The 72,089-nt window shown below is 34.1% G+C and overlaps 2 protein-coding genes and 2 long non-coding RNA genes across 6 annotated transcripts in view; 2 read left to right on the top strand and 2 right to left on the bottom strand.

Annotated features, from left to right (window-relative positions):
• LOC18442455 (malate dehydrogenase, glyoxysomal) overlaps positions 1-13,750 on the bottom strand; it is a 19,759-nt gene extending 6,009 nt beyond the window's left edge. Inside the window, exons 1-5 of the mRNA XM_006852670.4 lie at positions 13,469-13,750; positions 12,970-13,185; positions 11,783-12,097; positions 11,418-11,507; positions 11,189-11,272 (exon numbers count right to left, since the gene is read on the bottom strand). Of these exons, the coding sequence (XP_006852732.1) occupies positions 11,189-11,272; positions 11,418-11,507; positions 11,783-12,097; positions 12,970-13,185; positions 13,469-13,534 (771 nt within the window). The 5' untranslated portion in view covers positions 13,535-13,750. The remainder of the gene's footprint in view (positions 1-11,188; positions 11,273-11,417; positions 11,508-11,782; positions 12,098-12,969; positions 13,186-13,468) is intronic.
• Positions 13,751-34,730: 20,980 nt separating this feature from the next.
• LOC148779231 (uncharacterized) lies at positions 34,731-36,715 on the bottom strand. The gene is made up of 2 exons (XR_016046977.1): positions 35,832-36,715; positions 34,731-35,586 (listed from the first exon to the last, which is right to left on the bottom strand). It is a non-coding gene; the product is annotated as an uncharacterized LOC148779231 (long non-coding RNA).
• On the top strand, positions 35,871-37,057 carry LOC105421283 (uncharacterized). Its single transcript, XM_020672392.2, has 2 exons — positions 35,871-36,245; positions 36,370-37,057. The coding sequence occupies exons 1-2, from the start codon at positions 36,143-36,145 to the stop codon at positions 36,780-36,782; spliced, it is 516 nt and encodes a 171-aa protein (XP_020528051.1). The 5' UTR covers positions 35,871-36,142; the 3' UTR covers positions 36,783-37,057.
• Positions 37,058-56,314: 19,257 nt separating this feature from the next.
• LOC148779232 (uncharacterized) lies at positions 56,315-59,035 on the top strand. Of its 3 annotated transcripts, none has more exons than XR_016046773.1 (3): positions 56,315-56,591; positions 57,697-57,868; positions 58,608-59,035. It is a non-coding gene; the product is annotated as an uncharacterized LOC148779232 (long non-coding RNA). The 3 variants fall into 3 exon arrangements; XR_016046775.1 differs by having other exon boundaries at positions 56,322-56,591; positions 57,795-57,868; XR_016046774.1 differs by having other exon boundaries at positions 56,323-56,591; positions 57,792-57,868.
• Positions 59,036-72,089: the final 13,054 nt, after the last annotated feature.

Genomic DNA, 72,089 nt, shown 5'->3' on the forward strand with positions numbered 1-72,089 from the left:
TATCTTAAGATAAGTTAGAAAGTATCTCTTTCTTAAAGAACAAAAGAGGAAGCTCTCTCTCTCTCACCTCCTCTCCTCTCCAACCTCTATGAACCTTGAGGTAAGGAATTTTTCCTTTCCAATTTTAAAGGAATCAAATATTGTTATTTTAAAGGTTATTAAAAGATTTTTATATTTTTTTATTATTGTTTCACATATTTTTTGAGTTTTTTCTGATTTAACAAAAAAATAATTCAAACATGAAAAAACATAATTTATTTCAATTATTATTATATTTTCTAAAGTAAATATTATAGTAAATAAGGAAAAAAATACGAAACTTTGAATCTTGGGAGCAAACTCAAAAGAAATATTAAAAATAGGAAATTCAAAAAAACAAATTAATGCACTGTCTTCTTTTCTTATTCATGTTTTTTTCTATTTTGAACATTTTTTCAGTTTTCCTTTCTTGCATTTTCCAAACCGAAATTGAAAAATAAATAAAAGGTAAAAGTCCAAAAAAATGCTCAAAGCATATTTTTGTTTTCCTTTTGCAATTATGGTTCATGCCTTTTTTAATTGCTTCTACAAAATATAGTAGCCCTTGCAAGTCGCAAATTAAAAACCAAAAGTACCAAAAGAAAAAAATGCGACAAACAAAGTTCTTTCTTGTTTTTTTGGATTTGGAATTACCTAAGGGCTTTCACATATTTTAATTGTAAAAGCCTATACAAGTGAAAGTAACTATATTAAAATATTATAAGTAAAAAAACTAAAAAAAAAAGAAATATTAGAGTTCTATATGTTTTAATACATTCATGGGTAATATTTTGGGGGTCTTTTATAAAATTGCAAAATCCATTCAAAATAAGCTAAATCTGCAAATAAAATAAATACAATACAGTATATTATTATTTTGTACAAAATACGACTTTCAAGATTTTTAGGGAAAATTATGTATATATCCGTTATATATTCCGTTATTACGGAACTACCTCTAAGTTTCCGTTATTACAAATATATCTGTGTTTTAAACTTCCTAACAATTTCTTTTAGAAAAGACGGAACTGCCCATTTTTGGTTTTTCAAAAACCGAAATCTTTAAACTTTCGGTTTTTCAAAGACCGAAAATTCACTTACTTCGGTTTTTGAAAAACCAAAATTATATATCGTTTCTCGACAACTAAAACCCCTTTTCCCTCGGTTTTCTCTCATCCGTTGCCATTTTTTTCCCATTTGGGATTGACACCATCTCCTCAATAAAAGAAACTCAGGATCCCATCGACCCCCTCTCCCATTACCATTTAGGTGGCCATGGCTTGACCTCTTCCTCGTGTGGCTGCTCCATGTGAGAATCTCCCCATTCCAGCCATTGCTAACAACACCATTTTCGCTCTCATCTTCATCAGTTTTGGCCACATTAAATTTAAGTTTTTCCGGAAACTTAAAATTAGAATCGACCATCTCATTCACCATATCTTCACTTCCCGCCATTAAATCTGATGCATTCCCTTCTTCTATGCTTAAATCCATAGAGGGACTATTATTTTCTCTCTCTAGTAGCATAGACCCATTTGGGGTTTGCTCTTTTCTCTTGATTTTCTTAGTAAATTGAGATGAGTTAGTCTTCATCCACTGCAAACCACTTAGAGAATCGACATAAACAACCTCTTTACGTTTTCTCTTTTCCGTAACATTGTTATTTTCAGCTTCGGCCTTGGTTTTCTCTACCTTGGCGACTGAGAAGGCCCATTCAGGCACTTCATGATCTTCCACTAACCTTGACTTGTAATTCTCTCTGCCTTCTCTCTTCATCCATCTTTTCAAAGAGCCAAAACTCCTCATCAGTTTGAGCAGCTAGGTGGTTGATCTCTCACTCACTAGAAAAAAATAGCAGCCGATGAGGAGAAAACAGCGGGAAAAGGGGTTTTAGTTGTCATGGAACGATACATAATTTCCGTTTTTCAAAAATCAAATTAAGTGAATTTTTGGTTTTTGAAAAAACAAAAATTTTAAAAATTTCGGTTTTTGAAAAAGCGAAAATGAGCAGTTTTGTCTTTTTTTTTAAAATATTATTATGAAGTTGAAAATCAGATATATGTGTTAAGGTATTTTCGTAATAATGGTAAATATAACAGATATATACGTCATTTTCCTATTTTTTTTAATTTGTGTCAAATAATTTGTTGTTATAGTTTTCTATTTATATTATTTAAAAAGTCATCATAATCATCATCATCATCATCGTTAGAGCCTTTTCCCAACTAATTGGGGTCGGCTAGACTACCTGATTCGTCCTTCTACTCTATTAAGGGTCATAACCTCAGTGAGGCCATAAGTCCTTATATTTTTTCTCAATACTTCCACCCATGTCCTTTTGGGCCGACCCCTTGCCCTTTTTGAGCTTTCCACTTGAACTAATACGCACATCCTAATAGGTGTTGTACTGGGTCTGTGCCATACATGGCCAACCAACTTAAATCTACTCTCTCATCTTATCCCCTATTGGTGTCATACCTAAATTTTCTTGAATGTGTTTATTTCAAATTCTATCTCTTATTGTCTTGTCACTCATCCATCTCAACATCCTCATCTCCGCTATACTCATTTTATGGGTCTATTATTTTTTCAGTGCCCAACATTCTGCTCATAGAGCAAAGCTGGTCTCAAAGTTGTCCGATAGAACTTGCCTTTCAGCTTCATTGGTATGCAGCAATCATATAAAATTCAGGTTGCACATCTCCATTTTGGCCACCCAACTCTAATCCTATTTGTGACATCTTCCCCAATCTCTCCATTTTCTTGGATTATCGACCCAAGATATCAAAAGTGCGCTCCTAGCAGTCAATCTTAACTACTTTCTCGTCCCTATATACTCGGTCCTCGTCCGGCTAATTTTCGAACCTTTAGATTCTAGAGCATCCCTACAAAGTACTAACTTTGTGTTGACGCCGTTTTGGGTCTCATCGATCAAAACTATATCATCTGCAAATAACATGGCACCAGGATGTTATTTAAAAAATATCTCATTTTCTAATTACCATTGTTTACAATTTAAATTTTTATATCTCTTTTTTTTTAGAATTTAAACTTTCAAATGTTCATTTTTATAATATGAAATATAGAATACTAGGATTGTCTCTTGTTTTATTTTTTTCAATTTCTTTCTATTAGTCATATTTTTTATGCTTTATTAGACTATATAAGATAGTATGGGAGAGAGTTATGTGTTGGTTTATGAATATTACAATACTTATTTATTTAACATTTTGCTTATTTTAGATTTTTATTACAAATTCCAATAGTTTTTAGAAATATATACAATATACTTTACTATATTTATTTACATTATATATGTCATTTCGTTTATATCTAAACCATGACTTTAGGATACGCAGTTAGTTATGACATTTTTATATTTTATTTTCTCCAGCATTATCTTCTATATTTCAATAAATTAGAAAAATAAAACATATACATTATTTAAAATTAAATATCAAGCATTTCTCTAAGATTAAAAACAAAATATTCAATTTTCCATTCTCCCTACAACGCATTGTATTGTATGTAGTTTGCTACACATTGATATTAACAATATTAATGCTTCTTGATTGTAAAAGATAATATTAATGTTTCTCCTAATGTTATTTTATTATTGAGTTGGTTTAGAGATATGATTTCCAAAATTTCCCCCACCTTAGACCAACTTAGGGAGAGAACTAAAAGTAATGCATGGGGGACGGGGGTGGGGGGGGGGGGGGGGGGGGGGGGGAAGTGAAGTATGGAGAGAATCGAGAATCCTAGGGGAAGAGAGAGGCTTTCCAAAATTTCCCTATCTTAGGCCCACGTGACTCTCACAGCTGTTTAGGATTTATGGTTATTTTCTTAAGATTTTATAAATTAGTTAAGGAATTAAAATAAAGATATGGCTGATTTTCCTCTACCCAAATGTTTTTCTTCCCCACTAGATTACAACACAAAAAACCCCCTATAAATACCATTAATTTCTCCTTAGAATTTAAAATTAAAAGCAAAAAATATGAACTTGATTAAATTCATTATCATTTCGTTTAAATATCCGTTTTCCTCATCTCCTTCATGTGTATCTTATGTCTATATGCCAATGTCTCATATTAAATTCATTATCATTTCGTTTAAATATCCGTTTTCCTCATCTCCTTCATGTGTATCTTATGTCTATATGCCTATGTCTCATATTTAGTAAGAGAAACCCATTTAACAAACTTTAATTACATGAAGTGGAATTATATGAAAAATTGCCTTTGAGAATAAAAAACCATATTATACACTTAATAAATCATAAACATAAATAATTTAAAATATAAAACTCATAAAAATTCAGAAAGAGAAACAAAGATGGTATCCTATGGGTTATGGGAAATAAGGCGTCACCTTCTATAATATTTGAAATTTTAAAATTAGAATATATAAAAGTTATTCCTAAAAAAATTAATAATCATTATTTTAAATTTAATATTTATTAAAATACCAATATACTAAACAAAGCTTCCAACTTGTGTTCAAAAGAAAATACTTAACCATAACAAAATGTAACTAAAATTATAAAAGTTCTTAGAGCCAGCATCCTATTTATGTAGAAACTTCCACATAATAATAATACATCAATTGAAATTCGTAATAATAAATAAATAAAAATCAGTTTTACATCAATTTTAGAAAATTAAAAGTTCAATGAAATATAGACTCCATGGTATCTTACATAAATTACATTATTGAAAAAATTTAATGGTAAGGTGTTGGGAAACCAATATTATTCATCTATTCATGAAGTTGAATTACTGAAAATTAGGCTTTGACAATATAAAATCATAAATAATTTAAGGTATAAAAGTTCATAAGATTCAAAAAGGAAAACAAAATAATGAGGAGAATTTCACTATGCAATATATATGATATTTATACTACATTATTAAGCCTAAGGGGTGGACTCAAGTCACAAGAAAAAAAACGGACCCTATTGCTAGAGAGAATGTGAGTAATTTTCAAATAGGAATACCTCAATAGTAGATGTAAGTCATGTTTCCTTTCACTTTTAGGGAGAGCGATGAAGAGGGCGATTTGGATATACATTATATATATTTAGGGGAGAGGGGGAATCCAAAAATCAAGGAGACAAAAATATGTGGGGGAGAGAATTTCTTAAATGTAGAGAGTGAGTGTTTACTGACATGGGGAGAAAAAGGACCCTAAAATGTGTGTGTGGGACAAAGAGAGAGAGAGAGAGATTCCTAACATGGGGCGCGGAGGGGGTTGAAGAAAGAAAGAGATTTGCCTTCTGCAAGAGAGAGATTCTCTAATATGATGTGGAGAAAGAAGATTAAGGGAGAAATAAAGAGAGCGAGAGAACTTCCACATTTTAGTTAGAGATTTTAGGATAGGGAGATTTTAGGAAATCTTTTAAGTTAAGATTTTAGGATTCCTTCTAGGTTAGATATTTTAGGATCCTTTTAGGTAGATAGAGAGAGATAAGATTTCCAATTTAGTTTCTCTCTCCAAACTGATCATCATGTTAAGGGTGGTTGTTTCTTTTACGTGTTGATGTATATAGAGATTTGTTTTGGGATACTTTGTCTCAAATATAATAATACCAGACTCAAAAGGATGTGATGCCTAGCCAAATAAATTCCTGGCACGATAACAACTGGAATACTACAGGAACAACTGGAATACTACAGGAGCCATCAAAATGGCTACAGCGGATAAAGAGCAGGTTCATAATAAATCTCAAGATGAAAAATCCCCGTAATACGAAGAAAGGAACCTCCCTACTAAAAAATGAGAAAGATCCCAGTCAATCATGCCGAAATCAGCAATCAGACGGTACAGATGGAGGCACGGTCAAGCTTTAGTGAAACTAGCCCACAATGAGAAATCCTAAGATGAAAAATGATAATGCTTTGGTTAAAAATCAGGATCATAATAAATCCTAAGATGAAAAATCCCCGTAATATGAAGAAAGGAACCTCCTTGCTAAAAAAATGAGAAAGATCCCAGCCAATCATGCCCAAATCAGCAATCAAGCGGTCCAGATGGAGGCACAGTCAAGCTTTGGTTAAACTAGCCCAAAATGAGAAATCCTAAGATGAAAAATGAGAAAGCTTTGGTCAAGCTTTGGTTAAAAAGCAGGTTCATAATAAATCCTAAGATGAAGAATCCCCGTAATATGAAGAAAGGAACCTCCCTGCTTAAAAATGAGTAAGATCCCAGCCAATCATGCCCAAATCAGCAATCAGATGGTCCAGATGGAGGCACGGTCAAGCTTTGGTTAAACTAGCCCAAAATGGTAATATGACAATTCAATTTTTAATCCAAGGCAGCCCGAGGTTACCCTCCAAACAATCAGGCCAAATCAAGGCCAGAAGACCAAGATATGGCATGACAAAGCTCAGCCATCCTTGCACAATATTGATCTAAGGCCAATTTACAAAGACTCCTTAAGATATCTAAATCTAAAGGAAAAAGTTTATATAAGGTTGCAACCTTAAAATGTAGAACTGCAGATGCACCTCAAAAATCTATCACAAAGGTTGTTTTAATGTTGAAAACTCTAATTGATCATCTCGACATCAAGATGTATGAATATGAAAAAAAATAATTTTTGAGTCCCAGAAATAATGCATCTTGCAACACATTATCTATACCGTCCATTTTCAAGATTTTCATATGTTCATAGATATACCTGATTTTAACCATCTTTTAAAATTTTCTAATTAGAAATGAAAATAAATTTTAAGATAATTCTAAGAATTTTTACAACAAAATTACATGTTATGATAAAATTTGGATGTGCACCTTAAATGGATTGTTTAAGGTTGCAACCTTATAGAAACTACAACCAAATCTAAATGGCCCAAGAACTTTATATTCCACCCAAATCTTAATATTCCACCCATGTCTACAAAAACCCTCTTAACCCTCATTTTTAAGGGTTGGACAATTGAGACTAAGAGCCAACCTTAGAGAGAGAAAGTGTACCCAATTCTCTAAATTACCCCTAAGCCTACCCAATTTACCCTTGCATCTTCCCAAAATCCCCAAAATTCTGCCTCAAGTCCCAAAAGAACCTAAAACTCCCAAGAACTTCTCACTCCAGGCCTAACTCCTAGGAAGCCTAAAATTTAAGAAAGTTCAATTCCCAAAGAACTTGAAACTTCAGAAAGTTCAATTCCCAAAGAACTTGAAACTTCCAAACACCCCAAACTTTAGAACTTTTCACTTTTGGCCCCTAACCTCAAGAGTGGGAGAGGATTAGGCAGGTCTTGAGTATATTTTGGTTGCTCTGGGAAGCAAGGTTCTTCGGCCGACTTGAGGGTTGCCCTTGCTAGGGTTCGATACCATCATCCATCATTCCATCCTAAAGTGCAAACGCATGCCCGGTATTCTATAAACTGGAGGTCTAAGAGGGCTATACCGAACAAGGAGCAAACATCTCCACCATGTACTTGCTTTATTATAAGCAATAAAAAGATTGTCGGTTAATTGTGTTCCTCTGGGTACTGGTTATTATTCAGGCTATCAAGTCATTCAACATACACACACGAACACCTTTTAAAGCAACACAAGATTCACTCCCTATAGGAAAATATATTTAAGAAATTCAACTTGGTGAGGGAAAGAAGAGAAGGCTTCCCTCTATCATAGTCTTATATAATAGCTTTTGTTTTTTATTTCCCATTATTTAATTTTATTTCTAATCATAAATTCCTAAACTTACGAGTAATTCTTAAGAATGTTTAAGAAATTTTATATTTTTAATTTCAATTTTTCATGCTTTTAAACTTTACTTTAACTTCATAAGGAAGAATTAGCATTTCTACTTCACAAAATTAGATAATTTTCTTGTTCGTAAATTAATGTAAATATTATTGTTTTATACATTTGTGTCTTACATTTTGCATCTAAATAGTTTATATTTTTTCATTCGATAGTCGATGCTTTTCAATCACGTGCAAAGCACATGCTTCTCACTAGTCTCTTATAAGCCACTGTTTTTGGATGACACATGAAGGCAACTATGTTATTAGTGTGTAAGGAGCATCCTAATGCCAGGTGAGCCCATAGCACCTCTCTTTGGCACCCACTAAGCCAGAAAACTAGATACCCATCCAGGGAACTCACACATAACCGAGAATTCATATTTCTCACTAGGGCCTGTACGCTCTTCTCTTGATGGTTGACCCAGATGTGAGGGTCTTTCATTCATGGGACCCTTCGTTGGGCCTGGCTACATTTCCAATTTTTCCACATTGACGTTTGAGAAGCTATGGGAGGTGTAGCTGGCAATAAACCCCATTCAATGTATAATAAAAGGCCAAGCCACAAAGGGTCAACCAATTGGAATGATAAAGTAAAAATAGAAAAACACAGAAAATATGAAGGATATTGATATAGAAAACTATCATAGAAATAGGATCTAAAAATGGCTGGAGGAGAAAGAAATTTTGCTTTTCACCAGTCCGAACTACAGAAAAAGGGTTCAGACATGTGAAATCACTTCAGAACAATAAATGAATGGTTGGACTAGGAAGCCACTCATTCTTGCTAGAGTCCTTAGCTTTAGGGATAGGATGATGGATTGAATCAGCAGAAGGCCAGACTCTAGTTCAAATTGTTAGGAACCTTCAATCCATTCAGGTCCTTGTACCACAATGTCAAACTACCTTCTTGGAAAGGGAAAAACTAGCCCTATTGCATGTAGCAGTTATTTTATTGGATGTCTTTACCAGTTCTCAGACTGCTTCACCTGTAATGTTAAAAACCTGATGCAATATGAATACAACAGAAATGGCCCCACATTTATCATGTACCTACTGCCTTGAGTGGGTAACTGACGATTAAATTCTCTTAATTTGGATCCAATATGGCTTATAGTTGGAGGCTTACTATTACATGAGATTCTTTTGGAGTCTTGGTTTGAACTTTAAGTATCGCAGGCACAAGTTTTAAGATGTGACTAGAAGCAAAAACCATGTAACAAAGGCACCCAGTGTAATGCCAAAATTTAGTAAGTGGTTAACAATTTGATTCAATCATCTAAATGTGACCAAAATCATATGGGTGATAACATAGTTAACCTTGGTCATGGAAAATTCTCACTTCTATCAGGGCCAAGCCCCATCTCAAGGCTTTAACAATCTTCATTTGTTTATTGTGACATGATACGGTGATGTTTGCTTAAAACCACATCTGTAGCAACTACAAGTTCATCATCTCCACATTCCTCAATATAACCTCTTGTAGGCCTCAAATAGGTGAAGGTAATGGTCATGGGCCTCGACATTTATTTCCCTAGAAAAAGGACAATGATATAACACTTGCATAGGATACCTGGCCCTTTTGGTTCAATTTGTAAGGCGGCTCCCTCATTGATAAGGTAGCATTCCATTTTCACACTCCTATCAAGATTGAGCTTCAGTAATATCACTAGTTGCACACTCCGATTTCCTTGCAGTTTGAGAATATCATAATGTGGAAAAAAAGTGAGTTATTTTATGCCCCATTACAACTTGCACATTTTTTATATTTTTTAAGCAAACTCAGCAGCAAAGTAAAAACCAGATGCATGGTGTATAACTTTATTAATTTCTTCGACTAAACTACATACATAAAAATGCATATACAACAATTTGTTTAGATATCATGGAAATCATCAAGATCATAGAGTAAAGGACTAATCCATAAAAAGTTAGCCCATATGAACATCTTAAATTAGCAAATTCCAACAGCATCAATCTAGTCGCAGAACTGCAAAAACAACAGCTAAATAAGTAGCTTTTTCACATAATTATAGAAGAAAACCACTCCAATGTTTAAAAACGATATGCCAATGATAGTTCTGTAGAGTCTTAAGAGATTGTCTAAAAAGATGTCACAATGGACTAGTAATGAATCAAAAAGTGCCAGAATCATTCATGCAAATAGGTGCATTTCAGATAATGACGCCTAGGTTAAGATCCACAAATAAGCGCACAGAAATTAATCAAAGAAAAAAAGGCAAATAGGGAGGTAGTTTCTATGTTGATCTTTCCTTACAAGATTTAACACAAAAATATGTGAGAATAGCGATAAGACTATTCCAGATGTGCAACAAACCTTGGACTCAGGGACCTGTTTGGCTAGTATACGGTTTGAACATTCAGTTTCCCTAAACCTAAACAAATCCTAAAGGAAGATGGTTGTACAAATTTGTAAAAACAAATATCAAAGAGTAGTGATTATAAAACCTGGCTAAAAAAATAATGAAGTGCATGTTCTACCAATTTTCTTTGGCAACTCAGCTGGTTTAATGGGAAATGGCTGGCAAAAGTCGAGATGTCCGTGGGTTGGTCAAGTCAATGGCTTGCCCAAGTCAATGAGTGGTACAAAACAAGAGGAGTGTCAATCACCACTTCACCAAGTTCAGTCAATCATACAAATCAAAAATCAGGCACAAGAAGTTCTATATATTTGTGAATTGTGATCACACACGCACGCATTTTCCATTAGATGATATCACATACTTATATTTTCCATTAAACATAAGTCAAACACAATGTGCAACACTTCGTTCTCATTTTTTATATGATTCTACATGTCTTCACTCCCTATCGCAGCAAGTTATTCTATATGAAAGAATATGTCAACCATAAATACCCTGGATATAGAATATGTCAAGAATAAATAAGGATTGCCCCCTTTCTTGATGTTCGGTTTTTAGATTTGGCACGACGGTGCAGAGCCGAGAATCCCCACGCACGGCATAGCACCGAAGCACGCCAGAGAGGGGGATAAGACTGGAATAGACATGTCTTCACTCCCTATCACAGCAAGCTATTCTAGATGAAAGAATATGTCAGCCATAAATACCCTGGATATAGAAGATGGGCATTTTGAATTTTCATATGCATCATGTAGATGCAAAGTTTCCCACCCCAAATAGATTACTGAAAAATTATGGCTCAACATTTGATTGATAACTTAGAGATCAATGCTGCCAAAGTCATTACAACCTATAAAAAGTACCTGAGTACTGCCCAAGCCATATTTTATTTCAGAGTTAAAAAACCAATTATAAATAAGTGCAAATTGGAAAAATGCCAAATAAGTTGCAAGTTAACACTTAAAACTGAAGTGGTCATTCTCATTCAGTCTCATATTGATTAAATTGCAAAAATCTATGATTCATTACCTCCACAACTTCCGTTCCACCATTCTGAATTCGGTCTGTCAAGTATCGAACTTCATCAGCAGTAAATGTGTATTGGGGTTTGACCTAAATCACAGATATCAACTTCATCACTCTAAACCCATAACCCACATATACGATCAAGAGATTGGCCACCAAACTGCCAGAAGCATTTACAAAAAGGAATAGAGAACACAAAAAAGAAAGTAAAGTGATATTGATTGCATCAAACCTGAGATAGAAGAGGTAAAATCGTCACCCCTGCATGTCCACCCACAACTGGAACATCGACGTCTTTAGGATCAACTCCCAAAACTTCGGCCTATAAAACCCCAATACAAACCAGACATTCTATCAAGTTACCAACAAAGAATCAAATAAATAGGCCAACTGCCAATGTTCAGAGTTCCCTAAAATCATCATGGATTTCACAGCAGAAATTTTGTGACAGAAAGTGGCTCCAGAAAATCGATACTCTTGTCGGTCCTCTTAGACCCAATTCCATCACAGACTACCACACTAAAATGGAGACCCATGTGCCGTCTAAATAGTTAAGTGAAGATATAGTGATACAAAGATGAAAGAGAAAGCACTCACCACAAAGGTATTTGCCCTCACTACATCCAGCATCGTCACCCCCAACAAACGCTTAGGATCAAAAGTACCAGCTTTCTTGAAAACCTCAGCTGCAATAGGGACAGTGGAATTCACTGGGTTGCTGATCAAGTTCACAATTGCATTGGGACAGCAGTTTACAATCCCTTCACAAAGGGTCTTCACAATCCCCGCATTTATGTTGAATAAATCATCTCTGGTCATTCCAGGTTTTCTTGGAACACCAGCTGGAATTATAACCAGGTCCATTCCAGTAAGAGCATTCTCCAATTGCTCTTTTCCTAAAAAACCACGCACCTGATACCCAAAGACAAGAGGAAGAAAACCCATCAAAAATCAGAAATTATGAAAAACAAGACCTTGAAAATTTGGGCACCCAGAAAGCTCTTTCTCTCACGAGGGAGAGAGACTTATCAAAACTCAGAAACCTAGACAACTGTGAATAAATCTCTCTTGATGGTACATGGCATAGTTTTAAAAGCCTTTAAAATTCAGAAAACCAAAAACGAAATTCTCTCACTAGTGTGCACGGCTTACTTATGAGAACATTGAAAATTCAAACAACCCAGAATGTATCCTTTCGCTAGTGAAATAATAAACACCTTCAAAATTCAGTAAACCCAAAATGAAATTTGTCACTACAGAACTTGGTTACTTATCAAGAACAACCAAATTCAGATAACTGAAAATGATTTTCTCCCACTAGAGCAGGGCCAATTCATAGTAATCTATCAATTCATAAAACCCAGTATGACCTTAGAGTTCAAGGCTTATCAAGACGACCAAAACGCGGACAGCCCTAAATTTCTCTTCTCCCATCATAGGGTATGGCTAACATATCAAAACCTTCAATACACAGGCGACCTAAAAATTGTTCTTTCTCAATAGAAGCCCTACTGCAAGACCAACAAAATTGGACAGCCCTATATTTCTCTTCTCTCTCAATAGAAGCTACTGCTTTCAAATCACGTGATTCAAAATCTTCTAAACTTACACAACCCAAAAATATTTTCTCTCACAAAAGGGCATGGCTTACTTATCAAGACCTTAAAACAGCAGGAAACCCCAAATTTGTTTTCTGGCATGGTGTACAAATGAAATGATTCAAAACCTTTGAAATTCAAACAATCTCATAATCACTTCCTCTCACAGGGGCACAATATACTTACAACAGCTGAAGTGTCCATGTGACTGACATCAGCAGTTACACCAGGCGAATTAACGACATCGTAAAGATGGAGAACAGAGACAAGAGGATTCATCTTCATCAGCATTGCAAGGGGTTGCCCAATACCACCCGCCGCCCCCAAAACAGCAACCTTGAAACCAGGAGCACCACCTTTTGCTCGGCACTCTGATCGTCGAAGTCCAGAGCGTTCCCCCATCTTTAAATACAAACCCAACATTCTCATTCTTAGTAGGCGCGAGAAAGAGAGAGAGAGAGAGAGAGAGAGAGAGAGAGAGAGCCATCTTTGAATTCACATTCAGCAACATCTTCAGATGAATAAGACAGAGAGAAGTCATATGCAGTTTACATAAAAAAACACCCACATTTGCAGAAGATAGAAGAGAGGGAATCCACATCTCAGTGTAGAGAGAGAGTGTGTGTCCGTGTGTAAATTAAAGAAAGGAGATTAAAGAGAGAAATTGGAGGAGATGAATCAGAACCTGGAGGCCAGGAGGATGGAGATGAGCTGCAATTCGTGCCAGACGCTGGTTGCAGTCCGTCTGCATCCTCTTGATGGAGTAAGGAGAGAGAATCTTAAGAGTCGTAGAAAGGGGTGGAGAGAATTCGCATGGAGGTGATGATATAGGTAAGGTTGAGGAGCGGATGACGTTTATTATTTTCTAAAATTAGAAGGAAGGGAAACTGAAATTGTGGCGCTGAGCAGGGTTGGGTCCTTCCCCACCTTATCTCTCTGCCCTGTTGTGGTTTGTTTTGAGAGAACCAAGGATTTGTTTGCTGCTCGTTGATCAATAAGAAAGAGATGATCTCGCGTCTCTTGAAAACCCAAAGTGTCTTTTTTTTTTTTTTTTTTTTTTTTTTTTTTTTAGCACAGGGTTTTTACGAGTCGATGTAGAAACCAGTCACCTGTTAAAAATCTATTTTTGCGAAAGATTTTTGGATTTAATTTTTACAGATATGTAATTTTTAACATAAAGGCATGAATATGAAGATAGAAATAAATTTTGAAAATTACAAATAATAATTTTATTAAAAAAAGCATTTAGACACTTAATTTTAATTGTTTTTAGATGGCCAACTATTTGCATCCATCTTTAAGGCGGATGCTTTATACCTCGGATCACATTTGTAGAAATGCGATCCAGCCTCCATGAAACAATTTTCTTTTTTTTACCTTGGATCACATTTGTAGAAATGTGATCCAGCCTGCATGAAACAATTTTCGGCTTGCATTAAACAATTTTCTTTTTTTTACCTCGATACAGTTTTTTAAAGGCCTAAGTCATGTTAAAATATAGTAAAGCCTCACTTCAAATCCTCCTCTAATAAGTACCTTGGGCATTGGCAATTTTTTTAATGATTTTAAAATTAATTTTTAACGCCCCATGTAAAATTTGAAGCTCAAAAAAAAAATCACAATTCCATAAAAATTTATCTTTAGAGTGAAATAGTTGGTCTTAGTAATATGCTATAACATATTATTTTTAAGACCTTAAATTAATTTATTACCGTATATAATGTTCAAAGCTAAAATTTTTAATGCTTGTTTTCAAAAGTTGCCGCTCTATAAAAAAACATTTTTCTGTTTTTTAATCTTCATTATTGCTCGTAAAATCGTCCGATCTAACCGCTAACTGCCCGATTAGATCGGAACCTACCACTAGCTGGTTCCGGTTTTGGGCGGGTTGGGTGATCAACCGGTATTTTAAAAAAAAAAAAAAATTCAAAAAAAATGTATATAAATTCTCAAAAATAATGAATTTGATTTGTAATGTATTTTAAAATATTCTTTACATTAAGGTAAAGATTAAAAATTGTTTTGGTCACCAACACTTACATTTATATTTTTCTATTTTTTTTAGAAAATTTTTAAAATAATTTTTAAAAAATATAAAATAAGTTAAAATCTATTTTTTCATTAATTTTCAATTTCATTTGAATGTATTTGTTTTAATTATTTTTTACATATTTTTTATAATTAAAATTTTTTTTTATTTTTTTAATATTTTTTTGACCACTCAAAACTTGTTCAATTTAAACAATTGAATCGACCAGTTTACGTGTCAGGTTCATTAAACCGCTTTCAAAACCATATCCATGTCTATGTCCATATCCGATTAAATACGAACCGGCGCCAGTCCGGCGGTGCACTCCTCAAGAAAGCGCTTAATGCAATTTCTATCGAAGTGTGTGCAAAGATGAAACACTGACGTGCGGCATGTGATAAACAAGCGCGCCTCAGACCAAAGGGGATTTAGCGGGGAACCGGACCGGCACCCGAGCCAGAACAAATCTAAGCTCAATCATTCCCATCCACGTTTGTAATCTTTATTGAAAATCCTTGGATTTTGAAACAACGAATACGAATAGTGAAAGTCCTATGTACGAACGGTTTTTATGAGTTCCCAACTCATATGTAGAAAGGCGGCACCACTAATAATCTATTTTTAATTAGATTTTGATCCTAATTTTTAAGGAATATAAGTCCTAACATGGAGATCATTATTGTGTAAAAATAGTAAATTGTAAAAAGAAACTAAAACTATCTTTTTTAAAAAAAAAAATATTTAAATCATTGATTTTACTTTATTTTTGGAAGAGATCATCATTTACATCCATCTTTAGACGGATGTTTTATGCCTTAAGCGATGCAAACGGAGGTATACACCCCCAACGCATGTAACACTTTTCCCATCGGTATTCATTATTTGTATATGGGAAAGTTTATATAGAGCCAAGGCTCTAAACAATCAAATTTGAGCCTATCTCAAAAATTTTACTAGAAGAGGTTGTTTTGATGTTCAAATATCTTCAAATTGATCATCTCAACATCAAGAAACATGGACATGAGAAAAATATATAGAGGCAAGGCTCTAAACAATCAAATTTGAGCCTATCTCAAAAAATTTACTAGAAGAGGTTGTTTTGATGTTCAAATATCTTCAAATTGATCATCTCAACATCAAGAAACATGGACATAAGAAAAAAATAGATTTCAAGTTTTAGAAATAGTGTATTTTGTAACACATTTTTGGACCGTCAATTTTCAAGATTTTTAAGTTTTCATAGATATGTCAATCTATACAATTTTTGAAGCTTTAAACTGTATAAACAAATATAAAAACATATTTTAAGGCTATCACAAAGATTTCCAATATTGAAACCACATTTTTTTATACTATTTGAAGGTAGGCTCTAATTTGATTGTTTAGAGCCTAGGCTCCATACAAACGGCACCCTTTGTATATTGGCATATCCTTCAACAAAAATCCAAATAGGAGTGCATCTAGCTTTTTGAATCTTAATTTCGGGCACAAGTAAAAATGGAAAAAGTTGTAAACAAGAATACATCTAGGCTTTTAAATGTTGTGTGGGATCCAAGTGAGAATAGAACTCTAGATGTTGTGAGGCTGCAACCATGATAGTCTCTCTCTAAAGCCCCTCCTCATGCATCTAATTTAAGGCAGTTTCGTTCATATAAAAATATTATCATGAAAACATTTTGAGATAAAAGTTAGGTGTGGGAGTGTTTTTACATCAATTGGTTTTAATGTATTTTTCACACTAGTTGACAGCCAATTGATGTGAAAAAACTTCCATATTTTCATCTTTCATATGAAAATATTTTCACAAAAATATTCTTCTTACAACCAAAAGTACGTAGACTTTGTGCGGAAAAGATGATAAATCAATGGAATGAAAAACATTATTAGTCTTCTCGGGTGACCTTTGCAAAATTCGATTACTCATGCTCATATGCACAATAAGATCAAGAGTAAGAATAAAAGCATAAAACCAACGAAAATTCTCAAATATTGTCATGATTCATGAGTTTAAAGTTGATGTCAACACAAATACAATAGATGTATAACACTCAACAAGAAGACATTGATTTTCAAATATTTGAGAACCTGCCATCATGGCTTCAATATTTTAATTGCTCTCATCTACTTCTACCGATTGCTTCTATGGCTTAATTTTCAAATTCTAACACGATTTTAGGGACCTCTATTTTTGTCATTCAAATAAAGTTAATGCAATATACATACAACGATGACTTTGTGCATTGTGTTGCAAAGCACTTTCCATAGTCCACATGAACCATCCATGACTTCTCACTTATCATTGGAATGATAACTTTGACTTGACTTGAGAGAACCAGACACAAATTCAAGGTTTCTCTGAACACTCTAATTCAAGGTTTCTCTGAACACTCTATCTTTCTGCACCCAAGGTTTCCCTCCTACACAACCCAACCCAACCCAAGGCCCCTTTCCCTCTCTACGTGCCTATTTATAGAGAAAAGAACAAAACCCAAAAAGAAAATCATATCAATTCTTCCTTATCTCTTTATAACAATGATAAACACAATACATACTGTCCTACATTTTGATAAGTCAAATATGGCAAAATATGAATTCTCTAAATGTTGGGACTGCTATACCCATAAAAATAAGAAAAAGTATTTCCTAAACCCTAGAAATACTTCATATAATTAAAGAAACCTAAACCAATCCCCAAAAAATAGGAAACGGGATATTTGCATGTGATAATAACTTGGATTTAAGACACGACGTCCAGACATCCACCTTTACTTGAATTCCAAAAAGTTACCAATAGTCTTCCCCAGATACACCCCCACCCCCCGTATAATATAGGAAAGAGATATTATTATTACCTTTTGAGAGAAGAATATAAGAAGATAAGAAATTACATATTACATATATATTGCACTATTGTATTACCATTATATATACCATAAAAGAACCACACAAGAGTTGTGTGGGGCATAATTATTTTTTCAAAAAGTTAATCTCTTTCTCTCTAAATTTCTTTATGGTATTAGAACAATTTCTTTATGGTATTAGAACAAACGTTGATCCAATCTCACTTTTTTCATGTTAAAAGTTATTTTGCAATCCAAAGTAAGTCTCTCACTCTTCTTTCATTACATGTTTCGTCTTGGATATTTCGACTAGGAAATTTCGTACAAAAAATTTCGTCCTGGATATTCCTATCTTTTTCCTTTTGCATGCTGCTTTGCGTCATACTTGTTTTGCATCCATAGTTTTTGTATCATACGTCTTTGCCTCCATCTTTTGCACCCTTTTAATTCCTCATCACCTTATTTAATTCCTCATCACCCGACTTTTTCCGTCATTATTTTGTCTAACCATACTATAAAAAAACATCCATAGCATCAAAAACATCCATCTCACCCAAACCACGCCTCTAACGTCTAACATATAGTTTTTATTTAATCTTAAGCTTACATTCTATCTTATACACCGAAAAACTCTAAAATTATTTCACCTTTCTTAGTCGATCTATCTATCTGTAAAAATACCTCTTTATTCTAATGGACTCTTCATCCTCACCAAACAAATATCCCTATCCCTGCACCCTAAATATAGGAAATTTTGTATCTATTAAATTAATACAGAATAACTATTTATTATAGGAAACTCAAATACTCTCTCTCATTGAGAGTCCGGAACTTTTTGGATTCATTAATGGTGATTACTCTACACCAAGTCAAAAGATTTCCTCTCTTGATGGTAAAAGTAAAATCGAAAACCCAGACTACAAATTATAGATAAAGGCCAATCGGCTTCTTAAAACCTGGATCACATAGACATTATCAGAAGAATGTTTTAGCCTTGTTGTTGGCCTCAAGGCTTCTGTAGAAGTTTGAAAATGTCTGAAGAATGCCTATGCAAGTAATTCTCAAGCTAGGGATTTCTAACTTACCCAACAACTTCAACTCTGCAAGAAAGGAAATTCAATCATATTAGAATACATATGCAAATCCAAGAGTATTGTTGATAATTTGACGCCTATTGGAAACCCTGTACCAGATGAAAATAAGATATTTTGGCTTCTTAATGAATTTAGTCCAAAATATGAGAGTTTTGCTACCACTATGCTTAAACCTCTGATTCCTTCATATTTTGAAATTATACCACTTCTTCAAAGCCATGACATTAGAAATCAGTCTCATGTCTCTCAAGAACACTCATATCCAAATCAGAATATAGGCCTTGCTAGACAACAAAGAAATTTTGGACCTAACATAGGTACTAGAAATTACAGAGGTAGAGACATACACAACTTTGATGGTCAACCATTTTTTAATTCTCGGGGGTGTGGATTTTCTCAAACATACCAGAATAATAATGGGGGACATGGTGTGCCTCAGATAAACAAATAAAATAGTGGTACATTTATGCAACACATGAATCAAAAGTTTTAAAAATATTCACAGATACTACAATCAACTCAAACACCCCAGTATAAGTGTCAAATTTGTGGAAATTTTGGACATATTTGTATTAAAGTGTTGGAGCCGATTCAAGCATATGTACCAAGAAAAAGACATTCATCAAGCTCTTGCCGCAGTGACTATAGCAAATTCTCAAGATTCGGATTGGTTCCCAAACACTGGTGCCTCAAATCATATGATAGGAGACCCAGGTACACTGCAAAACCTTCGCCTTTATAGTAGTAGAGATACAGTCATGGTTGACAATGGTGAGCAATTGACTATTTCACATGTTCGTGATGCAAATATTGATATTGGGTCTGGAAATTTTAATATTTCTAATATTATTCTGATGCTAGAGATAAAAATTAATTTACTATATGTTAGCCAATTTACAAAAGATTTTCTTTGTATATTTGAGTTCTCATCAAATAGTTTTCAGATTAAGGAACGTAACATAGAGAGAACTCTAGCTAGTAGAAGTAGAAATGGCAGACTTTATACACTTGAGGATGTGAGTGAAGCTCTATTTTCTAATTGAAATAAGAGAACATCAGAAGATGTGAGGCATAAACGATTCGGACATCCTCAAAATAAAGTAATCTATTACTTAAAATCTAAATGGTTTGATTAATGTTGATACATGAAATAAATCTCATTTTATTTGTGCTAGCTGTCAGATGAGAAAAAGTTGTAAACTCCTTTTAATAGTATTGATAAGATATCTACATAATCTCTTTTTAAGATTCATTCAGATTTATGAGATACTTCTCCAGTTCCTCTCTCTCTCTCTCTCTCTCTCTCGCTCTCTCTCTCAATTTCTTTATTGGCAACATATTAATCAAGTTCAAGTATGACTTGAACTTTTATAAGGGAACCAGTTTTTCAGCATATCTGCAATGTTTTTTTTGTGTTAATATTTAGCAATAAGATATCACTATCATCTATTATCTCATAGATTAAATGGCACCTGACATCAATATGTTTTGTCTTTACATGATATATCTTGTTCTTCATAATGTTTTGCGCTTTGGCTATTAAAATATACGATAATCTAATATTTTCCATCATCATCATTATAGCGTTCTCTGAATTAATTGCTATTGGCTATACGAATTTCGATCTGCCATTTTGCTCTATTATGGGGTCATACCCTCAGTGAGGCCATATGTCCTTATATATTTTCTCACTACTTCCAACTATATCATTTTAGGCCTACCTCTTGCCATTTTTTAGCATTCCATTTGAACTAGCTCACACCTCCTAACAGATGTTATACTGGGTCTGCACCATATATGGCTATCCCACCTAAGTTTAGTCTTTCCCATCTTATCGCCTGTTGGTGTTATACCTAAATTTTTCTAAACGGAATCATTTCAAATTTTATGCTACACTCATCCATCTCAACATCTTCATATCCGCTACACTCATTCTATGGGTATATAATTATTTAACTCCCAACGTTATGCCCCATAGAGCAAAGTTGGTCTCATAGCTATCCTATTGAACTTGCTTTTTAACTTCATTGGTATGCGGCGATCACATAAAATTTCGATTGCACATCTCCACTTCACTCAGCTAACTCTAATTCTATGTGTGACATCTTTCTCAATCTCTCCATTTGCCTGGATTATCAACTTAAGTAATCGAAATTGTTTTTTTGTCGTCAATCTTAACGACTTCCTCATTTATATTCCTATTATTACTAAACTTGTATTCCATATACTTTGTCTTAGTCTGGCTAATTTTAAAACCTTTATATTCTAGGTCATCATTCGAAAGTTCTAACTTTGTGTTGATGTCGTTTCATGTCTCTCTGATAAAAATAATATCACGTCATCATGTAGGTGCCTTGTCAAGTCATTCATAACTAAGACAAATAGATATGGGCAAATAATTTCATCTTTTTATAAGCCCAAATTATTAACAACCTTATAAGTCAAAAAACTTCTTACATTTCCATAGACAAGGCAATTGTGGTTTGTATATGTCTTCACTTGCAAATCAGCATCAACATAACTAATAACCTCTCCACCAAACTTGCTCCTACTGTCAAACACTAAACCCACCTCTGATGTAAGACTTAGGTAACATGGAATCCACTTGATGCATGATAATACTCTTTTCGTGGAATAGACATATACTTGCTAACAACATTAACGATATGAGATTATGTAAAGCACTATATATATGAGGCTTCCAACTGTACTAGAATAGGGAATACGGGACATGTATTACCTTTCAACATACGTACTTGGCGATAATGTTGCCAATAATTTGAAATATGTACCAAGTGGAGTATCAAAAACTTTGAATTCTTCATCTTGAACTTGGTGAGTACCTTCTCGATGTACTCTTTTTGAGATAACTACAATTTCCTTACTTTTTATTTTCATACCCAGAATTTTTTTCGTTGCACCTAAATCTTTCGTCTCAAATTTTTTACAATCTGAGTATTTAATTTACTAATTTCTTGAGAATTCTTTGCAATAATATGCATGTCATCTACATAGAGCAACAAATAGATGAATGAATCATCAATAAATCTATTAAATTAAACAAAATTATTGTACTTATTTCTGACATACTCAAGCCTAATCATGAATGTATCAAAGCATTCGTACCATTGCCCAAGAGACTACTTTATGTCGTACAGTGATCTTTGCATCTTGCAGACGTGGTCCTATTTGCCTTCAACTACAAACCTTTCAAGCTAAGTTTTATAAGTCTATTCCTCCAACTCTCGATGACGATTGCAACTACTCTAGCTCCAAATCAAATAATGCACCTATGGTTAGTAATACTTGGATACATATATACTTCACAAATGGAGAGAAGATCTCATTATAGTTAATGTCTTCTCTTTGCCATAACCGCAATTGATAATAAACTTAGGCAACTAAGGATCTAAGTACCGCAATCTATAGCCTTTGACTCAATCTACATTATCAATGAAAAGACACTTCCGTGGTCTTGAATACAACTTATCATCCTTCACATGAATAAAAGAAGGGCAATACAAAGTTTTTAAACGATAATCATCAGTAGGTTATTGATTCATACCTCTTGCGTTGTTTTGTACTCTCTTGACATAGATTATGACTTGTTGACGAGATAATATAGCATACTACTACCTCTTCCCAAAAGTCCTTTGATAAACTAGTGTCACTTAACATTATGCGAGTCTTACTCTAATAGTGTATTTATGTGCTTAGCAACTCCATTATGTTGCGGCATCTTCAGAGTGGTATAGTGATGAATAATTCCTTCGTTCTTGCAAAAATTCATAACATCAATTAAAAGTGTACTCGTCACTATTATCAGTCCTCAAGATCTTCACCTTCTTCCTAATATGTTTTTTGACCTAGGCTTTTGAGTGCTTGAATATGAACACATTTGCCATCTCCTTTAATATGTAATGCCACACCTTCCTTGGAAAATTATTTATGAAAGAAACAAAGTATAGAGATCTTCCTTTTGAACAATCAGCGCAAGGCTTCATACTTAGGAATGAATATAGGGAAATTATCGCAAATATACCTTAATTGAAGCTTAATTGGAAAAAAAAAACTCAAACTTTCGCTTACCTCATCTACACTATTTTTCCTCATTTTCGGCTTTTTTTTGACCGAATTGACCTTCACGGTAGTAAGACTACGGTAATACATATCATTTTATACAGTATTTAAAATACCATAGTAACTTCAAGTAATATTCGGTACTTTAAATACCATAAAAACTAAAACCTATTATACGGCATTTTAAATACCGTAAAAACTAAAACCCATTATATGGCATTTTAAGTGCCGTAAAAACTAACACATCTTATACGACACTTAAAATGGCATAAATCCTTTTCTCATTCTGTTTATATTTATCTCTTTCATCTCTAATTCAGTCGTTTGGATACTAGAAAATATATCGTTTGTGAAATATATTACTGACGTAATACATTAATGTGTAATACATTACCTACAAATGGATTATTACTTTTTGGATAGTATTTTGATACAACCTGACCTGAGAAATACATTGCTACTGTTGGGCTATGTCCGGAAGAAATATGGGAAATACATTACTAAAACTTATCATCATCATCATCATATTTGTTGGCTTCCAACAATTCAAGCAAAGAGATGCAAATATGATGCCTTCATTTTATTATTAATTCATTCAAATTGCGAAAGTACCAATATGAGAAGCTTAAACAGACTAAAAACTAGAAATTGCATACAAATAGTATAAATGTTTTGTAGAAATATAGAATTTTGCTCAAACAAAGGACACAAAAATAGAAAGTCATGGACAGAGGACATTGAGTTCAGCATCACAATAAAAAAAAAAACGGAGTATCTTACACTATAAACACCAATCTCCATACATTCAATACTCACAATAATCACACAAAAAAATCAACATGAGCGACTGAAATTATTTTCATTGTATGTATTGAACAAATAATAATATAAATTATTTTCATTGCATGTATTGAACAAATAATAACAGAAAATTTGAATATCTTACACTATATTGATCAATCTCCATACAGATAAGAGAAAAGAAAACGAAGGAAAGGCATCACAGTACATAGCTCATGAGATTAAATAATCAACAAAAATCAAGAGAAATGCATCAACATAGATAATAAAGTGCATTCAAGAACCCAATAAATCAAAGAAAAAATCTTTGGAAAAACAGAAAAAGGATACTAAACATATCGATTCCTGAAAAAAAAAAAAAACCAAATAGATCTATTCCTAAAAATCAAAATGTAAAAAAAAATCTCATGAAATGGATACCAAAATAGCTCGATTCATTAAAAAGAAGCAATTTCATCACTAATCCATTCACAATTTATTCATGCGTTTGTAATTGCAAGCAATATCTGAAACCCTCAAAAAGGACGTGGAGAGTCCAGAAGGTAAGTAGAATGATACCCAAAAGAAGGTTGGGTAGAGAGAGAAGTATGAAGATTAACGAGAGCATATCTGAGCTTCAAGGGCTTGAAAAGGGTAGAGAGTGAGTGCGGGATAGGGTGGAAAGAACTTGGGGTTGCAGAGGAAAAGAGAAGAGGCGGCTTGGGTAGAGTAGAAAGAGAGAGAGGGGAATGGGTTTCGTGAGTGAACTTGGGGTTGCAAAGGAAGAGAGAAGAGGCAACTTGGGTAGAGTAGAGAGAAGGGAATGGGTTTCGTGAGTTTTGAGAGAGCAAGGTGCGAAACATTTCCCACAAATTAGACGCGCGTAAAACATTTCACATATTACCCATCAAGCGGGTAATAGATTTTTCACCTATCCCCACGCGTAATCGATTTCATAGCTTTTGGAAAAATCTTATGTAATATCACCTAATGTACTTTCATTTCCTTATCATTCAAATATACTCAAATAGTGGAAATGTCATATTTCATTGTTATCTATTTTCATGTAATAGATTTCCTGGTATCCAAACGACCTATTTATGTTTATATCTTCTTTCTCTCTCTAATTCTTTTCAATATTTATCTCTTTTTTTTCTCTCTAATTATTTTTTATCTCTTTTTTCTCTCTCTACAATCTCACCATCATTTCTTTAGATAGATCATATCGTCTGTTTTGCATAGTCGAAGTCAGTGTTTGGTTACTCTCTCTAAGGAAACGATGATGAGATTGTAGAGAGAGAAAAAAGAGATAAAAAAGAATTAGAGAAAGAAATAAGAGACAAACATGAAAAGAATTAGAGATGAAAGAGATAAACAGAATGAGAAAAGGGTTTACAGTATTTTAAGTGTAGTATAACATGAGTTAGTGTTTACAGTACTTAAAATGCAGTGTAGGGGTTAGTGTGAGTTTACGGTAGTTAAAGTACCATATAAAATGCCCTCAGATTACGATACTAAAAGTACAGTATAAAATTCCCTAAGTATTAGGCACTAACTATTACGGTAATACGACTACCGTGACGGTTATTTTGGTAAAAAAAAAAACCAAAAATGAGGGAAAAGGACACAAATGAGATAAACAAAAGTTTGGGGTTTCTTTTCCAATTAAGCTTAAATTAAAGTATATTTACGACAACTTCCCATGAATATATTTAATAATATATGTTGTGGTATGTACCTATGTACAAAACTGCAACATACACTGCTTTGATACATCGCTTATAGAAGTCCAACTTATACTTATCATTAATCAACTAATTTTTGCTCAGTTTTGCCAAACGTCTCTGATTCACGTGGCCTAGTTGCATATATGCCACAATTGAGTCAAGTCAGAATCACCACCATCTGACATCGAAACTATTGCTCCGGCTGTGACATGGTTAACAAGCACCACATATAAATTTGGTCTAATCTTTTTTTTCTCACAAGTAGGCATCCTTTAAAACTTTCAGGACTCTATCTTCTCCAATAAGTTTACAGCCACTAGTTTCTAAGGACCTCAAAGAATTGATATTCTTTTTTAAATCTGGAACACATTAGTCAATGTTCTCATCTCTCTATTTGTCTATATCGTACATCTTGAGATTAATTGTCTCAACACCGATGGTCCTATGAGCTGCATCACTTCTCATCAAAATTGAGCCACCATCAAGGCTCTTATATGTGGTGAACTAATCCCAATGAAGTCGCCTGTAATAAGAACATCCTTAATCAAGAATCCATGAGTCTTTAAAGTAATCACAATTTATTAAGACTGGTAATACATTATTTGTTTCACTTTCTAAGCTTCCATCAACAATATCGGCTTCATCGGATGCTTTTCTTTTGTCTCTTTAAGCTTTTGACAATATTTCTTGACATCCTATTTTTTCTTACAGTAATAACATCGAACATTACCTTTTCTTTATCTAGATTTCTATCTGGACCAGCCCTAAGTTTCACGTCCCCTTTCATTTCTACTAACTAATCTCCCTCTAGCCACTAATCGTTCAGCATGTGATTGAGTATTACCATGTCTCTCCCACAAGTGACTAAAGAGAAGAGTTGCATTCATGTTCTCCATCTCTATGGTGTTAGAGCAATGTCATGACAAAATATTCATACAAATGAGGAAGTAAGGATAACAAGATCATAGCCCTATCCTCTTCTTCCATCTTAATAGCAATGCTCAAATAAATAATTTTATGAAGTTAATTAAGGTGCTTATGTTTATCCGTACATTTATTCACCCTCAAGGTGTGCATTTGTTACTTCCAAATACAATTGATTTATAAGGGACTTCGTCATGTACAGCTGCTCATGCTTGGACCAAAAGCTTGTTGTCATGTCTTCATTGATGATGCTATGCAATAACTAGTCGGTGGGCACAATCGAATACCGAAGACCCCAAAGAGCGAGAAAAACACAAGTGCCCACGAGCAAGAAAATAAAAAATTAAAAACAAAACATATAATTTACGTGGATTGTCATGGATGTGACTGCATCCAAAAAGAAAATGATCGATGGCTTTTTACTGATCCATGAAAAAAAAATTACATAATAACTCTTACTTGAGACAATAGGAGACAAACTCAATATCTCACTAAGCCTCTGCATGTTATCATCTGCGGTAATGACTTAAAACAATCCCTAAAAAAGAGAAAACTCAAAGGATATTTCACGTGCTAACGCCTTGGGATTTATGACGTGCCAATGTTCTCTTCTATCAGCATACTTCTAATATTATGATGTGCGGCGTTTTCTTTCAAAATTCTACATAGTTCTTTTAAGGAAAAAGTTTATATAAGATTGAGGCTCTAAACAATCAAATTAAGATGCATTTTAAAAATTTACTAAAAGAGGTTCTCTTGATGTCAAAAAATCCTCAAATTAATCATCTCGATTTTGAACTGCAAACAAAGAGTAGATTTCAAGTATATATTTCAATTTTCAATTTCTTCAATTATTTATTGATCTGCTCGATCTACACTATTTTCAAAACTTAAATTTTATATTTATAAATGAAAATAAATTTTCAAGTCATCACTAAATTTTTTACTACCAAAAAATCCTTCTCTTGACACTATTTAGAGATAGGCCTTCCTTTGATTGTCTAGAGCCTCAACCTTATACAAAACCACACCCTTCTTTAAAATCCTTAATTTCCCAAATAAATAAATAAATGGAGAAAGAAATGCGCATTCATTATGTATGTAATTTATTGAGACCCATCACCTGATAGATTGCTTATTACCAATAACACATGTAGCGCATCACCCATGTAACATAAAAGACATCAATGGATAACCTATTATGTCAATGCTCGGACGAGTCCATACCAGTAGTTTACTCTGCACTCTTAATTTAAAAAGTTCCATATAAGTTGAAGAAGCATAAATAATGAATGCATTATTTTCACATAAATCATCATAGCATAATTAATTTTTGGGTAATTGCATATCATAATTAATTGCTAGTGCAAGTTTAATAGAGGAATGGACGTCCAAAATTTGGTATCAAAATGGTTTATAAAAAAAAACTAAAAATAAAATAGTGTAGAAACGTGACATTATGATTGAGACAATCTCAACCCTCCATTCAGAATGATCAGTTGGATAAGGGGGAGGATAAAACTTCTATGCTGTAGGAAAAGCATAGAAAGCATACCCATATAGCCATCACATTGAACAAATAAGCTTCCCTCACAAAGGGACTAATAATAAATAAAATATAATTTTTGTATGTTCTATATTATCGTTTTATATTTGTATATGGATAGTTTGGTCTGCAATAAATATACAGTAATGCATAAACCCTTTTAGGGTTTCATTCTTATCTATGAGAATTGATCGAAAAAATATATATTTTTTATTATTTATTTATTATTAGGGACTTGCTAAACATAGTTTCTTAATTAATGACTCAAAATTCATTAAAAAAAATTAAATGACTCGAACATATAGTTGTGAAGGATTTTTTTTTTTTTACAAGTTAACTTTGGGAATGGAAGGTTGGAGTCTTCTCTAAGAATCTATCAATCGTTGTGGGATCTAGAAAGAAGTAGGCTGTCTTCCAAGAAGAGTTCCTTGTCTGATTCTTGTGTTTGTAAATTTCCTCCCTGCCTTTCAAGAAATGTTTCATAAGGTTTATGGGAGGTACTAGTGTTTCCATAGTTTCCATGAATGACATTTCCTTTGATGCTTCAAGCTGTGAGAGTTTTTTCTGGCGACTCTGGGCTGTTTGGATGCCTAAAAATATATTGTCTGTGAAATATATTATTGATGTAATACATTGCTTGCAAATGGATTGTTATCATTTTAGTAGTATTTAGATGCAACCTAAGAAATACATGGCTACTGTTTGGCTATGTCTTAAAGAAATATGGGAAATGCATTACCAACATTTGACCAACACTTGCCTATAAACTATCATTTCTTTCTTCTTTTTTTGTCACAAAATTCTATCGAAATAGGGAATTAAAGTCATAATCACATCATTCCAAAATGATTTTCTAATAATAACATCATCACCATTTCAAAAATATTTTTTAATAATAACTTGTACCATTCTAAAGTCATCATCACATAATTTCTTACTTATTTTGCATGCCTTTGGCACTTACATGGAATCATATGTCTTCTAACATAATTAGACTTTGGTTTCAACATGATAAGTTATTGAATAATATTATTGGAATAACATGTTTTTATTGTGATAAACCTTATTTTTATTTATTTTTTATAGAAGTATTTCAATTGTCTATCTATATAATTTTAAATAGGCAATAAATTCATTGGACCAAATTAAAAATATTTATGATACAAGTTAAAAATTAGAAGAAGTTTGATTAGTAAATTAGAATGATTGATAATTGCAGTAAAAAATTTTGAGGTATTGGAGGAAACTAAAGATGTATCTTATTTCAATTGAGCTTTTAATCTCTTATGAGAATTATGTTGGGTGACATTTTTTATTATAATTGTGCTGTGTAATTTCTTATGTTGGGTGAAATTTTTTATTATAATTGTGCTGTGTAATTTCTCATTGATTAGATAGGCTAAGGAGAATGGATAGGCTAAGGAGAGAGGGAGAAGTATAGATGAGAGAGTAAGGGGCGTAAAAATAAGTAAGAGGAAAGGGCTTAAAGATAAAGGAGACTTAAAAAAAAGTTAAAAAATACGAGTAGTTTAAAGAGAGAGGGAGCACCTTATGCAAACAATTATTAGGGAGAAAGGGGACGAGCTTATAGAGGGAGGGAGCACTTACGTATTATTAGGGAGAGAGGGGACGAGCGTAGAGAGGGAGGGAGCATCTATGCAAATTGAGTAGGCAAGTTGGCATTTTATTAAGCGAGGATAGCTTAAAAAAAAAAAAAATACAAAGGAGAGGAAATGGCTTAAAGATAAAAGAGACCTAAAAAACAAAAAAAAGTAAGTAGCTTAAAGAGAAAGGGAGCACCTTATGCAAATAGTTATTAGGTTTCAAGAGAGCGGGGACGAGCTTAGAGAGGGAGTAGGCGGGTTGGCATTTTATTAAGTTGGGATGGTGCAGAGAGATGCACACAAAAGATTTTTAAAGATTACATGTGAAAGGCATAACAGACTTTTTCATCTTTCAACGTGTTTCATGATTTTCGGGGAAATCTCGGTTAATCTCTTTCCATTTCTTTACTATAAAGTGTAACCAAATGGTGGAAATGTCATATTTTAATCGATTGTCATGTAATAGATTTCCAGATACCCAAACGGCCCCTTAGGGCGCACTAGTGGAAGCTTTTTTGATAAGTCAATGGGGGAGAAGGCCCTTATCTGATTTTTCATTAATAGAAAAGGGATAACACGTTATTATACAACCTAATAGGGCAGTTGCCACAAATCATATAATAAAAGAAGAGAGTCTAATAGGGTAGTTGAGCCAAATCATATAATAAAAGAAGAGAGAAAATGAGGTGGATGACTACGCCAAATTGTGGCTCCTGTATAAACGGATCATCTCTTAGCAAAGGCATCAGAGCTGTATAAACTGATTATCTCTTAGCGAGGGCATCAAAGTGAAAAATATGAGCAATAGGCCACCAATCATCTCTTAACGAGGGTATCAGATAAAAAAATATGAGCAATGCACCACTTGTGAGGCGATAACCTTACACAGCAATTGTAACTATCGTCTGTAATCTTCAAGGGGTACAACATTGATTTTTAATGGCATCTACTAATAGAGAGTGAGATGACATTAAAAATCAACGTCGTGCCCTTGGAGATTGCAGACGATAGTTGACAATTGTCGTGCAAGGTTATCGCCTCACAGGTGGTCTATTGCTCATATTTTTAGCGAATATGTAGTTGATGTCGTCATTAAGAGATTATCGGTTATCACTAGTGGAAGAAACAATGTCAATTAACGAGATCACTGCTTCCTTGGTAACCTATGGAAGCTAAGGCTTCCATACTTCTCCACAAAATAAACATACCTTTAGGGTGTGTTTAATAACAAGAAGTTAGCGGGAGGAAGAACGAACTTCCCCATTACTGTGCAAGTTCTGTGTTTGATGCATGGAACTTATATAGTAAATAAGCTCCCCCTAGACCTTCCTTACTCCCTTGTGCTTAAAAAAAAGTTCCATCTAAAATGATGGAACATAAAATACGAACTTGGTTCCTCAAACCCTATTTTGCCTCCCTCCTTATATTTGTATTTATATTGTTAATTTATATTTGTATTTATATTTATATTATTTATATATATATTATATAATAAAAATAAATGTTAAGAAAATGATTTATTATAATATATATTATATATAATACAAATATATATTAATAAAATAAATATAAAATACACTATATTATATATTATACTACGTTATATATAATATATTTATTTAAATTAGTATTATACTTTGCATCATATATAATATGTTTAATTATATATGTATTAGATATAATATATTCATGTAATATAATATATATTTATATTTTATTGCATAATATATAATATATTATTTTATTATATATATATATATTTATTTATTCTCTTAATATATATTATATTTTTATATTTAAATTATTAATAGATGTGTGTTTTATATATATATATATATATATATATATATATATATATATATATATATATATATATATATATATATATATATATATATACACACACATAATATAATATATTTTATACTTTATTATATATTATATATTATATATTATATATTATATATTATATAATAAAATAACTATAAAATACACGATGTTATATATTATACTATGTTATATATTACATGTAAGATATATATTTATATATTATATATTATATATTATTTTATGTCTAATATAAAATTAATATTTAATATGTAATATTTTAATAGTATTTAAATAAATATAACTCTATATTCCAATAGGTTGTGAAACTTAGGTGCGCCTAGAATTTCTTTAACATTTCAACGAGCTATCAAACATGTACACTCCAAACTTCCTTAATAAATAACTTCTTTCTTCCCAAAAAAATATAACTTTCAATTTCTTGGGGACATTTACCTCCGGTTATCAAACAAGCCCTTAGAGTAAGTGGAAGAAGTTTGGCATTGCTGCCTAATTAGGCTACCTCGTCCACTTGGTCAGTGCTGGACGTCTCACATTGAACTTTAGATGTGTAATAGAAACATCGTTAGGTTCACTATCTCTTAAGGGCATAATCTCACCATGCTTGTATCCACTGTATCAGGACTCCGCGTAGTCCACTGGTACTTGGCATCACCCTATGGGCACGGCTGAGTACGTTTGAGTTGCGTGACATCTTTGGGTATTTAAAAAAAAGAAACTATAGCATGAGACCAATTACCTTTGATACAAGGTGGTCACAATAATCATGACTATTGAATGTGAAGTTGGGTGGTTGCAATTATTCTATTGACCAAGCTCAAACTTCAACATAAATTTTCTTGAACTTAGACACATCCAAGCTATCAAATTTCACATCAAATGGTTGTAAGGAATTGTGACCACCATGTACCAAAGGTAAATGGTCTCATTGTATACAATCCTTTTAAAATATTCAAAAATATAAAAATTGTAAAAAGTAAAGTTATGTTATGCAATTTTTTAATATGATTTAGATGTATTTGACAAAGATTGATGAGTGTTGTTTTAGCTGTAATCATATTTTTATATTTTTTATTATGAATTTTTATAAAATCTCAAATTGTAAATTGGGCCTTTTTAAATCCATGTTTTCTATACTTTTTTTACAGTCGTTTTAACTTGTTTTCAATATGTTTTAGGTTTGAATTTACTGACAATACTTATTTTTTATTTTTTTAAATTTTTCTTAATTCTTTTCTACTTTTTACGAGCTTTAGCTCTGTACGCGGCTCGACCGAATCCTGAAGACTGGACAAGCTGCGACTGATTTTAAATTTTTCATTACAGTTTTCAAATACTTGGGAGTAATCGCAAAAAGAGGAAGCTAGCTTTATTTAATTCAGATTACTTTGAGAATTTATAACTTTAATTACAACTTGCTCTATTTAAAAATTAGTTTGTGACTAAGTTTTACTTTCCAATTAAAAATTAAAATTATGTCCGTTTTATTTTTTTTACCATTATTTTATCTTTTCCTTGCTAATTATATTGTTAGAGTATAAAATAGGAGTTAAAAGTAACTTTTAAGTCTTTTATTTTTTAATACTTTTAAATTTCATTCATTACTCATTTTTCTGTTTTTTAAAAATCTTTTAAACATAAAAAAATTAAAATAATTTTACCACCAAAATAATTTAAACTGTCACCAAACTATAACAATTGGTCTTTGAATAAATTGTTCTCACATCTCACATTGCACTCTATTGCATAAATCTACTAATAATGTACCTACATAACTGCCTGATATGATAATATCCTCTTCAACAGCCAAATATTTTGCTTTCTCAAATTTTGAAAAAATAAGAAAAAAAGATATTTTAAATCATAAATATTGATTAAAATAAATCAGGGGCATTTTAGTTATTTTTCTATTAAAAAAAATTTTTAATAAATTTTTTTTAGTTATATTTATAAAAATAAATGACCGTTGGTGTTGGGCCTATTGGCCCAGAGTTCGATCTGTGGACCGCCAAGCTTTTTGACACAGAAATTTAATGTAAAATGAAGGGTTTGTTTGACGAAATAGGATCAGAATATTCGAACTTTTAAAAATCTCAATAATCAAACATTATCTTTTCATTCTCTATTTTCCCGAACCAAACTTTGCAACGAAAAAAATCTCCCAAGACCGAATGTTGACCGCGGCGTTTTATTATTTTTCTCATAAAGTTTTGGGATAATTACAAAAAAACCGCACTACACATTTAGGGAACTTACCCACCTAACTTTTTTATCACGTTTTTCCCCTAAATAAATTTTTATACTAATATCAGTTAATCAAAAAAAAAAAATGCCTAAACTGCCTATCTTTACTTTTTACCTTACCAATGCCTATTTTTCCTTTATCCCACAAAAATAGGGGCTCTCTTACTGTGTAAAATATCATCCGACAATAGGGTCGTCGCACTGTGTAAAATACGATTCGACAGTAGGACTATTGTAAAGTGTTGTCCATCAGTAGAGCTCAACACTATGTATAGTATGGTCTGGCAGTAGGACTCCGATATTACGTTAAGTTAAGTCCGACAGTTGCAAAGGTAGGACTCCGATATTACGTAAAGTTAAGTCCCATATCCCCCTCTCAAATTTGAATGTAAATTTGAACGTTTAGAGCGTCACCATTATATAAACTTTTTTTTTTCTTTTATCAATAATTAAATTGTAGTTGTTTAGAATTGTTACTGTAGATGACCCCGAGTTTGAACTATTTTTTTCCGTTTATGGTGATTAATATATGTATTTCACATGAGGCACATATTCAAATAAAGGAACTCTTTCTTTTGACAAATGTCATCAGCTTTTATTAAAACAATGTTTCAACAGCATGAGATTACAAAGATTGGATCAAATTGTTACAAACTTGTAAAAAGGGAAGAGAAATACCATGTTTAGCGTGCGTATCAACAACATCATTGGCTTTGCGCATGGTGTGGCCGAAGCTTATCCTCAAATTAAGCCAGACACATAAGTCTTGAATTTTTAACCAAATAGTAAATAAAGACCATGGGATCCTTTGCTTTTTTCTACACCACTTGATAATATTTAGGGAATCTCCCTTCAATTATAATATCACCAATGAAACCCCTGTCAATGATAATATGAGGAGAGCGGCCAATTCAAAACGATTGGTTGTAGTAGACCCACAAGGACCCAAATAAGAAGAAAAATCAATCCAAAATTATTGCGAAGAAGCCCATCAACACCTGCTGGCCTTAGATTTCCAAATGAGCTGCCATCAAAATTAAGTTTGAGGCAAATTTTTAGAGGTGCAATCCAAGTTCCAAGGGATAGCTAGAGTGAGAAGAGGAATGAGCTAAAAATTTCAAATTGATATAAATATTAGTCCGAAGGGCACTTCGTCCTTCAGACGTGGAGGAAAACCAATTCTAAATAGATTGTAAAATGAGATCTTTTATCCTTTCAATACTCTGAGAAGTCCCATCAAAGATTCTCCTGTTACGTTCTAACCAAATCTGCCATATGATTGTACTGCTGAAAATTTTCCAAATCACAACTCTTTTTTTTGGTAATCCAATGGCAAAAAGATGGTATCAACAATACAAACTTGATCCATAAAAATGAGCCTATACATTGATTTGACGTAAAAAGGTCCGTTAGTTTCTGATTCCCATATGACCAAATCTTCGACATCAGAAGAGAAGTAAACTTGTTTAAGCTGTTGGAGGAGATTATGAAGCTACGAAATAACCATGTCCGGTTGCCTATTGTAGCAGTATACGATGTTCCAGACCATACAATTAGAGGAGAAAAGAGAAATCAACTCTGAAAGTTCTGCATCAGGTTGAGCAACTCTGGTAAAGAGCTCAAGATAAGTAGAAGAGAGCGCATCACCAAGCCATTTGTTGAACCAAAAGAGAGTGTTATCTTCATTGCCAATAAGCCATCTGATGTTGCTAAAAACAATATTTCTACCGCTATAAATATCCTTCTAAATCTTTGAGGTGAATTTGCTTTACTTTTACTTTACCCACGCCTCTGTCTCCTCTATCCCACCAAAATAGGGGCTCCAGTACTTTGTAATGTGCGGTCCTGCATTAGGGCTCTGGTACTGTATAGAGTACGGTCCGACAGTAAAGTACGGTCTGGCAATAGGGCTCTGGTAATGTGTAAAATGCAGTTCGACAGTTGCAAAGGCGATCCGCTAGTAGATATTATTGGATTCCATGACTTCGTCACTATATGAAAAGCCATCCGATAGTGCTTAGTTTTAGTCAGGTAGTTATCTTAGAGCAGTCCAGTATTTAGCGCTTCGACAATGTGATGGTGCGCTCCTGCAATGTGTTAATGGGGTCCAAAAGTCAACATCAAATACGACCAAAATGATTTTTAGGTACAAAAAGGGCATTTCCGTTTAAAAAAAGTGAACTTTTTTTTCATGAAGGTATTTGCATAGAAAGTTTGTTTTAGAGAAAAAAATGAAAGAAAAATGCAAGTTGGAGGCCAGTTGCATAAAAAAATATAGTCTTGGGGGTTTTTGTAATTTTCTCTAGAGTTTATATGTACTTTTGCTTCAGACCTTCAGAAACATTACTCCGTCGCTTCCGAAAAGCAAAACGTTGCAGAAGAGAAGATGATTGAACGAGTCAAACGCGTCCGGTTTTCACATCCTTCGTCAAATCGGACGACGGCCTCTACTTATTTATATGATCCTAGCGAGAGAAAGCAAGCCGTAGAGAAAGAGAGAGAGGAGAAGAAAGAAAAGAAATTAGAAGGAAATGAAATAACAAAGGGGGAGAGAGAGGAATTAGCAGCGAAGGAAAGAGAGAGAGGAATTAGCAGGAAAGGAAAGAGAGAGAAGCTCACAAGAAAAAGAGTTAGAGAAACAAAATGGGGATGAAAGCAGCGACGATTGGTCTGCTGCTCTTTTCCCTCTTTTACCAACCACTGAAAGCGGCCCCCAACAATGAGCTTCCTCTCCAAAATCTTCCAGGTAATTCAATCTCTGAGCTTCCTCACTTGTTCCCAAAAAAGAAATGAAAATTTTGGCATCTTTACGTATTTCACTTCAGATAACATGGCTAGTGCAAAAGCAAAAATAACGTTTATAATCTCAGACCAAATCAACCAGAATTCTCCAGTGGCTGAAGATACCCATCTTCGTGGATTGAAATTCAGCCTGCATCGCTCCCTGCGCAGTGGAGGCCGAGGTGGAGCATCTGGTGGTGGGAGCAGAGGAGGCAGCGGCGGAAGCAGTGGAGGCAGCGGCGGAAGCAGTGGAGGCAGCGGTGGTGGGAGTAGAGGAGGCAGCAGTGGAAGCAGAGGATCTGGTGGTGGAGCTAGCCGGACCCCATTGATAATTGGCACCGGCGCGGGGGCTGGCGCCTCCTCTTGGAGGCACGACAATAATAGCGGCTCCTCTTCGACGCACCACAACAATAGTGCTGCCCCACACGGTCACCAGTCATTTTATGGAATGATTTTGAGCTTAACGTGGGTTTTCTTATTGGATTTTTACGAGGTTATTTAATACGTAATTATATTATACAATTCTTTTATGTAACAATTAAATAAAGATTGGGGGTGAGGCAATCCGTTAAGCTCTCACCCTATATCCCCCTCTCAAATTTGGGCATCACCATTGTGTAAACTTTTATTTTCTTTTATCAATGATTAAATTGTAGTTTTTCGAATTTTTAAGGTAGATGACCATGAGTTGGAACTATTTTTTTTCGTTTACGTTGATTAATATATGTATTGCAAATGCCAAAGGGCACATTTTCAAATAAAGGAACTCTTTAAATAGTTCAAAGGCCTGCCAAAGGACTGCCTTTATGATGCATGCTCATTTCGATTTGAGCTTGCCAAGCCAAGAGGAAAAAAAACAAATGTAGATTCTCATGTAAGCACAAGAGAATGTACGGTTACATGGTTAGAAGGGATAGGGCTGGCAATGAACTGTGTCGCCTACTCCGGGCCCGTTGGTCAGGTAATGAAGAAAGGGGGCTTGGGCCACAAAATGCGGCCTTGGGGCCGAGCTAGGCTCATCAACTATGGCTTGAGGCTAGGCCAGTCTGGACTTGGGCCCATGACAAGGCTGATCTAGACCTGCCTGGCCCTGTATTGTTTTTTTATTTTTTCAGTTTTTATTTATTTTTATTAAGCCTGGCTAGGACATGGCTGATGGCTAGGGTCATACCGTCCGTAAGTCACATGTATATATAAGGAGGATTCACTGGGCGTGACTACGACAACATGGGCGTGGTACATTATAGCTGCGTCTGTAGATGAAATAACAAAATTTAAATGATCGCCGGCTCCTTTAACGGAATGCGAAAACAGCCTTTGCATCACGCAATTGCAATTGCTATTGCTATTGCTTAGGGATTAGGCTCAAAACACGGGATTTTTCAAAAGACTTTCCACAGTCTTTGCATGAAGCTTGTTCTTATGAATCTAATTAGAATTCATATGAATAGGAGACTGACTTCTAACTCAACTAGTGAGCGATTCCACTCGCTTTTTCAGATGCCTGGCGGATGATAGGTATTCTTGAGAGGTATGCTTCGATTTAGCTTGTTAAGCTAACTGCTTGCCAACTGCGATATGTGCTTTTTCTCCTCCACCGCTCCACGACTAAGTTTGCTCTTAAAAAGTGAGCTTTGAGTTAAAATATGAAATAGACTCTGTTCTAAAGTTTGAAAAAATTAAATAAAATAGGATTTTTACTATAAATTTTCCTATTTTCAATAAATATAATTATTAGCATTAGTATTATTTTTTCTCTTTGAATAAATTAGCTAGAGTATATTATGGTATTGTAGTGGAGATTCATATAGATGCACATAGCCAAAACCAACGTTTTAAAACTCGGTCGAGGCAACTTGGACTCGCCCGAGTAAATCGTCAGGTCTCGACTTCCTTAGCCGAGTCGATTTTTTTAACACCGGCCAAAACCAAGCTTTGTACAGGTGGTTGCTTAAAGTTGCCCCACTGAGTCGAAGAGGTGTAAGGTGCAGTTTTATTAATTAGTCGCATGGTCCTGTGGGACTATGCATCCTTCAGGCAAAGAACCTAGTTAACTTTAGATCGTTAAAATGGGTTGGTATTGCCGTCGAATGCTTACAAAGATATTCAAGAACCTTTTAATGGTTTAGGCATCCAAGGGCAACAATTGAATTTTATTTTTAATTTTTATGTTAAAATGATATTAATATAAAATTTGGACTATCATTTTTATAAGTACAATTGGAAAAAGTAATAAAAAGATATCTTGAATCATAAATATTGATCAAAATAAATCAGGGTTATTTTAATTGTATTTCTCTTGAAAAATATTTTTTAATCAATTTTCTTTAGTTATTAGTTATAAATCCATATTTCATGTAAATAAAATAAAAAAAATCTTACAAGTGTGGATGGGATACTTTTTTTTATTATTAAAACTGGGTTTGAGAGATTCAAGTGCGAACTCTAAACGAGTGTTCAAAAAATTGAACCCGCCTGGCCAGTTCCGAGTTACTGGTAATGTCCCGAGTCCCGACCACTGATCTAAACTAGAGGATATTCTAAGCTGCAATTTTGGACATGGACCTTTGATATTGAGGTCAAACAAATTAGGCCGTTGGTTTTGGGCCCATTGGCCCAAATGTAGAGCTCGATCTGAGGACCACCAAGACTTTTCACACAGCAATTTAATTATAAACTAAAAGTTTGTTTGATGAAACATATCCGAAGGAGAATACTCAAATTTTTGAAGAGAAGAGTTTATATAGAGCCGAGGCTCTAAACCATCAAATTAGAGCCTACCTAAAAACCGTCATTCAAAGAGGTTGTTTTATTCTCAAGTATCTTCAAATTGATCATCTCAATATCAAGATGCATGGTCGTGAGAAACAATTGGATTTCAAGTTTTGAAAATAATATATTTTGTAATGTATTTTTAGACCGTCAATTTTCAAGATTTTCAAATTTTTCATACATCTGTCGATCTATAATATTTGTTAAGCTTTAAACTTTATAAATAAAGATAAAAATATATTTTAAGACTATCACAAAGATTTTTAATATTAAAACCAATTTCTCTACACTATTTGAGGGTAGACGCTAATTTGATTGTTTAGAGCCCAGGCACTATACAAACGGCACCCATTTCTGAAATATCTCAATAATGCCACTGCCATATATATTGACCAATACAGTTTTGACAAATTTCCACTCGTTATCTTTTCTCTCTCTTATCCTGAACCGCAACTTTCCACCGCCAAAATTTCCCAAAACCAAATGTAAAATACAACGGGCCCAAATCCTCACTAACTGACCACATTTAATCCCCACTAACACACCACATTTACTTACATTTTTTTTCAGAGAGAGAAAGCAACCCAGAGAGAGAGGAGAAGCAAGAAAAGGAACGAGAAGGATAGGAAATATAGAATTTTGTATCTGTTCAATAACAAAAGAGAGAGAAGGAGAGGGAATAAGCAGCAAAGGAGAGAGAAAACTAGGAAGAAAAGGAATCAGCAGAAACTCAAAAGAAAGAGATTTTTTTTTTAAAAAATGGGGGTAAAAGCAGTGACGATTGCTCTGCTGCTCTTTTCCATCTCAGCTAACAGGCCAGTGCAAAATCAAAAGAAATGTTTATAATCTCGGACCAAATCAACCAGAATTATCCAGCAGCTGAAGATATCGGCGTTCGCGGCTTGGGATTCAGCCTGCACCGCTCCCTACGTAGTGTAGTCCAAGTTACAGCTGAAGGATCAGGTGGTGGTGGCGGGAGCAGTGGAGGCAGAGGCGGAAGCAGAGGATCTGGTGGTGGTGGGAGCAGTGTAGGCAGCGGCGGAAGCAGAGGATCTGGTGGTGGCGGGAGCAGTGGAGGCAGCCGCGGAAGCAGAGGATCCGGTGGTGGCGGGAGCAGAGGAAACAGTAGCGGAAGTAGCGGAACTGGTGTTGGCGGGAGCATGGGAGGCCGTGGCCAAAACCCGTTGATAATTGGCACCGCTGCGGGGGCGGGCGCCTCCTCTTTGACGAGCTATGGTGGTGCTGCCCCACGCGGCCACCAGTCATTTGATGGAATGATTTTGAGCTTAACGTTGGGTTTTTATTATTTGTAACATTTATTAAAAGGTTGTTTGGATACCTGAATATATTATTTGTAAAATATATTACTAACATAATATATTACTGTATAATATATTATATGTATAAATGGATTCTTACTCTTTTGGAAGTATTTAGATGCAACTTACGAAATACATTGTTTTTGTTTGGTTATGTTCACAAGAAATATGGGAAATGCATTATCAATATTTTACCGGCACGTGTCAATAAACTATCATTTTTTTCCTTTTTGTTACAAAATTTCATTAAAATCAGAGTTATCATTTCTTTTATTTTTGTCACAAAATTTTATTAAAATATTGAATTAAAATCATCATCATACCATTCCAAAAAGATTTCTAATAATAACATTATCACCATTCAAAAAAGATTTTCTAATAATAACTTGTACCATTTTACAATCATGATACTATTTTTTATTTATTTTAAGTGTCTTTGGCACTTATATGCAATCACATATTTTTTAACATGACATTAGTTTCAACATGATAAGTCATTGGAACAATATGATTGGAATAACATGATTTTATTATGATAAGCTTTATTTTTATCTATTTAGTATAGAAGTCTTTCAAATGTCTCTCTATATAATTTCAAATAAACAATAAATTTATGATATTAAATTCAAAATCTTCCACGAGTTAAAAAATGAGAAGAAGTTTGATTAGTAAATTAGAAAGTTTGGTAATTGCACTATAAAATTTTGAGGTATTGGAGGAGAGTATGTATGTTATTTCAATTGAGATTTTAGTAATATCTTATACGTTGTGTGAAATTTTTTATTATGATTGTGTTGTGTAATTTATCATTGATTATTGATTTTTATTTTTATTATTTTTGTTTTTATATGACACTGAGGCCTTCATATGAGGGGATGAGTTTAAAACGGTAGGGATCACATCATGTTATGTAAAAATTTTTATTATGATTGTGTTGTGTAATTTATCATTGATAATTAATTTTTTTTTTTTATTGTTATAAGACAGTTATTATTTTTATTATTATATGTCAACTGATATCTTCAGATAAGGGAACGAGCGTAAAAAGACAGGGATCATTTAGTTATTATGAAGAGAGAGGGCTTAAAAGATTTTTTTAATCATAAAATTACCCGTCAACTGATATCTTCAGATAAGGGGACGAGCGTAAAAAGACAGGGATCATTTAGTTATTATGAAGAGAGAGGGCTTAAAAGATTTTTTTAATCATAAAATTACCCCTTACTCTCGTAATAGATTTTTCATCTATCATCGCGTGGAATGGATTTCTGGATATTTGACTATTTGGGTACAAAACTACCTAACACGCTCGTAATAAATTTTTCACCTATCACCGCGCGGAATGGATTTCTTGACATTTGACTATTTGGGTACATCGTAATGGTAAAGAATAGAAGGAGGTTATGCGAGATTTCCCAAAAAATCCGAAAATCCGCATGCGTTTTTGCCTACCTAAACCTTCTCATTTCGTAATAACTAGGTGATCCCTCCCTTTTTAAACTCATCCCTTATTTGAATGAATGAGCTATCATGTAAAAACAAAAATAATAAAAATAAAAATCAGTAATCAATGATAAATTACATAACACAATCATAATAAAAATTTTTACACAGTTCCCTCACTTTTTAAGCCCTTCCCCTCATCTCAAGCCATCAGTGTCATATAAAAATAAAAATAATAAAAATAAAAATCAGTAATCAATGGTATTACACAATACAATCATAATAAGAAATTTCACAACATAATTCTCATAAGAGATTACTAAAATCTCAATTGAAATAACATACTTCTTTAGTCTCTTCCAATACCTCAAAATTTTATACTACAATTACCAAACCTTCTAGTTTACTAATCAAACTTCTTCCCATTTTGAATTTAATATGATAAATTTATTGTTTATTTGAAATTATATAGAGCGATATTTGAAAGACTTCTATAAAAATAAATAAAAATAAGGCTTATCATATTAAAATCATGTTATTCCAATCATATTGTTCTAATGACTTATCATGTTGAAACCAATGTCATGTTAAAAAACATGTGATTGCATATAAGTGCCAACGGTACTTAAAATAAGTAGGAAATAGTGTCATGACTGTAAAATGGTACAAGTTATTATTAGAAAATCTTTTTGGAATGATGACAATGTTATAATAGAAATCTTTTTGGAATGGTGTGGTGATGATTTTAATTCAGTATTTTAGTGGGATTTTGTGACAAAAAAGAAAAAAATGATAATTCTGCATTTTAGTTGAATTTTGTGATAAAAAAGAAAGAAATGATAGTTATAGGCGCGTGCTGGAAAAATATTGGTAATGCATTTCCTATATTTCTTCTAGACATAACAATGTATTTCGTAGGTTGTATCTAAATACTACCCAAACAGTAACAATCCATTGCAGGTAATGTATTACGCCAGTAATATATTTCACATACAATATATTTACAGGTATCCAAACGGCCCAATATATTTCCAAGTATCTAAACGCCCCTTACGTGTACCAAAAAAGCAGAATATCCATTAGGCGTGGTGATAGGTGAAAAATCAAATCAGAAATCCATTAGGCGTGGTGATAGGCAAAAAATCTATTACGAGACAGTGACGGCTAATTTTGAGAAATGTTTTGCATGCTCTTTTGCCTATCCTATTCTTGATTAGAAAAATCTTCACCCTCTCTCTTCATTCATAATAACTAGCCTAGATGATCTCTCCTTTCTTAAGCTCGTCCTCCATCTGAAAGTATCAGCTCTCATATAAAAACAAAAAAAATAAAAATAAAAATCAGTAATCAATGTTAAATTACAAAACACAATTATAATAAAAAATTTCCCACAACGTAATCTTTATAAAAGATTACTAAAATCTGAAGAGAAATAACATACCTCTTTATTCTCCTCCAATACCTCAAAATTTTATACTGCAATTACCAAACCTTCTAGTTTTCTAATCAAATTTCTTCCCATTTTTTAACTTGTAACATAGAGATTTTGAATTTAATATCATAAATTTATTATTTATTTGAAATTATATAGAGAGAATTTGAAAGATTTCTATCAAAAATAAAAAAAATAAGGCCTATCATAATAACATCATGTAAGTGACGACGACATGTAAAATAAATAGGAAAGGGTGTCATGATGACGGTAAAATGATACAAATTATTATTAGAAAATCTTTTTGGAATGATGATGATGTTATTCTTAGAAATCTTTTTGGAATGGTGTGATAATGATTTTAATTTCATATTTTAATGGAATTTTTTGACAAAAAAAAAAAGAAATGATAATTCTGCATTTTAGTGGAATTTTTATGGGCACGTGCTTGTAAAATGTTGGTAATGTATTTCCTATATTTCTTCTAAACATAGCCAAACAATAACAATGTATTTCCCAGGTTGCATCTAAATACTTCCCAAACAATAACAATCGATGTACAGGTAATGTATTACGTCGGTAATATATTTCACAGACAATACATTTCCAGGTATCCAAATGGCCCCTTAGATAAAAATTGGGGGTGTGGCAATCCGTTAAGCTCTCGCACCATATCTCCCTCTTAAATTTCAATGTAAATCCCCTCCTTTTTCTTGTTCCCTTTTTTTAAAAAAATAAATTGTAGTTTTGCGAATTTTCAGTGAAATTACCATGAGTTCGAACTATTTTTTCTCATTTATGGTGATTAATATGTGTATTTCACATGAGTAGGATTAGTAGGGAAAGGTTTCTATAATTCCCCAATAGTATAGGAGACATATACTTCTCCTTCCATCCAGCCGTCCAATTTAGATCAAGTGAGCCACTTATTATGTGATCCAGATCTAATTCCTCAGAGTTTTTTATTTTTAGTTTTTTTCTACAAATTTTATATAAAATAAAATTTGGTACATATAAATGAAATTTAGTACATGTCTTCTTCTCAATGGGGCTCACCTAAAAAAATATTAAAAATAACTTTCCGATAAAATATAATAACCAAAATACCCCTGAAACTTTTAGAGGTATTTTGATCATTTTATTTTATTAGAAATATTTGTTTTATATTTTTTGAAAGTGGAGTTTAAGAGAAGTGTGGAGACCCAAAATTTGGTGTCAAAGTAGAAAAAGGATTAAAAATACTTTAGTACAGAGACGTGACATTGTGATTGGAGCCATCTCAGCCATCCATTTAGAATGGACGGTTGGATAAAGGGGGGGAAATATATACTTTTTATGGAGTAGGAGAAGTAAAGAAAGCTTGCCCAGATTAGTATATATTTGTCTATTCAAAATCTTTTAAAAGAACCGAATGGTACCTATTCAGTGAAAGAACTGTTTAAATAGTTCAAATCCCTGTCAAGAATTACTTCGAACCACTTGCTTTGTTATTGGACACCGAAGCAGTACCTTTATGGTCCAACCTCCTTTCGATTTGAGCTAGCCTGGCCAAGAGAAAAAATATGTAAATTCTCATGTAAGCACAACAGACTGCATAGTTACATGGTTAGAAGGGATAGGGCTGGCAATGAGCTCCGTGGCCTAGGCTGGCCTGGTCGGCCAAGCAATTAAGAAGTGGGGTTTGGGCCACAAAATGTGGCCTAGGGCTGAGCCAGGGCTGAGCCAAGGCTTGGCCGCCATGGCCCGAGCCCTAAGAGGGGCTATGCATTTGTTAAAAGTTATGAAATTTGAAAGTCGAACTTATTGATTGGAAAAAAGTAAATATTTGGTGATACACCAAGCAAAATAGCAAGTGTTACAACTCAATTACTCGAATAGGCCGAGAGAAAAATAGCAAGAGTTACAATTCAAATAGCTCGAATAGAGAGAGAGAGAGAGAGAGAGAGAGAGAGGTAGGTTAGAAGGGGGGAACATTCTGCTGAATACTCTAAAAGTGGAATGGGATGAATGGCAAAAGAAAGCGGAAATTTTATGGTATCATAGATTAAGATCCCAAATAGCTGAAAGAAACAGATAGAAATGCTAAATATTCTCATGCCATTGCAATTTTTTTAAAAAAGAGAATTGTTTGCAGGTTTATTGAAAGAATCAATAATGATGCCTAAGAAGAGAGAGATTACACAATTAATAATTCTTTCCAAACAAAAAGTAGGTTGAAAACATCATTAGAGAGAATTCCCTTCAAGAAACTTACAATGCTTGAAACTCTATCCTCTCAAGAAGATATTAAAATAATAGTATTCTCGCTCCCAAGGAACAACCGGCCCGAACCGGCTAGGTTCAAAGGTACCTAATTGGTCTGGTTGAAACATTTGTCCCCAAGCAATGCAAAGGGATCACCCTGGCATAAGAAAGAGGGGCAGGCAGCCGAAGGCTGGGAAGAGGGAAGGACCTTTCTTTTTATGATTTTCAAATAAAGATGTTAATATAGAGCTAGACTGATTACTCCAAGAGCACTCATTCATAAACCGGTCACCCGCCAAATTAGTTTTGATAATGAAGAAGCGGAAAATAAAATTCAGCTTAAGTAAACAAGCAGGGGAAGGTTTGCTGTCAATGTACTAGCAGTAGTATCATGTTTCTTTGGGTGGGAAACTTACAAGCTTTGTCATTTAAAAACACAGGTTACACACCCTTGCATGAATGTAGAGACTGCAAGTACCCTGTCAATAATATTTTCATAGGAATGCACTATTTTTAAGATCAGCAACTTTGTGTTTTTCAGTTTTTCAATCGTGTCCCAACTTGATCGGACAGTTGAGACTACACAAACTACTTAATTTTTAAAATTTTCTAGAGCTTAGATATTTTCTGGGGCATTTTTTTGACATGTGAAGCTCTAAATTTGTCACATTCATGTTGGACCCGAATAAGCAAAGCTCTTTTTCAGTTGGTGGGGAAAAAACAACCTTGTTTTCAAATTTTGGTAAGCTCAAACTAATGAAGAAATGAAGAAAAGCTTTACCATTAACTTCTATATTTACCCATTCCATGTAAACCTTAAAGCAAACTATGGATAAAAATTGCACATCTAAATCAACTTCCCTAAAGCATAATAATCAATTCCATTTTTTCTTATAACTTCCATCAAGCACTTTCGAATATGTTGCTTATTCAAATTTTGAATTGGCATGGAACACTCTTAACTTGTTAATCGTCAACAACTTCCATTTACCAACTATGGGTTTAACAAGCATATGGGATGCACTTAGTTAGTAGGAGTTATATTGCTAGTATGCAGTATGTGACACTTATTCAATTTGGTTCATATATATTTGATGCGTTAGAATTCTTGTTTGCTATATGTATACATAAGGAAAACAAGATCTAAAGTTTTGGACCACTTGTAGGTGGGATATGGATGTTACCATATCATAAGGGTTTCATTCGCTATAAAAACATCCACCATAAAGGTTACATATTAGAGACTTTAGAGAGTGGTGGTGCTAATATTATAACCATGTAACATCATTGTGTCAATTATAGAATACAATTAGCCTTCATGATTTGGTATTAGTAATTTCATCCGACAACGGTTAGATGATAATGTGTTTCACCATGTGCCAAATGAAACTTCGGCTCATTCTTTATGGAGGAAACTGCCAGGGTTGTACGAAAAAAAGACAACCAGCAACAACACTTTTTGATTGGAAGCTAATTAATTTGAAGTTCAAAGAAGGTGCATCAAGTGCAAAGCTTTTAAATGAGATGTAAAGTATAGTGAATCAACTCTCTTCCATGAAGATGGTGTTGGATGATACGTTTCAAGCCTTATTACTTCTTAGTTCGTTATCTGATAGCAGGGAGACATTGGTGGTGTCTCTTAGCAACTCTGCACCAGCTGGAACCATAACAATGAATCAAGTTACAGATATTTTATTCAATGTGGAAATAAGAAGAAAACCCTTGGATTCATCTCAATCATAGGCTCTTGTCATATAAAATAGAGGGAGAAGTAAAGCAAGAACCATAACAATTGTGAAAGATCGAGAGGTAGGTCCAAATCTAAGAAGAGAATAAATTGCTAACATTGTGACAAGCTAGGACATGTGCAAAGTGAATGGCGGAAGCTTCAAAAATAAAAACCGAAAAGAAAATGTCCAGAAAAACAAAAACAAGAAAACAAAGAGACCGCCGCAGTTATCACTAATTGTGATATTAGTACTTTTTTAACTTATGAAAATGCTTATCTAAGTTTTGCATGTCCATATGCAAATTGGGTTATTGATATTAGTGCTTTCTACAATCCTACCCCACAAAAGGATTTCTTTCCTACTTACAAGTCAGGAGACTTTGGCATCATAACAATGGAAAACAATGACACCTAAAAAATTATAGGAATAGGTAATATATATGTTGAGACCAATGTTGGCTGCAAATTGGTTCTCTAGTATGTGAGGCATGTTCTAAACCTACAACTTAATTTGAGTTTCGTTGGCAAATTAGACGACAAAACCACTGCTTCCCAACACCTCTCACGTATATCCTTTTCTTCTCACACTCAAACTCTATATTATTTTTTTTGACACAGGTTCCAAACTTTATTAATGAGAAACTACTAAAAAGAGATTACATAGGAGGAAAACAAAAGAGAAGGCAGAGGTACCCCACCTTTGACTAGAGAATCAGCTAAAGCATTAGTCTCCCTATAAACATGATAGAAAGATACATATGTTGTGCTCTGATACCACTTGTTGTGTGTGCGGAAGCCTTAACCCCGATGGGTTAATATTTGACAAATAAAATATAAAAAATAAAACATGAAACACATATAACAAGCACACAAAGATTTACGTAGTTTACCTAAGAGGGCTGCATTCATGGGCACGGCAAGCAGAAATCACTATCTCAATGAAAGTTACATCAAAGATTTTGGAACAAACCTTTACAAACTATCCAAATCGAGCAAACCCTTTTTAAATCTGCTCTTCCAAACGGCACCATGCCGATCCTCTCATCTCTATTCCTTAACTAGACCACTGTTTAGGAAGAGAACAACTTTGAGAGCAAACGAGACTTCATCTCACAAGAAGGGAAAACAACCCAAAATTTCCATGGGGACCGCTTCTCTGCAAGAAACAAGCCTTTTAATCTTTGGGAGTCCAAAAGAAGCATCATCACAATGTTTCCGTCCAAAGGAATCTCTCTTCTCTAGGAGAAAATCACATCTTATGTGCAGGAGGCTCTACCTCTCTCTCTCTCTAAAGGAACCACCATTCTCATATGGTAAACCAAATTGGGCACACGAATTCTCTGCACTTTCATCATATATATATAAGATTAGGAATCTATACTAAATAGGAAACTTTCTATTGATATAACATATATCTCAAAAGACCAAGAGATATATCTATCCAAGCGTCTTAATCTTTTTGGATTTCTATTTCTTTTAGGAACCTTATCAATATCAATATCAATCCAAAAAATTATGGGAATATCTCAATCCCACATAATATGGATTAATCTCAATTAAACCCACAAAATATGGGATTTCCTTACGTGGGTGATTTTGGATAGCACCAAATCCAACAATCTCCACCTTAATATCAAAATTAAATGTTCACCATGCCAATATCCACAAATAAATTTCTTCATCATTCTTGCTGAAAAATTAGTGCTTGCCATCAAATTTATCCACCTCGAACTTTACATTCAAAACCTTTATTGCCTTACCGAAAACTCCAAAACCACGGCTCTAATACCACTTGTGCTCTGATACCACTTGTCCTGCGTGCGGAAGCTTTAAACCCTATGGGTTAATATTTGACAAATAAAGTATGAGAAATAAAATATGAAACATATACAACAAGAATACAAAGATTTACGTGGTTCACCCAAGAAGGCTACATCGACGGGCACGACAAACATAAATCACTATACCAATGAAAGTTACATCAAATATTTTGGAACAAACCTCGACAAAATATCCAAGTCGAACAAACCCTTTTTAAACCTGCTATCCCAAATGGCACCATGCCGATTCTGTCATCTCTATTCCATAATTAGACTATTGTCTAGGAAGAGAACAACTTTGAGAGCAAACGAGATTCTATCTCACAAAAATAGAAAACAATCCAAAATTTCCATAAGAACCGCTTCTCTACAAGAAAAAAACCTCTTAATCTTCGGTAATCCAAAAGACGGACCATTACAATGTTTTTGTCCAAAGAAGCTCTCTTCTCTAACAGGAAATCTGTCAAAAAGAAGCTCTTTTCTCTAGAAGGAAATCACATCTTATGGACATGAGACTCTACCTCCCTCTTTCTCTAGAGGAACCACCATTCCCATATGGTAACCCAAATTGGGTACACGAATTCTCTGCACTTTCATCCTATATATATAAGATTATGAATTCATACTAAATAGGAAACTTCTTATTGATAGAATATATATCTCAAAAGAACAAGAGATATATCCATCAAGTGTTCTAATCTTTTTGGATTTCTATTTTTTTTAAGAACCTTATTAATATCGATCCCCACAAATTATGGGAATATCTCAATCCTACATGATATGGATCAATCTCAATTAAGCCCACAAAATATGGGATTTCCTTATGTGGGTGATTTTGGATAGCACCAAATCCAACAAGTTATCGGGGCTAAAAGATCCATAATCTCCAACCAGATAGACCTGAGTTTCTAGGGAATGCACAATTCCTTTTTACACAAGCCAACAATGTTAAATAAATCATCTTAATAAATACAACTATTGCCAATGCCTTTGGAAATAAAGAGCTTAAGACCTTGCAGCAATGATACAAGTTCTGCATGATTGGCCGTTGCAGAGCCTAACGGACCAGCATAAGAAAACTTGTTCTTGATCATTATGCAACACACCCCCAATTCTAGCGAGGTCGGGATTACTTAAAAAACTGCCATCAAAATTCAATTTAAACCGACCAACCTCCGGAGGAGTCCAGAAGCATTTAGGTCGCACATTAACTTTCCTCAAGAGAAATAGGTTTTGCAGGTTAAACAAGACATCCGGTTGAGAGTCGCCTAATGATAAAAAACAATGCCAGATGGAGAGCTTAACATTATCAAGCAAACTATTTGATGAAATACACACTCCCTCAAAAGTTCGTCTATTCCTTTCTTTCCACAGCGCCCAAAGCATATGCATATTCTCCTCTCTCTCTACAATAATGATAATTACTCTCTTTCTCTCTCAAAATAATGAATATCGTTATCTCTCAAGATAAATGCCATCGCTCTCTCAAACGTATATCTCTCTCTCAAATTATTCTACGTGATGCACATCCCTCTTTCCACTATTTTCTCCCTCTCAACGAAATGCACATCCCTCTTCCTCTCAACGTAATGCACATCCCTCTCTCTCTCTCAACAACGTAATCCACATCCCTCTCTCTTTCAAGTTATTTTAATGAAAGAAAATTAGATAAATATCTGTTTTATTTTATGCTATTATAAAAATATTTAAAACTTTTTGTTATTATTTCTATGTCCATGTTTTGAACTTTATAACATTTTTTTTTGAAAAAGAAGAAACTACTCATTTTCGGTTCTTCAAAAAACGAAATTTTAATAAATTCGATTTTTCAAAAATCGAATTTAGTTGTTTTTCGGTTTCTAAAAAACCGAAAATTGTCTCTAAAACTGGTCCAAATCTCGCATTCATTATATATAATATGATACTTACTTTTATTATTATTACTCAATGTATTGATAAAAGCATACGGGCCTTTTCAAGAAGTTTTTGTATCAAATCCCGCCCATTCCATTATGGGTATCCCCCCCTTTTTTTTATTCAATACATAGATTTAGATTTATGGTGATTTTAACCCTTTTATCATGGTTTACCAATCCAAGAGGTAACATCCTATTTTCAAATCTACCTTTCCACTTCCCTGGTCCAAAAAAACAAGGGGCTTTGATATCAAATCCCGCCCATTCCATAATGGGTATTTTTTTTATTTTTTTATTTTTTTCAATACGTGATTTTAATCCTAGTTTCAAATCTACCCTTCCACATCCCCAACCCAAACCGCTCAAAGCCCCTACTGTAGTCTTCTCCCTTTCTCTCTCTAACTTTTCTTGTCACTCTCCAACTCTCTCTCTCTCTTTGCTCCTGCTCTAAATTTTAAACTCTCTCTCTAAAATATAAAAAAAAATTTATTTTTTATTGAAATAAAATAGGTTGCCTTTGACAAGACTTGAACCCTTAATGTAAGTACATTCATGCATGATAACCAAAAAACCAATTCATCCCACTATAAATATTTGGATGAAGTGTAGAGTGAGAGATTCATAAATAAAAAATATATATATAAATTAAGTTTTTCAAAAAACTAAAATCTTTTTAATTTTTATATTTTCAAAAAATGAAAATTGGCAGTTTCAACTTTTTTTATTTCAAAAGAAAAAGTGTTACGAAGTTGAAAAAACAGACATCTGTGTAATAAAGGAAAGTTTAAGGTATTTTCGTAATTACCAAAAATATGAGGGATATTTACATATTTTTTCAAGAGCAAGCTTTCTATGCTTCCCCAACAAACATAAAACTTATATACTTTCCCTTATCCAACTGTCCATTTTAAATGGAGGGTTAAGATTGCCCCAATCACAATGTCACGTCTATACACTGTTTAATTTTTAATTTTTTTTATACAAACTATTTTAATACTAAATTTTGTACATCCAATCCTCTATGAAGCTCGCACTAGCAAAAAATATAAAAACAATATTTTTCAATAAAATAAAATGACCAAAATACCCTTGAAAGATTCAAGGGATATTTTAGTTATTATATTTTATTGAAAATTATTTTTAATATTTTTTATAGATGCACCCCAATTCATATTCATACAATTTGTATAAAAAAACAAAAAATGGAAATGCTTTGAGATGGCGGATTTAAGATCAACAAAATACATTTTCTTTTAAATAAGTTGGCTAGAGTATACTATGGATTTATAGTAGAGATACATACAAATGTACACGGCCAAAACCGAGTTTTGTAAAAGTCATCGAGAAAAATTGCTGGGAAGCTATTAGTCAATTTTAGCAATGACAAATGTTTTAGCCGATCCCAATTAACTTGGAAAAGACTTTGATGATAATGACCAGTTAAGCGGCATTTATAAAAATATTTCTAATTCTTAATCCATAAATTCATTGATTAAAGTTACTCTATTGTGTCGAAGACGAATAAGGTTTGCAAGACTAATATGCGCGTGGTCCTGTGGGACATTCATCCAAGGACCAAAATTGAATTTTGTTTTTTATTTTTAGTTTTTATTTTAAAATTATATTAATATGAAATTTGTGCTTTTTTTTATAAGTATAATTGAATAAGAATAATAAAAAGATATTTTGAATCTAAATATTGATCAAAATAAATTAGGGGTGTTTTAGTTATTTTCTGTTTAAAATATTTTTACTTAATTGTATTTATAAAAATACACCTATATCTCAAAATTCAGATAAATAGTTAATTTAAATAAAATAAAAAAGATGATCCGAGACTAACTTTTGGCCGGGGATACTTTTCCATTCAAATTGGATATTACCCTAAACTGATTTAGAGGATGTTCTTAGCTCCAATGTTGGAGGACCTTCAAGATTGAGGTCGAACAAGTTACCTGTTGGTGTTGGGTATGAAAAGAAAGTATATATTGTCTATCAAGTTAATATGGATAGTGTATATTGTAATTAGTATATATAGGAAGGACATATACAATATTTTGTATTTAATGGACACTAAGCCTATTCAGAGAACTTGGAACTTTTCACATGGTATCAAAATTACATTCATCTTTGATGTGTTCATTCATGTACGATCGAGTCTGTTACTTAATCTTGTTTTTTTATGTATCATCTAGTTTGTTTTCTTGTTACTCGATTATGTTTGTCTATCTGCCAGCTACTGAATCAGTCTCGGATTCGCACCAAGTTTTGTTGGCTCTTCCAAGTGTGATTTTGTTTTCTCGACTGTCTCGGTTGTTTTTCTCCGTCGAGCAAATATCTGATGTTTTGGTTTGTTGTTCAAGCATGCTTTATTCGAGTCTTCTGTTTTTAAGGGCTTATTAATCTACCATTGCATGCGCCTTTTGTTGTTCCTTTGTGTTTGTTAATCAAGCAATCTGAGCATGACATCTACTCTTTCTACTAGTCACACTATGCACCTGAAGATCTAACTGTTCTTTTCCATAACTTAGTGTTCAAACTTCAGTTGCTCTCTCATAGCATCTTGAGTTTTAGGAAGAGTGTGAAAGGAAAATATATATTATCTACCAGGTTAATATGGAAAGTGTATATTGTTTGAAAAATATCTCCATACCCTCTATTTTTAGGTTTTATTTCACAATAAACCCAAGGCTTTAAAAGATATCTTAGTCCATAAAAATTATAGATTTTATTTCTTCTAACCCCCTGAGCTAATTTAAACCTGTTTTTTTATGTCAAATAAATCTAAAAAGACATGCCTTTTCTAAAAGCCATCATGCCAAACTTCTAGAGAAAAAGAGAAGGGCTTCATGGAGGTGAGAGGTTATTGAGAGGAGAGAGAAAGGTATTTGGAGAAACACGGGAAGAGAGAGAGAGTGTGTGAGAGACGCATGAAGAAAGAGAAAAAGAGAAGTTTGAAATATATAAGTGAAGAGAGAGAAAGTATTGGGTTTAGAAAGCGCATGCCTTTCTCACATTTGTTTACGTTAAAAAATAGGTTTAAAGTGGCCAGGGGGTTAGAATATATCTTTTCAAACCTTGAGTTTATCAAGAAATGAAACCTAGAAATAAGGATATTGAGATATTTTATCTATATCGTAATCAATATATATAGCATGCAACCACTGTATAGTAATATGATGCAACAACATTAAAAAACCATCTTATGGATATTTGTTTGATCCAAATTTTGAAATATACTCTACTTTCATTCTAATAAATAATAAAAAAAAAAAAAATTGAAAACACAACCTAGAACGTATTTTTTTAGCTCAATTAACATAAAACATTCATTTTGGTGAGATGATTAGATTTAGGCTTTAGAAGGATTTTTTCCAATTTTTTTGGATGACTTTATTATCATTAGATGAACAATGTTAATAAAAAAAAAAAAAATTGATTTTGAGTTTATAAAGGCTAAGATCTTGAAATTCACAAAATGAATGGTCTAGCTTCGTTTTTGGAGGAGAATAATTTTGACCTTATCTAGGCTACAAATTGAACTTTTTTTTGAAGGGGGGAATTGATTATTGAGATGAAGAGAGTATGTGTGCAAAATTTAAGGTCATACAAATACCACAAATGTGGGAATTGTCGTTGCATTATACTATGATATAAGTGTCGTTGCATTATACTATGATACAACTGTTGCATTGGATCATTTTTTATATATATATATATATATATATATATATATATATATATATATATAGGGTAGGAACAATATCTTGTATTTAATGGACACTGAAAAACAATATCCCATTATTCATCTATTTCTACAAAATAATAAAAGTGCCTAACACACCACTCCTAATTTCTTTTAGAAACTGAAAGAACACTATATTTTGATATTTATAGTGATTTTTGAAAAAATTTGGAACAAAAATTGCCAATTCAACTAATTTTTTAATTCAATCCATCGATTCGACACGGGTATTTTAAACATTGAATATAATATTATTAAATATATTATAATAATACCATAATTATAACAATAATAAAAATTATTATAATTATTATCATAATAATAATGATTATAATGTAATAATAATAATATTATTACGTTATTATATTAAATATTAGAATTATTGTATTATTAAATATTAATATTATAGTATTATTATATTATAAATATATAATAATAATAATAATAATTATCATCCAAGTCTTAATCCCAAATACATAGGGTTGGCTAATTATAATAATTGTATAATAGCATCATGTCTGTTTTAGGAAAAGAGCCCGGGATTTGGTCAGAGCTCGACAAATTGCAAGGCTACCAAGGGTAGGGGTCCTCTTTTGGGCCCTATCCCCATGGACTCACCCAAAAAAAAAAAAGGGGAAATTATAAAAAAAAACCCCAATATACACTATCTATGCAACTTACCGCCATCCAACCTTTTCTCTCACTTTTTTCCCCATAACAACCTTTCTTCGCAAAAAACCCCCCCGAACCCAAAAAGAATAAGAAAAAATACTAAACTACCCTTTTTTCACACGCCCTTCTCTGTCTTGTTTCCCATTTTTTAATTTACCCAATGCGCTCCGGCAGTACAGTTTCTGGAGATGACGCGCTTCGGCAGTCCCAAAGAACTCTCCGGCAATATATGCTCTGGAGCCACAGCGCTTCGGCAGTGTAATAGGGCACTTCGGCAGTGTGTTCAGCGCTCCGGCAGTATATGAACGCGCTCTGGCGGTATACCTTCTGGAGACATTTTGTTTCGGTAGTCTATAAAGGCACTTCGGCAATAGAGGCTCTGCATCCACAATGCTCCGGCAGTGTATTCAATGCTCCGGTAGTATATAAACGCGTTTCGACAGTATATGAACATGCTCTGGCAGTGTGTACAGCGATCCAGCAATCCTTACAAAGCGCTCCAGCGCTCGATAGCTCTGACAATATGCTACTTGGGACCGATAGTCAGAGCGAATTGATTTTTTTTGCATGGGAAGGGTATTTTCATCCAAAAAATAACAATTTTTTACCTAGGGGGTTTTTGTGAAGAAAGGTTGTCGTGGGAAAAAAAAGTGAGAGAAAAGATTTGGATGGGGTAAGTTGCATAGATAGTGTATATTGAGGAAGTTTTTTATAATTTTCCTAAAAAAAAAAACAAACATCGTGTCTTTATTAATATAATATTAAAATATTAAAATATCGTAACAAAATAAAAATATTTTAATAGTAATATAAAATGTTATTAATATATTAAGACGATAGTAAAGTATTGTAATAAAAAATAAGAAATGAGAAGTTAATCTGTACTCTCTAATGCAACTTTGTGAAGCACATTACCACTTCACTTCTGATAAGAAATACGCTGCAAAGGAGAAGTTTCTTGAATATTAGAGAGCCAACGCGTCGAGCGTTTTCGCATCCTCGGTTAAATAGAGCGACGTCCTTCCTCGGTAAAGAGAGAGAAGCAAGAAAAAATGATTCAGCAGCGAAGGAAAGTGAGACGAGTTAAGAAGAAAAAGAGTTTGAGAAAAACATGGGGATGAAAGCAGCGACGATTGCTCTGCTGTGATTTTCTTTTCCCTCTTTATCCAACCACTAAAAGCGGCCCCCAACAGTGAACTTTCGCACCAAAACTTTCCAGGTAATTCAATGTCTGACCTTCCTCATTCTCCACGACCCTATCCCCAATTTCTTTAAGGGTCCGTTTGGTTCCATGGATGCAGTATTTAGGATTCACTTTTCCTGAAAAAGGTTGGGTTTAGCTGGCATAGAATTGATATTTCTTCTAGAATTGAGATTTCCATGGGATTCCTTAGCCTAAATTTTGGAAATCTTAATTCGACCAAAGTAGGTGGAATTTACATTTCAAGGAAACGACCCATTTTTCTAGTGAAGGGCATAAACATATGAAAAAAATTTAGAGAGGGAAACGATATCAAATTTTAAAGAAAGAAAACATATTAAAATTTAAGAGAGGAAAATTATATCAAATTTTAGAGAGAGAAAGAACATCAATTTTTTTTAGAGAGAGAAACTATCTTTTAAGTTTTAGATAGAGAACGTACCTTAAAGTTTTAGAGAGAGAAATTATATCATCTTTTACTATTTCAAAATTTAAGTTTTAGATAGAGAAAGTACCTTAAAGTTTGAGAGAGAAATTATATCATAAATTAGAGATTTGAACTACTTGAAATTTTTTAGAGAGAGAAACTATCATCAAATTTATATAGAGAAAAACTAACCCAAAATTTAAGTTTTAGACAGAGAAATTATATCAAATTTTAGAGAGATAAAATATCTAAAATTTTTAGAGAGAGACTATCTCAAAATTTTTAAAGATAGAAACTATTTTAAATTTTAAGTTTTTGAAAGATAGTATGTTAAAATTTTAGAAAAAAAACCAAATCAAATTTTAGAGAGAAAGACTATATCAAAATTTTTATAGAGAGAAAATATTTCAAATTTTAGAAACAATGGACATGAAAGTGATTGTAAAGAATCAACGAATTTGTATTGTATATCCAAATAAGAGATTTGAGGAATCTATGACAAGAATCCTTGATATTTGGAAGTCCATAGATTATCTTGGTTTTCAAATATCCAAAATTCCTAGTTTCCTCCTATCCAAATGGTTCCTAATCGTTTTATCTCCCTTTGATATAGAGAATTATATTGTAACGAATTGAAATTGGGTTTTTTGGTTCTTACTCTGTTTTTTCTTTCTAAAACTTTTCTCTCTATGCCAGAGGGAAACTTATATTGCATCACTTACTCTGTTTCCCTTTCTTTCTTTGGATGAGTACTTGTTTCTCTCTCTTACTTGAGGGGAGATTTGTCTTAGAAGGGAAGGATTTCAAGAGTTGGTGGTCATTTGCAATTGGGTGCAGTTGGCATAGGGATACATCCGTAGCTGTAGAGGTAAGGTGCACCTTCAAATGTTATCATGGTATATAATTTTGATGTAAAATATTCATACGATTATCTCAAAATCTATTTTTATATCTAATTATGAAATTTTAAATTTAAAAATGATCAAAATCAAATAGATCTATAAACATATGAGAATATCGGAAACGGACGGCGTAGATAATATGTTGTAAAATGTACCATTTTTTAGACTTCAAATCTTTTTATTTTTATGGTCATACATCACGATGTAGTGATGATTATCAAAGGGTTTTTCAACATTAAAACTACCTTTTCCGATGGATTTTTGAGGTGCATCTATAGTTCTACATTATAAGGTTGCATCCTCATATAAACTTTTTCTTTGTAAATATTTGTCGATGTTATGCTAGAGAGAGATAGAGCTTCTCTAGTTACCTTTGTTGGTGTTATTATAGAGAGAGACACCCATAGCTAGCTTGGTGTTTGAAAAGGGAGGAAGACCCATTTCTTGATATTGCATGGAGGAAACAAGGGAGAGAGGATTTGCATTTTCAGAAAATAGATATTCTAATCAATCCAAACCATGAATTTCCATTTTTTTGGTTTCTACCCGATGCAATTCAAACAGCAGACACCATATTCCAGAAAATATCAATTTGAGCAAATGCCAATTTCATAATACATTTTTCCACAGGATTGAAAAATCCATGTAACCAGCCGGATCCTTAAAAGAATGAAAATTTGACATCTTTACCTTTCTCTATTTCAGATAACTTAGCTGGTGCAAAAGCAAAGGACGCATCTATAGTCTCAGAACAAATCAACCAGAATTCTGCAATGGCCGAAGATACCGGTGTACGCGGCTTGAAATTTAGCCTGCACCGTGTGGGGTGTGGGGTGGAGGTGGAGGATTTGGTGGTGGCAGAAGCATAGGATCTGGTGGTAAGGGCAACCGGATAATTGGAAGCGCCACTGGTGCAGGCGCTTCCACTTCCACACGCCACAATGCTGCCCCACACGCCCACCAATCATTTTATGGAATGATTTTGAACTTAACGTTGTTTTTCTTGATTGTCTTCTACTAGGTTATTTAATACGTGATTATTGGGTGTGATTACGAAATGGTAGGTTATACAATTCTGTTATGTAATATGTAATATATAATCACGAAATGGTTGGTTATACAATTCCTTTATATAATATTTAGATAAAGATTGGGATGAGGCGATCCATTAAGTTCTCACACCATATGTCCCTCTCAAATATCAATGTAAATCGCCTTACCTTTTCTATCCACCTTTCTTTTAAGAACAATTGTTTCATGCGGGCAAGACCGCATTTCTACAATATGTGATTTAGAGGCATAAATAATCCATCTTAAAGAAATTAAGCGGTTTATTTAAAAATAATTGCAACATACCGTCTAAATATTTTTTTAATATAATTATTATTTCTAGTTTTCAATTTATTAATTTATTTATTTTTTCATATTCATGATCTCCATGTTAAAGATTATATATTATCTAAAAATTATGATTAAATTATATTTAAAAAATGTATTTATTACCAAACCCGTATTTCTACAATATGCGGGTTAGTCGCATGGTAACCTTTCCAAAAACAATAAAAGAACTCCTTAAATAGTTCAAATGCCTGTTGAGAATTACTTTAAAGTTTGAACCATGTGCTTTGTTATTGGACACCGAAGGAATTCATTTATGGTCCAAGCTCATTTCGATTTGTGCTAGCATGGCCAAGAGGAAATAAGATATAATTTTTTTTTTTTTGACCAACGTTAACAAAATTTTCATTGATGAAAGGAAATTACATCCGCATAATTACATTATCAGAGATCACAATAGTAGAACATGAAACAGCATATTTAGCCAAAGTGTCGGCCAAAGAATTAGCTTCTCCATAAATATGAACAAAAGAGACTGATAGCGACTGTTGGTACGTGTGTGGTCATGGGGCCTTTAAACGTGCAATATTTCTCTCTTTTATAAGTTAATACTTATCACTAAAAAAGGGAGGCTTCTTAGAGAGAGAAAGTGTCATTATCTAACGGTTAGAAAGTAACCACCCACTTCCCAGTATTACAGGGCCACGTTTTCTCAGAGATTTCAGGAAGAAGCCGAACGTTGGAGAACGGCCTCCTCCATCCCTCTTTAAGAAGAGTTTCATGGTCATGGAGAGGTATACAAAAATTTACATAGTTCTCACAATTCTGGTAAAAGCCTGATCTTTGCGATCAATAGTCTCACGACACTGCCCGAATCCTATAAGTGAGTCCATCTCTTCCCTCAAGTTTTTCAACCTTGGTATCAAAACGGTTTGTGGAAGCGTTGTGGGCTCGTAACCTACCGTTCCCAACAGTGCGAACATAAACTATTCGAGAAAGTTTATTTTGAGGTCTCAGCTCACTGGGAGTCGGCAAACCTATTGAGTTAACTAGCAGACAACCCTTTCTTAAACACAATTAAATTTTTTTTTGAACTTTTAGGTATTATCTAAAAATTTAAAATGGCATCTAGGCTAGTCATGTCAGAATTATCCAAACTTGAAAAACTCAATAGGACCAATTTTTCTATGTGGAAAAGAAAAATTGGATATATTCTTTTTCAAGATAGGGTAGATTATGTCCTAAAAACAGAACCACCAATTTTAGAGCTTAATGTCAATGATCAAACTAGAAGGCGACTTGAAAAATGGTTAGAAGATGACAAAGTAGCTAGGACATGTTGAGCTTTATGGAAGATGAAATTAGAGTCTTTGAGGATTATACCAAGTATGATGGGCACCATATCTGAAAAGTATATGACCAATTCTGAAACCTATGTACAATTGTTGTTAGAAAATTACAATTCTTGCATAATGAAAGAAACGGACTCAGTGACCAAGCATGTCAATAAAATGACAGTGCTCGCAAAGGACCTTGCTGCAGCTGGGAATCCAGTCCTCGATCGCATGCAAGTGTCCATTGTCCTTAACCGTCTCCTTCCATCTTGAGAGTCTGTTGTAATTGCATTGAACCATTCTGCACAAGGGATAATCATGTTAAATCTTCCCAGGCATCTTAGTATTGAAGCTGAGAGAAGAATGATGAAGAAATCAAATGAGATCCACTTTGTCCAAAGTTCATCTTATCAGATCCCCAAGAAACCTTTCAATTATCAAAAAAATAATAGGTATAAGGGAAATGAGCGAAATTTTTAAAATCAAAATAATAAGGTTAAGAAGACATGTTTTTCTTGTAAGAAAATTAGGCACATCAAGTTTAATTGTCCTAAGTTGAAAAATAAAAATAAGAATCAAAATAACAACCTTGCTCGAAATAATCAAAATAAGAGAAATGAGTTGATCAGCGTAGTCCTCGAATCAATAGTTGCTGATCATGACCTGAGAAATTGGTGGGTCGACTCAGTTTTCACTCAAAATGTCTCGAGGACCAAGGACGGATTCACAGAATTAGAAGAGATTGCAGCCGGTAACCAACAGATTTATATAGGAAATGACACCTACTGCGATGTACTAGGTGTTGGTACTTTCAAGCTATGTTTACAAAGAGGAACAAACCTCTTATTGACTGATAGATTATATGCGCTCAATATAAGGCACAATTTGATTTCTGTTCCTAAGATAGATGACAAGGGTTATAAAATAAGGTTCAGATCTGGTCGTGTTACTATTGGGAAGCATTCTAGAGGTTTGGTGTACGGTACTAAGTTGACAATTTGTACCGACTGAATATTAATGAAAGTTTATCATTTTTGAGTTATATTGATGCTTTTATGTGTATTGATGATCCATATTTATGGCACTTAAGATTATGACATATAAATAAAGACAAAATGAATCAAATGATTAAAAGAGGCACGCTCCCCAATTTAGGAGAAATTGTGTTCAAAACGTATGCGCCATGTATTTCTAGTAAATTAACTAAGAAGCCTTTCTTTAAAGGGAAAATGTCTAATGAACTAAGTATTGTTCACTCTGATATATGTAGCCCATTAAATGTGAAAACACATAAAGGTATAGAATATTTCATAACATTTATAGGCGATTATTCACGTTATGGATATGTATAGCTAATTAGTAAGAAATCAGATGCATTAGAAACATTTAAATAATATAAAGCTTAGGTAGAAAATCAGTTAGGTAGACATATTAAAATTCTTCGAACAGATAAGAGAGGTGAATATTGCTCCGCCTTATTTTCTGAATTTTGGAAGGAGCATGGTATAATTCACCAAACAACTATGCCATGTACACCACAACAAAATGGTGTAGTTGAAAGGAGAAATATAACTCTAATGGACATTGTTAAGTCCATGATGAGCCATTCAAATTTATCACCGCATTTTTGGGGTGAGGCTCTCAACACTGTAATATATATCATTAATCGTCTTCTAATTAAATTTATAGACTTGATCCCATATGAATTATGGACAGGTAGAAAACCTGACCTTACTATCTTCAAAGTTTGAGGTTATTGGACACATGTGCTTACACCACCATAAAATAGAGATAAATTACAAAGTAAAACTATCAAATGTTTATAGGCTATTCAAAAAATTCTAAAGGGTATAGATTCTATAACCATGATACTAAATCATTAGTAGAGAGTCGTGATGCTCCTTTCATAGAAAATATAGATGATAAAAATATTTTAAATAAGCCTATTGACTTACATGAAATTAGTAAAGATAAGGGTCTGGAAGTTTCTCAAACTCCCTCAACATTTGGTGAGAATGATTCAATTGAATCAAGTATACCAGACAGGCCTAAAAGAACCAGAGCCTGTTAAAAAAATCTTATATATTTATGAATGAAGATAATTACTCTTCAATGAGTGATGATACAATAGATGAACCTCGAAGCTACAGTGAAGCTATTAGCTCACATGACTCAGCTGAGTGGACTCAAGCCATGGATGATGAACTTGATTCTATTAAAAAAAATCAAGTCTGGGAGTTGGTTGACCTCCCTAAAGATAGAAAAGCCATCGATTGCAAATAGGTCATAAAGAAAAAGCTTAATGGAAATGGATCCATTGATAAATATAAAGCTAGGTTGGTAGCTAAAGGATTTACCCAAAGGGAGTGTATAAGCTTATGTAGAAACTTATTCTCTAGTAACCAAATTTTCATCTATTAAGATCATCCTTGCATTAGTTGCATATTATGATCTAGAATTATTTCAGATGGATGTCAAAACAGCTTTCTTAAATGGAGAATTAAAAGAAGATATATACATGAAACAACCAGAAGGATATGTAATTAAAGGCCAAAAAGGCAAAATATATAAACTTAAGAATCTTTATACGGTCTAAAACAATCTACTAGGCAATGGTACTTTACTTTCAATAATGCAATCACTGAAATTAGTTATATAGCCAATATGTTAGACCATTGTGTTTATGTCGGTAATAGTGGGAGCAATTTTGTTATATTGTTATTATATGTGGATGATATTTTGATAGCCGGTAATGATATTGGCATGATTAACCATATCACATCATGGCTAAGTTCCCATTTTGAGATGAAAGATATGGGATAAGCCTCATATGTAATGGGCATTAAGATAACAAGAGATAGAAGTTCAAGACTTCTATGTTTATCTCAAGAAAATTATTTAGAAAGTGTTTTAAAGAGATTTAAGATGGAAAATTGCAAGCCCATAGATATACCTGTTTGTAAAGGCTTGAAATTATCAAAAAAAATGTGTCCATTAAATGATAGTGACAAAGCTGAAATGGAAAGAATTCTATATGCTCAAGCTATAAGATACATAAATTATACCATGTTATGTACAAGACCTGATTTGAGTCATGCATATGGTCTTGTAAGTAGATTTCAGAGTAGTCTTGGGATGGTTCATTTGCAAGCTGTAAAAAGGATATTCAGATATATTCAAAAAACTAAAAATTACAAGTTGTGGTTTCAAGCTGATAACTTAGTGGTTATTGGGTACTTTGATGCAGATTTTACAGGAGATCCAGATAATAGAAAATCAACCTCAGGAATTGTATTCCTCTTTAGAGGTGGATGTGTTTATTGGTCTAGTAAGAAACAAGATTGTGTAGCTCGGTATACTATGAAAGCCGAGTATATTGTTTGTAGCATTGATACAAGTTATGTCGTCTGGATTAATGTTTCATAAATGATTTGAAGCTGGATATAGCCGACAGACTTGTTACAAATTTTTGTGATAATCTGGCTGCTATTTCATCAATTAGAAATGAAGCTTATAGTTCCAAGGGTAAGTACATTGAAATTGATTATCATTACATTTATGATATTACTGGAAAGAATGAAATTAATTGTAAGTTATTTGACATCTTCATATATGATTGCAGACCGGTTAACAAAGGCATTGAGTGCAAAATATTATCAATGCATGTAGCTTTGATGGGACTTAGAAATATTTAAGTCAGGAACTCCCAAATGGGATATTTTTTGATGTCATGGTCATGAGAGGAAAAACCGCATTAGCGTGAAAAATCATGACATGACTTTGGATATTTTTTGTTATGAGATGTATAACCGCACTTGCGTGAAAACCTCATGACAAAAATATGCACATAAATTTTAAATTCATTAGATGGTAAAGACTTTATGATATTTCAATATATCTGGCTCTCATGCCCAAGTGGGAGATGTTGATAGGTGTGTGTGGTCATGGGGCCTTTAAACGTACACTATTTCTCTCTCTTATAATTTAATGCCTATCACTAAAAAAGGGAGGCTTCTTAGAGATAGAAAGTGTTGTTATCTAACGGCTAGAAAATAATCACCCACTTCCCAAGATTACAGAGCCACGTTTTCTCAGAGATTTCAGGAGGAAGCTAAACGTTGTAGAACAATCCCCTCCATCCCTCTTTAAGAAGGGTTTCATGGCCATGGAGAAGGGTTTCATGGCCATGGAGAGATACACAGAAATTTACAGAGTTCTCACAGTTCTGGTAAAAGCATGATCTTTACGGTCGATAGTATCACAACACTGCCCCTAATCTTAGGAGTGGGTCCATCTCTTCCCTCAAGTTTTTCAACAGCGACTTTGCCAATTGAAGAATTTGCAGCCATAAGGACTTAAGTTCCCACGATACCTTTTGTTCTCTTTTGCATCAATTGATTACATTCTTGGAATCACCTTCAATAGTAAAAAACGTACCCAAATTTTTGACGATAAAAATTTTCAAACCTTGAAGGAGTGTGAGAAGCTCAACATGATTTACGGTATCTCTGAAGCTAGACAAGCATATATGAAGATTATTCCCCCATTCCAATCTCTCACTACCCCACCAAAACCAGCCAATCCCAGATTCCCAAAAGAACTACCATCGAAATTAAGTTTGAGCTCACCCTGAATAAGTGGGATCCAAACAGATCTTAGCCGATATTTGACAAAGTTCATTCTATAGTGATTATCCAAATCCAAAACTACATCCACTTCAGTAATTCCCTGCCCCTCAGATGTTATAGCAAACCAGCATCAAATGGAATGCCTAATAAAATTGAAAACTCTATGAAAAGGCAAATAAGTACCTTCAAAAGTTTTTATATTCATCTCTTTCCACACCTCCCATAGAATCACACCTCTAGTAATTTGCCAAATCACCTTACCAGCCTTTGGCAGATGAGGACAGGCTAAATGGGTTGCTACACCCAAAACACTTTAAGGCATTGCCAAAGACCCCCCAGCCGAGAAAAAAGCCACAACCAAATCCTTGAAACAAAGGGGCCGTGCAAAAATAGACGAGCTCCTAATTCACCATCAGCTTTATATATAAGGCAAATATTCAACAAAATCTTCACCCTTTTAATAAGGTTGTCCACAATTAGAATCTTATTTTGGGCCGCCAACCAAAGAAATACATGTACCTTATGTGGGATAGACCATTTCTAAAAGGTAGCACTTGAGGTAAAAGGCCATCTAACTCGATCATGGAACAATAATCAATATGCCGACTTGACTGAGAAAATACCATAAACCACTTCATCATCCAGGTTCTTTGGAATAAATACTTGGTTTAGCTTCTCCAAAGTGCAAAGGTAACTTGAGAAAGTAATTTCATTGATTCTATTATAGGGAAGATTAATGCTCTATACAACTTCATTCCCCTTAAATACGAAGGGCTCTGAAACCTTGGCATATGGCTGCACCATCTTATCATAAATCTCTGGAAAAATCACTTTCAATGGCTGGTCATCTAGCATCCATCACCAATGGACCATCTAATATTTCTTTGAAGCAACGGCTAATAAAGAAAAATAGCCCGTCAAAAACGGAGCAACTATCACTGCCTCTACCACCCCTAATCCACACACCATGCGTACTAAGTCCATACTTATGAGAAAGCACTTGAAACCAAAGCTGATCTCTAATATTAAAACCCCGCCACCACCTTTTACAGAGCAAAGCTTGGTTGACAAGCCCCACCTTTCTAATGCCCAGACCATCTTCACTCTTGGGTGTACAGACTCTATCCCACAAAAGGAGATGATATTTTCTAGCCTCTTCACCCAAACCCCATAAAAAATCTCTCATCATTTTTTTATTTTTTTTAACAATAGAAGCGGGCATTTCTATAATTGACATTTGATAGATGGGTAAATCGGTTAGGCATGAACTTAAAAGGGTGACTCTCTCATGTAATCAGTTGGGTTGTCTAGCCTAGCCCGATTGACAAACAAGGAAGAAGTAGGGCTTGAGCCACAAAAATGTGGCCCTAGGGCCAAGCCAGGGCTTGGCCAGCATGGCTCGAGGCTTGGCCAGTCCAAGCTTGGCCTAATCACAAGGCTGACCCAGCCTGACCTGCCCGGCCGTATAATGTTCTTTATGTTTTGGGAAAAATTACAAATACCTCTCCAATTTCAACTTCCTAGCATAGTTAGCAAGTCGGGGACTCTCAATAATTCGGCTCACTATAAAATCAGAAATCAACCGTTTTTATTTTAAAAAATCGGATGAAAAAATCAGGGCAAAAATACCGATCGACAAAAATACTTCATGTAAAAAAATTGTAAATATATCGGAGTAGGCTCAACCAATCGGAGTCAAAAAATCGGTTCAAGTTTAAAAATATTAAAAAATTTAAAATACACCTATTTAGTAGGTACCAAAAAAAGAAAAATACACCATACGAATCCACCATGATAAATACACCATATTATAACTACGATTTGGTTAACTACGGTATGGTGAGTTGGAAGCATCCGGAGATATGATAATTAGAGTATGGTGAGTTGGTGACCCAATACTTCAAAGTTCAAACAACAGCAAGAAGCATCTGGAGTTCTGGACAAAGAGGAAGAAGAATAAATCCCCAATTGAAGCAGCACGCAGAGAGGGAGAACTGGAGAAGCAGCACATACAGATAGAGAAGCAGCATGAACAGAGGCAGCATCACACACATAGGAACTATGAGTTTGGGAAAATGAAAAAACCTGTTTGGGGATTGAGTAAGAGAGAGTAGCACTCACAGAGGAACTATGGGTTTGGGGATATGAAAAAACCCATTTGGGGATTGAGTGAGAGAGAGAGAAGTAGCACGCCCATAGGAAGCAGAGCATGCACAGGTTTGGGGATATGAAAAAGCCCCTAATCTGGTTTTTTTTTTTTAAGCTTTTGTAGTGACTTTTTAATCTGGAATTCTGGAGGCTCTTTGAACCCTAATTGGGATTGAATTTTTTATGGAATTTTGTCAAGCCAAAATTTGGGAATTTTTGATGCAATGGTTTTCATGCTTGTTTATTCTAATTTGAGAGGGATTGAGAGATTTCTTGCATAGAGAGACATTCCGGAAGAGAGGGAGAGATTTCCGACAGAGAGAGGACTTTAGGCTAGTGAGAGAGTTTGGGAGAGAGACGCACTGCGAGATGGAGAGATTCCGGAGTAGACCCACTCATTGTGCATTGTGAAAAGGGTGAGAATTGCAGAGCTCTGGAGGTTTCAAGGGAATTTTGAGTTGCAGAGTTTTAGTGGCGTTGCTTTTTGTAATCTATCATTTGTTTTGGTTTTTCCTCGTTTCTTTTGGGTAAGTGGTTTTTGGGTCACTAAACCAGTTGGTTTGGAATCATTTGATTTTGGTGAGTTGGGTTGGTTCTTGGATATGTGAAAGTTGAGTTGCAGAGCTTTCATGGCGTTTGTGATGTGAAGCTTGAGCTGCAACGCTTCAATGGTGGGTGACTCCTTTTGAAGATTGGGATTTGAGGTTTTAGGATTTATTGGGATTCAATGGCGACTCTTTTTGAAGCGCGAATGCAGCATTGAGAGCGCTCGAGCTTGCTTTAACAAACTACGACAGCTCAAAGAGAGATTTCGGGTAGACTGAGAGTTCGGGAGAGGGACTTTAGGGCAGCAAGAGTAACAAAGTTCGGGAGGAAGGGAAAAACCTCGGGGCGTACCCGTACAACCAGAGCCCGCACCTTGTGCCCCTACCATGTGCCCGCATGTACGTGGAGCCCGTACCACATGCCCGCACGCACGAAGAGCCCGTACCACGTGCCCTCACATACGAAATAACCCGCACAGGTGCCCGCACGCATGAAGAGGCGGTATCACGTGCCCGCACACGTCATGAACGTACGGGGAGTGCCCCCACGCACGAAGAGCCCGAACCATTGCCCGCACATACGGAATAGCGCCCACACGTGCCCACATGTACGAAACACACGTACCTGAATGTTCGAAAGAGCTCGCACATGTGCACGCAGATACGAGAGCCCGCACATGTGCCCACACCGACGTAGAGCCTGCATACGTGCCAGCATACGTGGCTACACGTAAGAAAAGAGCCCGCACACTGACCCGCACGTATGAAGAGAGCCTGCAACATTCCCGGACGTACGAAAAGAGCCTGCACGAAGTGACCGTACCACATCTGCACGCACACGTGCCCGAATTTGTGAAAGAGCGCGCACACGTGCCCGCACGCACGAGAGTTCGTACCACGTGCCCGCACATACGAAAGAGTCTCACACCTGCCTGCACACCATAATGCCGTACCACGTGCCACACATACGAGGAGCCCGTACACGTGCCTGCACTTACGAAGAGCCCGTACCACGTGCCCTCACCTACAAAGAGCCTGCACACGTTCCCGCACATACGAAAGATTCCGCATACTTGTCAGCACACAATAAGAGACCGTACCACGTGCCCGCACGTTTGAAAGCGCTTGCACATGTGCCGCACGTACGAGAAGCCTGCACACGTGGCCGCATGTACAAAGGAGCTCGCACACGTGCCCGCACATAAGAAGAGCCTGCACACGTGCCCGCACTCCGAAGAGACCGTAACGTGTGCCCATACATATGCTGAGCCCGCAAGCATGAAGAGACCGTACTCCGTGCCCGCACGGATGAAGAGACCGTACTCTGTGCCCGCATATACGAAGAGCCCACACAGGCCTATAAACGTGTCCGCACTATGGAGACCCGCACATTTGCTCGCACGTACGAAGAGTGCCCATACCGCGTGGCTCGTTACATGCCACGTAGCCCGGCTACGTGGGACCCACTAATGCCTTACCCCTTTCCAGGCGCTTCCCGCCAGAACTCGCATCGCCACGTCTGCCACGACGCGACGTAACGGTCCCTGGTGTCGCTGAATCCCGTTATACAGGGGCGGTATGAGCAGAGCCACGTGGCCGAATTGATTGGCAATCTACGTGTTGTGCAAGTTGATGATTGGTCTGTCTATGATGATATGCACCGACTGGAACGCAGTCCACACGTTCGCGCACGTGTCAAAGCTTTTTTTTTTTTGGATTTATTGCCGATTGGGAAAGGTCCACTCGCCGTTTGATATTTGATCTGACGTCTTAAAGTATTTTATTTTTAGTTTTTTTTATACAAATTGTACGAATATGAAATTTTGTACGTGCCATCTTCTCATTGGGGCAGCACCTATAAAATATATTCAAAAATAATTTTATGATAAAATATAATAACCAAAAACCCTTATTAAACTTTCATAGGTATTTTGGTCATTTTATTTTAATGAAAATATTTGTTTTATATATTTTTTGCTTAGGGCGAGTTTAATAGAGGATTGGACGTCCAAATTTTGATATCAAAATAATTTATAAAAAATAATTAAAAATTAAATAGTGTAGAGACGTGACTTTGATTGGGGGAGTATACTTAACCCTCAATTTCGAATGAACGGTTGAATAAGGGGAAATACATATGAAGGAAGCATAAAAAGCTTGCATTTTATTGTTGGTTTGGTTTTTGCTCACTAATCGAGGTTCTTTGCCTGGACAACGACCGTTGACATGGTGTTGGAATATGATGTATGTTTTGGTTGATACTAAAGAAGGTTTATCTTCTTAATGGTTTATTTAACCTATAATAAATAGTAAATAATAATGGTAAACACATTATAAATGTGAGAAATCAAAACGTGATGTCTTTGGTGCTCTAATCATTTTTAGGAAAAATTATCAAATTATCTTACAAATAAAAATTTAACACTTTAACTATATTTTTTATACAATTTAATAATATGCATAAAAAGGGAAATTTGTCAAATTATACATGAGTTATGAATTCAACTAAAAAAAATACATGTCTTGTGTCAGAATATTTGCAAATAGATAAAATATTGAACAGTTTCTTTTATACGTATTTTAAACATTTCTCTAATTTTCAATATTGTCTTAGAATGTCAACATGTATAGAGGCACAGTAAGCCTTTCACATTATATGCTCAAATATGTGAGACAGCCACCGGTTTTAAAAAAAAAAACAAGAGGATTGGCAGTCAAACAAATAGCCTTCATTTAGTATACTTTTCCTTCAAATGGTCTCATTGTATACTTTTCCGTATGCTTTTTTCCTCCTTGCCTCCTAGAGATGAAGCTACGCGTGATGGATTGAACTCTTAAGTGAGGCTTTTTTTTTTTTTTTTCAACTTCAACAATTGGATCAAACTTGAGATGCAACATTTCTAGGGTCAACGGCTAATCAATCAAAGCCCAAATAATATTATAGCACAAGAAAATAAATAATAAGGATGAAAAATGCAAAAGAGGAGCTGATCAGACCATGTTTGAAAAATCGAACTGGAAACCGGCTAAGGGCGAGTCCAAGCAATCAATAAACCGGCCAGTTCAACCGGTCTAACCAGGCAAATTTCTCCCGGTCTAAAAAGTGTTAACAAAATTTTTAAACAAATACAAAAAATCTAAAAAAAGTATGAAAAGTATATTCAAAACATGATTAAATAAAGTACATCCAAATGAAGTTGAAAAACAGTAACAAAATAGATTTTAAAAAATCGATTTGTGTCCGGCTGTATTTTTAAATTTTTTTCAAAAACGATGGGAAAGTGAAAATATGTATTCATGACTAAAACACTTTCCAATCTTTGCTAAAATGATACAAAACATTCAAAAAGACGTTACAAACAAATCCCCTATGTTTGGGATTTTATATATCTTTAAAATATCTGGTCCGACCATCAAAACCAGCCAAAACTGGATCGGCTAGGCAACAAATTCCCTATGTTTGGGATTTTATAAATCTTTAAAATATCAGGTCAGACCACCATAACCGGCCAAAACTGGATCGGCCAGTACCTGATTACGATTTGACCGGCCGGTTCCGAGATGGACCGACCGAGTTTTCCAACACTGTTTCAGACATCCAACAATTACATCAAAGAATAGAGATGTCCAGAAATACGTCAAAAGTAGAATCTGTTGTTCGTAAAACTTGATAAATGGTCTGTCCAAACTCCAAACCGCATGGGGTGTGAGAATTCTTAGGAAAATGAAATATGAGAAGACAAGCATCTACAAATTTCTTCCACTTCCATCTTAAATGGCTCTGGATGTGTTCTTTTAAATGAGAACTACTTAATATTTTACTCATTTTTTTATTTAAATTAAAAAAGTACATCAAAATATACATTTTCATGACTTGGAATAGTTGAAACCAGCGGTTTAAAAAAACGGATTGGTGATCCGGATAGGATATCCCAAAAACCGATCCGGATCGGCGAATCGGCGATCCCGATCGGGAATCTGGTCGAATCGCTCGGAATAAGTCTTAAAAAAATTCAAAAAAAATTATTAAAATTCATTATAAATGTTGTTTTTTAGGAATCTAATAAGAAATGGGGGTACTATATTATTAACTTTCATTGTTTTCATCAATGTATGAATATTGAGATGTTCTTTCTCTGTATGAACGTATGTTGACCATTAAATTTCCATCACACAAAGAAATCATAGAATTAT

Source organism: Amborella trichopoda, chromosome 13 (genome assembly GCF_054954075.1).
Source record: "Amborella trichopoda isolate Santa Cruz 75 chromosome 13, AtrichopodaSantaCruz75HAP2 v2.0, whole genome shotgun sequence".
Classification (NCBI taxonomy): Eukaryota; Viridiplantae; Streptophyta; class Magnoliopsida; order Amborellales; family Amborellaceae; genus Amborella; species Amborella trichopoda.

What these genes read in the sequence shown, in the direction of transcription:
- LOC105421283 (XM_020672392.2), top strand. Translation starts at nt 36,143, where the DNA reads ATGGGGATGAAAGCAGCGACGATTGGTCTGCTGCTCTTTTCCCTCTTT. An exon ending in TCCTCTCCAAAATCTTCCAG is followed by an intron (nt 36,246 to 36,369) that starts GTAATTCAATCT and finishes TTATAATCTCAG; the next exon opens with ACCAAATCAACCAGAATTCT.